The following is a 71,816-nucleotide window of genomic DNA, read 5'->3' as shown; positions in this document are numbered from 1 at the left end:
TAAGTGTTCTGAGAGAGTCCAGGACCATGGATGTGAAGGGGGCCTGGAGTCACATAATCAGTGGTGTAGTGGAGGGTATACACAGGTATACGGGGTATACCCACTTCTTTTTCTGGTGGTTTACAGTATACCCACCTATCAGCCAGAAAGCCATTGGAATATATGGGAGAGTATACCCACTTCCTCCTCTGTAACCTACCCATCTACCTAGCAGTACACCCACCTCATCAACTACCACTACACCACTGCACATAATGATGAATGCACAATGTACATTTACGTTGTGTTTGTGCAGGTCCATCCCTTTCGGAGATGGCAATGAAAGTGGGAATGAATGTATCTCCGGGTAGCTCTGGACTGCCGATCTGCTCTGAACTGGCTTGGCTCAATGAAACTTTACAAACAGACTATACCAAGGTGGAGCAGACATGCACAGGTATGTTTTTAATGTGTGAATGAAACCCCAATACTAGTTTTGTATGTGTAGATCTGTGGCAGGTGGACATGTATCTTAGCATCACCTGGCTGCATATCATTGATTACTTTTGTTTGTCTGCATGAATATGCAGGCACAGCCTTTTGCCAGCTGATGGTCAGGTTGTTTCCTGATTCCCTGGACCTCTCCAGCGTCCAGTCCCATAGCAACAACATGGGGGCGGCTCTCCACAACTACAGGTTACTTCAAGCTGCGTTCAAAAAAGTTGGAGTGGTACAGGTGAGTGGTGAACTAATGACCAGTAAATTTGAAAACATTAAGAAATGGGCTCAGGATAGTTAAGAACATGGCTAACAAATCAGCCAAATATTTGCTCATAACAATTATATTGGTATCAGTGTTTATGTGGACCAGTAAGTAAAAATAACTGTAGAATTGCCAAAGCTATTTTTGAGGTAGTTTAGCTGACTACTCCCTTTCCAAAACTGAGGTAATGAGACCTGCCGATTGCAAACTATGGTAACGCCGTTCACCCTGCTCACATGTCATCCATAGCACAGTGACACTCCTTTACTGAAATGCTACAAATTGTACTTTTAAACATGACCATCTTTTCTTGAGTAATTGATATGAACAGTTATCAGACTTAAACCATCCTCTGTCCTCTCTCTAGTACATTCCCACTGAAGCGCTCATGAAGAAGAGCTCTACAGTGATTCTGACTTTCCTGCAGTGGTTTAAGATGTTCTTTGACAAGAACAACAACCAGGACAGGCAGTACCATGCCCTGGAGGCCAGAGGTGGACAAAGTATGGTTCCTGTTGACGCAGGTGGGTGCACTGTGTCAGTGGATAAACAGTTGATCCCCAAATATCCAAGCAAAGCTGTGGTTGATTGAGATATATATCGGTGGTCTATTTGTACCACTCTCATAGCACTAGCACGCACATAGAGTGAGGTGCAGTCTGTGAGCTTCAGGGTAAATCCATCCAAATTAAAACACCTAAATCTAATTTCCCATAGTTTACACAAAAACAATGAATAATATATATTACTATAAAGTTAGTAGAACATTACAATCAACTTTTCACTTTATTACCAACGCCATGTTAACCATGTTTCATGTTAACCCATCAATGTGTAAAAAGTTTGAATATTCACTATAATCTGGCAAATAAAACATATAAAATATGGAACATTGTCTTCACATGGTAGCAATTGCATGAGTTACCTAGGTTATTAGGGCAAAGTATGTTTTTTACATACAATGAAAGTCCGTATTTGACTATTTAAAGTCTCCATCAGACATTCAACGGCAACCTAAATGTGATGTCAGTTTTCCATGTTGGACTTGAATAAACACCTTTTACGTAGAAGTTACGATGACAGTCTTACTAGGTCAGACTAAACAATATTTGAGGTTAGGATCGAGCGTCCTCCACAAACCAATAGCAATGACTAAATCCACTTCTTATATACAATCTATGGTAATATCTGATCTTTACTTTAACAGGGATATGTTGCGTGTCTCATGGCTGGAAAGTACTAATAGTGTCTTTTTACTCCCGTTATAGATTATAATTCCTCCCAGATCACTCCTCAGAAACCGGAGATTACTGTTAGGAAGGAGGGCAACCCAGCAGGAGACCAAGGAAAAGAAAAACCCACTCCCCCAGATGTGATAGTTGTGATATCTTCTTCTGATGATGATGTCATGGATGTTACGGTGGAACAGAAAATAGAGAAGACGGAGACGAGAGGGAAAGAAAAGTCTCAGGAGATACAGGCGGAACAAGCAGCAGTGGACAAAGGAAATGAAGGTAGCAGTGATACTTTGTCACACTTCATCAGGAGACACTGTGGTGACAACATGGACACAAACTCAAAATCAAGGAAAGACACTCAGGTTCCCGGCCCTTCAGTTTCTGCGACCCACCCTACAGACATCATTAATGCCTGCTCACGCTCGCCGTTCTGCCTCTACCTGTATGTGGGTGTGGAGCTGGTTGGTGGGCAGAACACCAGCGTTGTCCTGATTGGCTATTTTGACCAGAGCTCAGGGGTCCACGTGGTGAGGCCGCTGCTCACACTTGAGATGAGTGTTGATGCTGTTGATCCACGAACTTCAGCCGACACACACTCCATCACAGACACACACACTGCAGATACCGATGCACGCCTTCTCATTGAGACGCTGAAGAGATGTGGCCTTGTTCTGTTAAATGTAGTTGCGTTTTACTGTAACGCTCCGTACCCAGGAGTGAGCCAGGCGTTTGTGTCCAAGCTCCGGGTTTTTAACCCGAAGTTAGTATCACTCTGCGGCCTCCCCGGCATTGCAGCAAGAGCCTGCCAAGCCGGACTCTTGGCTTCCTTTAGCTGCGTGGTGGACCTGGTTAAAGACATCCACTGTCACTGCTGCAGCTGCCCCTCCGTCAGTGACGGTGTGAAAGGGCTGTTTGCTGAGCCTTATAACCCATCCCATCCTATCGCTGCACAGTGTTTGTTTATCATCCACACAGTGCAGAAGATGGTCAGCAGCTGGAGGGATTTAGTGGACTATTTTAAGCCACTGAGTCAAGCAGAGGATGCTGCCCAGATCCGAACCCGACTGATGGATCATAAAGTTAAACTGCGGTTTATTTTCCTCGCCCAGATGTTGGAGCCCGTCCGAGATATCCAAGAATTTCAGCAGGGCGGCACTGCAGCCTTGGCTATGGAGCTCCAGCTGACCGCCGTGCTCGTTATGTCCTACGCAGGCAATGTTCTCCGGCCCTCCGTCGCCGAGCGCTTTCTCAGGAAGCGAGACCAAGGGCACCTCCACAGTTTGACAGAGCAACTCCCCATATCAGAGGTCCGCGTAGGTTCTCGTGCCACAGAATTCCTGTGGGCCACCGCTGTTGTGGATCTGGGGGAAAAGGAGAGGGCGAACTTCATGAACGATGCCGTGAAATTCTATAAAGCGGCACTCAAGAGTTTAGTGGAGAGTCTTCCTGAGCATCTTGGAGACCTGGCACTGAGGAATATCAACACAGTGCTGAAGCATTCTGATGATAAAAGTGTAAGAAGATTAATTTATGTTAAACTTAATCAGCCTGAATGTACATAAACATCTAGTCAAAGATGTAAACATCTGCAAATGCTTGACTTAATCTTATCACAAAAGTGTGTGTGTGTGTGTGTGTGTGTGTGTGTGTGTGTGTGTGTGTGTGTGTGTGTGTGTGTGTGTGTGTGTGTGTGTGTGTGTGTGTGTGTGTGTGTGTGTGTGTGTGTGTGTGTGTGTGTGTGTGTGTTACATAATATATGTAATTTTGTGATATCTGTGTTTTCCCTTCAGGCTTATAAATTGTCCAAGAACATGCTGTCAGAGATGGGGGTTCAGCTGTGTAATTTTAACTCTGGGTTTCCAGACAGACAGCAACTGGCAAACGACTACTCAAATTTTGTGAAGACAGTAAAGGAGGAACATTGCTGGGGGAAGGTAAACCGACAACACAATGGATCGAGTTTGCCCAATGGTTATTGCTTTAAGTTTATTGCAGTAATCAACACCTGTGTGATTTGAACCGATGTTGTAGCTCATGAAAGTTAAAGAATCTCTGTGTGACTGTAACACAACGAACACATTTCATCATTTGTCTTAATATATCTGTAAAGTGTGAGTTGCTTGTGTTGTCGTGACAGATGTTGGGTGCCACCAGAGAGTACTCTGCTCTGCGTAGACTCCTTCTCACCATCCTGGCCCTGCCGAGCACGCTTTGCAGGACACAGTTGTTTGCTCAGGTGAGTGTTAAAAGCTAACCTGTTCAGGATTAGGGCTGGGTTCAAATAATCGATCTTAATTTGAATGTTCTGATGTCGATTAACAATAGTGTAATTAACGGCACACCACTTCATCCAGCGTCTACTCTCTCTCTCGGTTTCACCGAGGGGCGGGGCTGTGCCACGCACACACAGATCGATTGTCATGTCAAAGACTTTTATTCTATTCTTTTCGATTCTACAAGAATGACTCGACCCGCGATAATCCGTAAACAGAATCTCACATCAGAAACCTTCAGAAATGAACTGATTCACAACTGAAATATAGCGGTGAGTGGTTCGATAGATACGCTGGGGGGCCATATTAATGCACATGTGAATGGTCTCTGAATGACAAGGTATTAGAATTAGCACTACTACAATGTTTCTTAAGTAAATCTCTTAATTTTGATTAATCAACCACATGACGACACAATTTGATAGGAAAAATGCTATAAAATTGTAAAACACAGTATTAAAAAAAATTAAAATGGAAAACAGGGAATTTTGGAAAAAATAAATCAGAATTCATAGGGCCCTAACTACTACTAGAAGTGAACCAATACATGTATGATTTGTTAACCTATTGAAGGTTGTTGTCTCTCTATCCCAGGGTGCTGCTCAATCTGTGGCATGTCCTTTCACTACATTCCCTGTTACAGTTACAGAACTCACTAAACTTCCGTCCAGATACAAATAAGATAGAATGTAAGCCTGACAGGCTGTTTGTCATGTTAAATAAAAAGGACATTCATGGGACTGCTTCGGGGTCAGGTTTTTCATAGTGCACCAGGTTAGAGGCTCGTACAATTTACAGCATTTGTTTTATGAGAATCTATTTCATATCCAAGCAAAATTGGTGTTTATCTGAAATATCCCTAAATGAATCGATATCGAATCGAATCAGAGATGAAATCAAATCCGGACCTTGTGAATCAGAATCAAATCAATTCGGGAAATCAGTGGCGATACCCAGCCCTATTCAGGATACTGACTGGGTGGTAACCTACAAAATAATTAGGAAATAATCATATCAGAAGATCGGTGGTTCGATTCCTGGCTCCTCCAGTCATTCCTCATTTGTTTCTTGTTCTAATTGTAGTTTCAGATATTTTAATTGTTGTTTAAAATAGAAAGTGACATCTCTAGTATCTATACGTCCTGAGGATTTTGCCTCTAAACAGCTTCTGTGTCAGTATCTGTATACATTTCTATTTATTAAATGATATTAAAGAGATTTCTGTGTGTATTTGCTCCTGTCTCAAGGTGTTCAACAAAGCTCTTCCTCCCAGCAAGGAAGTCCCAAAAGCCTCATCTCAACCACGCATCAGGAAACTAAGGAAATCTGTCATGGCAGGCTCGAGTGACAAGAAGAAAGGAGAGAGCTCGTCAGACGATGGTGACGGTGTTCAGGCCAAACCCAGGCTACGTCTTCCTCCCAAAGGCAGCAACGGTTTGGAGGACTCGGACCGTACAGACAATTCCTCTGGTAAGACTGTCAGCAAGGTGTGCTCTGTGAGAGAATAACGCACTGTGTTGATAGTTTATCTTTCTTCACCACCTTCATCACTGTAAACTTTTTACTCATGAAAATCGAACAACAACATAATAATCACTAATGCCACTGTGTTTTCTGTTGTTATCAGATGTGGTTGATGTCACAGATGACTCCAAATTAAGTCGGACCTGCAGACTAATAAGAATGGAAAGTAAGAAATGGGGAATATTGTTTATAAAAGAAATGAGAATGAGAATCGGGCTGTTTTTTAATTTAATTTAACTTAATTAATTTTAAACTTTACACCTATTATAGGATCACAATATGCTTTTCTAGACCAATCAGTTCAAGACCTTCAATGGCTTTTTTGGCTTGTGTTCACAACGATGGTTAGAGATGCTGAAGTGACATAAAATCATCAAACAATAAGTTCTTATGCCTGCGTGTCGGCTGTGACCGGGGCATTATGTTTCCGGGTTGTTTGTCCTTGCAGTCCATTCTCTTTAATGTTATAATTCAGAATTTCTTCAAATTTCGAAATTTCACACCAAACACGCCTCAGATCAGTTGTGTGTATCAGGTTGGCCCGGCCTGGATGTGCCGGAGAAGAGGGGGCTTACCTCCGTCTAGACATGGCTGTTTCTCATTAGCTCGTGTGTTTGGCCAATCCCCGTTATAGAGTTGCTTCATGATGAACAGAAGCACAGCCCCCATTTTATTCAAAATCTTTCTTTATATCTGTGTATGAAGACATGTTCAGTAGGTCATTGTCACTGTTTTGCAGGTGGAAGAACTCCAGAGGCAGAGCCAGCATCTGTGGAGATCTGTTATGATGATGATGATGATCACTGTGTGATTTCAACAAGTACACCACCCAAGTCGGCAGAATTGCGGGTAAAATCAGATTATTCAGTTTGCATACTTATTAGTAGTATTGCATAGTACAAATGGCTATATAGTATATGTGTTATATTTTAAATCAGTTTACACATGTTTTTCCAGCAAACACATGTTCACATATGCTAATAATGTTTAAAAATGCGTGCAGGAAAAAATGCGATGAATTAGTTTTTTCTCCTTTTTTAAAAAAAAGTAATATTTATTAATTTTGGTCATTATGTTGTCATCGCAATTGTTTGGTGGCATTTAAGGGAGCTTTGGCTCTGGTATATTTGCCCGTTTGGTTTAGTTAGTGTTGGCTGGTCTGAAATCAGTAGTTTTGTTGTTTGTAATAAGTGTGGAGGTCATCTATGATCGTAATCACATGCGTATTAGTAAGTAAAAATTCCACTGCAAATTACCTGCATATTGACATTTCTGTGAATTGGGGTCATTATGTATTTTTTGCAAGTTTATTTGTTTTTGTTTTCAAGAGGTGTTCAGTGGGTATTATCTAAACAGGCAATTGCACAATATTTATGATTCAGCAGTAGCTCACGACAGGCTGTGATATGTTGTGATTCAGCTACAGGATGTTGTTCAGCCTGACGCGAAGTAGTGCAACCTTTTAATAAAACTGTCAAAAATGGTAATATGAGAGTAGACGCATGACAATGGTTTATTATAGAAATGATTAATAGAGTATAAATAATAATACACTTTAATTTTAATTATAATAAAATAGGCCCTTCTGGGCTGGCCGCCTGCACATACTGAGACTATGGAATGTACACAATACATTTAATTTCCATTTAATATGAGGAACTGTCAGTATTTCTGCTCTAATGTCTTGTGTGTTGTACAGGATGGGATGGGGGAGCTGGTCTGGGGTCATGTGGAGGGCTTCTCTCCCTGGCCAGCCATCATCATACCCTGCAGGGAAGGGAATCAACTTCCAGACAGGAGGATGCTGGAGTGGTACGGACAGAACATGTCCTCTCAAGTGAGTCAGATGTGGAGTTTACAAATGCTTCATATTCATTGTGACGGTCCAACACGGGATCTCTGTGTTTCGTACCAGATGAGTTACAATTACAACATTGACTGTGTTAATATGGAGGAATATTATATAATAACATGATCAGAATGTGTCTTTCCCTTGACAGCTTTCTTAAACAGCTGTCTGATCACATTTGTCATTATATTGTTGTCAAATATCTTGACTCTGATTTCTTTCTGATTCAAGGTCAGTTTACAGGATCTGAAACCTTTCGCTGACTTCACCCAGCACTTTTGCTCCAACTCCTTCGCCATCCTCGTCACTTACCGAGAAGCCGTCTTCTTGTCCCTGCAGGTCTGAGAGTCTCTCTGTGTATTTCCTGACAAACAGAAACAGGACTTAATAGAAAAGTGGTGCTGTGTTAACTGCCCAGACAACATACACTGACTCAAATGGTGATGCATATGTGAACACCTGTTTAAACGTCAGTTAGAGCTGAAGAAGCCTCGTGGATGAGAGTCCAGTTGCCTACGACAAAGCTTGCAAGGATCACCGTGACCTGAATGACCGAGAACCTGTTTTATATCCGTGTCTTATCAGGAGGCAGCTCTGCGTTGCGAGAAGCAGTTTTCTGCATGCGTTCAGGCACAAGATGAGCTGCTCAAACAGATGTTGGATTGGGCCTTTGGAGGTTTTCAACCTATGGGACCAGGTGGACTCAAACCAACGGCTGCCACAAATGGTAAGAACATCTGATTAATGAAGAGTTTGAATTACTTACAGACTGGAACAAGGACCAAGCCGATGCCAGTTTTAATTACCAAGCTCTGTCATTGTGTATCACGGCATCTCAGGATATGATTTCATCCTGGTATGATTCCATTGTAAGATGAGAAATTCTCATATTGAATTTTTATCCAGCCCTATTTGTTAAACAAAATGTAACAAATGAATGAATAGATGTAAATGTACTGAATTGTTATTTATTAAAATAACGTACCAGATAGGCCTATTATGACCAATACCAGATCCAGCTATTTGAGTCACTATCGGACCGATATCCCATATCGGTATCAGAGCATCTCTGATTGAAGCATTCACATGTATCCGTCTGAACATCAGCTAAAGTCAAGCTTCTGCCCCACTTCTGTTATTAAATGGAACTAGTGCAGTGAAACGGGCTGATTGCTGTTGGCTCTTGATATTGCTGCCTCTGGCATTCTCAAAAAACTCTCATCCCGGCAGCTTCACACTCAACATTACACTCCCATGGGTACTTAGCAGTACACCTGCCAAGTGTGAAGTCAATGGGCTCAACGGTGCTTGAGATATGCAAAGGACACACACAGACAGAGACAGGCTGCGGTTGAATACTCTATTTTGCTGAGGAAGGTTCCTAACTGAAGAAGTGACCCGGAAGTAAACAAGTGGCCGCCATGATAAGAGCCGAATTCTCTAAATGCAAAGGAAAGGAGCTCCAGTGCTTCCTTTCAGATCTCCTTTAGTTAAATAATTACTTTCATGCAGACGTATACAGTAGTAAGTGGAATTGTGTTGATAAATGCATGTGGGCAGTGATAATAATTGAATGGTATTTTTATTTTATTTCAATCATGGGAAGAAGGAGACGCTTTTTGTAGTCCATTATTGTAGTTTCTCCAGGCAGACCCACGCTATCTCCGGTGTGGATCATCAGCTGTCAATCATCAGCTGGTGGATTATAATTATGTAGTTTAGTGAAAGGTCGTCTTTTCCTAAATCCTTTTGAGTTCTCCTTCCAGCTTTCCTAAACCCCTGTGTTGTTTTTTGAAAAAGGCGTTAGGACCTTATTGTTTGACTATTCGACCGCAGCCTCAGTCTTTCCAACCATCCAACCATTACCGTCTCTGGCAGGTTGACACAGTAGCGATAAAACAAAGATAGAATGATGACAATTAAGTATGTCAAGTATCTGATGGTCACATGTATGATTGTCTTCTGGCCAGGTATTTCTAAAACAAACGCCAGACCAAAGGTGAAGAAGAAACTCTTCCTGACGCCCGGCTCCTCTCATCCGTCCTTCAGCACCTCCAGCAAATTGAGCAGCAGCCACGACACCACTAGCCTCGTAATGAAGGAAGTGTCGGTCTCCCTTAAAAAACTGTCATGCAGCTCCATTGAGAAGTCATCCCATAGTGGTGGAGGTGGAAAGAATGCATGGGAAGCAGGATTTGAAAAAGGCACTAAAGGAGTCATGAAGGAGAAGGGATCCAGAGGATGGGCAGCAGAGATGGGGAAACAAGAGAAGGGAGGATGGGAGGGAGAGAGAGATGACTGGGGAGGACAATGGGAAAAGGCGAGAGGCAGGGGTAAGAGAGGGTGGAAAGGAGGGAAGGCTCCCAATAAGAAAAGCAGCCTGTTTGATGGATTTGATGACGACATGTCACCAGACTTTGTACCACAGAAGAAGAGGACCTACACCAAATCTTACAATAAGGTCAACGAGGTCGCCAAGGCTTACACCCAGCCGGACCAAAAACTGAGAGGTACCAAACACAAGTATATTATTATACAATTGCCATCAAACATGTTCTAATGACTGAAAAACAAATCAAATCACAGAATTGTGCACAAGATGTGCAAATATACAAATTCTGTAATAATTAAGAATTATGGTCGAGTGCTCTCGTGGTTAGCACTGTGGCCTCACAGCAAGAGGGTCTGAGTCCGGGTCCCTTCTGTGTGGATTTGCATGTGAGCGTGGGTATCCGGCTTCTCCACAGTCCAAAAACATGCAGGAAGGGGATTAGAGGTTAATTGGTGAATCCAAATTGCCCATAGTGCAGGGCTTGAAGACCTCCGGCACGGTGCCGGAAATCCGGTGTAGCAATATTTTGGTGAAGTGTTTTTTTTTTTTTTTTAACTGTAACCAGTCGTTTAAAGTGATAGTTCCAACTACCAATGGTACTCGGGGTAACCAAGGAGTTATAGCCAATCAGAGCAGAGTAGGGCGGGCCTTAAGTTTCCAGGCACCTCGGACCGGGACAACGTAGCCAGAGCGATTGATAACATAAGCCCAAAGGCAGCCCTGCACACTTTTCATTCAGACAAACTAATGCGACTGCCACAATTGTTAGATTTCATCAATGAGACCAACATTAATCTAATAAAAAGAATTTAACCAGCCAGCGGCAAACCTCTAAAAGCGTGCGGATAAGTTACTTGGCTCGTTTTTCTCCCCCGGGATGACGACAGAGGTTGGCCCTGGGCGATCAGATCAGTAGACCGGCGCTGCCGCCGCTGTGACAGCCGTTGCAGTAAAAAATAGTGACGTTTGTCTGTGCCCCCTCCCGCTCTGAGATTTGGTTTCGCCCACCTTGCCGGACCTGCGCTTCTCTACTGTCTCTCCCGGTCTCTCCCCGCATCAGCGGTGGTATGAAGAAAGCACGCGAAAAAAAGCAAAAGAATAAAAGTATCTTCCCAACAGGAGGTAGCTACTGCTAGGGCTCCAGTGCCACCACTCACGGTTGCCCCCCCCCCCCCCCCCAGCCGGCGAGTTCGACAGTGCGTGCGCGTATAGCCCCGTTCACATACGTCGCTACTCGCCCGTCACTCGCTTTCTCGCTGAATTCTACTCGCTGGCAAAAAAAACTCACTGCCGCCGGCGACTTCAAGCGACAACTCTCTGTGGAACTCTCTGTTGACGGCAACTGTCAATCATCTCTATTCTACATTGTGATTGGTACTCGCTTCACTCGCATCGCAGAAAGTTAAAATTATTTTATCTCCGATCGACCACATCGCATCGCCTGTCCTGGTCCACATTCCGCTAGAACACATTCACATTCATTGACAGTTGTCTCTCAGAGATGGGCGAGTGACGACGTATGTGAACGAGGCTTCAGTCAAAACCAAAACACCAAGGAAGGCTGAGGAATAGTCACCCACTTTTATTATTATTATTATTATTATTATTATTATTATTATCATTATTATTATTAATAATAATAATAATAATAATAATAATAATAATAATAAACGAATTGTGTTTTAGTCATTTTTGTTCTCAACTTTTCTTGAATGCTTAAACTCCTCAACCCCATTTAGTATGTCAACATTTGTATCAGTACCAGCAGTTTGTAAGAAATTGGTCAGTAATTGATATGTCATATTTTGTTTCTCAGAATTCACCAAATTGATGCATTAAAATGAAATTATTCAAAATTTTCTCCCGGGGGGGCATGCCCCCGGACCCCCCTAGAGGATCGCAATCCCCCCACCATAGTCTCCAAAGATCCTGTGGGAAACACTACAAACCCATTTGTAATCGGGACAAAATACTTAAAGTTAGAGACAATTAAGGACCATGAGTCCTAACAAGAACACTTGCACACACTTTAATGTGTATTTTGTACAAGTTCAAGACCCATTTTTATGCATTTTCTGAGTCGGTCAACTTTATTTTAGGCACAAACTATATATCTGGGCTGGTAAACCCAAACCTGCCGCAGTGGCTGGTGGCCAAAGAATATGTATATATATATATATATATATATATACACACACCTGCTTCACAGGTGGAAATCTCAACCACCCCAATGTTCAACTCAAAGTTACGCCCTTGGTGATGCTAATTTCTGAGGTATTATACGTTAGCATTAAGCTAGCGGACTTTATGCTTAGTGATACTGGCTGTGTGTGTTTTGAATGTTGTTTCAAAACTATAATGTGGGTTTACTCTCAAAGTGCACCAGATTAATTCATTTAGATTGCAAATGTTCAGAATTTTCTTCTCCCCAATGCATAAAAAAATTTCAGGCACAGGATTTTTTCCTGCTTCAAGCCCTGCCATAGTGTGAGCGGTTGTGTGTCAGCCCTGTGATAGTCTGGCCTGTCGACGGTGAGAAAGCTTAGAATTTGTGCAAAGTAAAAATGCAAAGTTAGAAAACCATCATTCATCATTTCTAACTGCTTATCCATATACCTCAGCTGACATTGTGCAGAGGCAGGGTCTGACACATGGACACATAGACCCTGAATGTCTTTGGACTGTAGGAGGATGGAAGCTAGAAAACCCAGGGAGAAAACCCCAGTGGCACAAGGAGAACACGGTTTGAACCCGGGTCCATTTTGCTGTGAGGCGACAGTGCAGATCACTAAACCACTGTACCCCCCCAGTTAAAAACAAATGATGTAAATGATTAATGCGACAGAACTTTGCCTGTATTAAAATGAGCTTCGTATATGCCAAGAAAGCCAGAGAGTTTGAGTTAATCATGTGTTCAGTCATCCTGAGTTACTAATTGTTTTCTTTCCTTGCAGCGGAGACCATCCGTAGGATCATGGACATGAAGCTGGACATCGAAGGTGTTAAGGCATTTTCTATTTAATTTGACTTATGCATGAATATTTGATTTTCTTTGGTGTTGAAACGATGAGTCCTTTTATTAATGGCTGTGTTTACATGTGCACAGTGTTATAAGAATGCCCAATCATCCAGGGATTCACTTAAGCTTTCAAGTATTCTATAAGTTTGAATACTTTTTATGGTAAAACAAAATAAGCCTGTTGTTTTATGTAATTATACTGCAATGCAATCAGTATGGTTAATTTATTTGCTTTGTATTTTGTCTGCAGGATTCTGTTTGTGTTGTGGAACAGAAGACGTTAAGATATTCCACCCTCTGTTTAAAGGCAGCCTCTGCACGGAGTGTAAAGTAAGGAATCATCAACTTCTCCTAATCTGACGTGACCCCGACAAGGGGTCCTCACTGTGAATGTGTGTTACTCATCACAGTAGGGCTGGGGTGATTCGTCAACAGCGTTGATTACAAAACGTGCGCTGCCATCCCTGGGGAACAAGCTGCAGCTAAAATAAACTCACCCACGACCTAAAGCGTGGAACTATTTTAGACAGAGACTGCACAATGTGGTGCACGGCAGTACAGCGTGCACAATAACTTCTGAAGGCGGAGGCATCGGAGCACCTTTTTAGGCCTCTCAAAGCAGGATATATAGAATCATTGTGAGGTGCAGCCCTACAACACTGTATTTCCTTTTTGCTATAACTCTGTTGACCTTTCCGTAACCCCTGGCCTTGATGCTGTCTGTGTCCCTGTAGGATAACTTAACAGAAACTCTGTATCGTTATGATGAAGACGGATATCAGTCCTACTGCACCATCTGCTGCTATGGACTGGAGGTCATACTGTGTGGCAAAGACAGCTGCTGCAGGTTGTTCATCTCTTCATACACGTTTCAATCTAGCCTTAGAGACCAGTTTCTACTCTTGTCTAATTGTTTATCAACCTCCACCCTCTTCCCTACTTCTATATTTGCAGATCTTATTGTGCAGACTGTCTGAACATCCTCGTCAGTCCGGGGAGCTTTGAGTCACTGAAGCTGCTGGACCCGTGGATCTGCTACTTGTGTCAGCCTCATCAGCCGCACGGGGCTCTGGTTCCCAGAGAGAACTGGAGCATTCGTGTTCAAGAGTTATTCGCCAACAATAGCGCCATGGAGTTTGTGAGTGATCAACATCTTGGAAATGGATATATTTAAGATGAACTTTTCTATTAGCCAAACAGGAAGTAGAACAACGGATGGATAGCACAGATAAATAACTTTAAATCATTACTATCCTATATGTCTAACACCAATTGAAGCACAGATTGTATTATACAAAAAATGAGGATGTTGCAATAAATAATTTAAGTCATATGGAATTTCCTTCCCTTCTAAAAGGTTTTCATGAATGAAGAATCACACTGATCCCTTACTTACCACATTGTTGTTGTTGTTTACTTTGTAGGAGCCTCACCGTGTTTACCCATCCATCCCAGCAAACCTGCGCAGACCTGTTAGAGTTCTCTCACTGTTCGATGGCATAGCAACAGGTGAGTACTAGATGACGTAACGCTGGCTTTCAGGACATGGTGTCACCCTCTGTGTCTGAGTTTGTGTGTCATGACAGCTGCTGAATTATGCCTCAATCAGCTTGGACTAATATTACATGGAATTTTCAACTCCTGAAATCAGCATGCGAGCATTCAGTGACTAGTAATACAACAGCTATGGATGTGCTGCTGCTGCATGTGTCTGTATTTACTGTAATGTTTTGTTCAGGCTACCTGGTGCTGAAGGATCTCGGCTTCAAAGTAGAGACGTATGTTGCTTCAGAGATTTGTGAAGATTCGCTTGCCGTGGCGGCCGTCAACCACGATGGGAAGATCATCCACGTTGGTGATGCCCGGTGCATCACACAAGAACAAGTATGTTCTTTTTTCAGATATTCACTTCCTTACATGCAGTTGATAGTGTTAATATTCATCCTCCTTCTTACCATATATCTGTGTTTGAAATGTGTGTTTGGCTAATAATATTATCTGATGTATTTGAATCTTTGTTTGGAAGTGACATTTGTTGTTCAGTGTTAGACTAAACCGGCTCCTTGTTCCTCTTTGACGATCCAGATCGAGCAGTGGGGGCCGTTTGATTTGCTGATCGGTGGAAGCCCCTGTAATGACCTCTCCATTGTCAACCCATTGAGAAAAGGTCTCTATGGTGCGTCACTGTTTTGGCTTTAAGTACATTGATTTCAACAATTAAGAAATGACAAGCTGTCAGTGCTACTTCCACATATTTTGTTCAGATTAAGTGAGCAGTTTGGCCTTTTGGGCTTCGTTGGATTGCGTTATTGTTGGACTGTTTGCAGACATAAGAATGACTTGAGTTGCTAACAAATATAAGAACCAAATAAATAAACAAGAGAAAAGAATCCATCACGATTAAGAATATGTCTGTCCAATGCTCTGATCATATCCAATTTAAATCTAACTCAATGCCTTACTTTAACAGACCTGCCTCGACACTATCCTGGGTGTTCATTATATCACACGTATTCCTACTGTCAACTGAATTTTGCTCTTTTCATTTTAAAACAGATTTTGCACCTTTTTTTTATTGTATGTTTGATCTGATGTTCATGATTCTTGACTTTAGCTACACATTCATCCTTTATTTACATTTGAGAGATCATTGAGTGGCAACCCTCATTTACAAAGGCATTAATTTAATTACAAAATTAAAGAAAAGGAAAAACAAAACAAAGAGATACCAACAGAAAAGAGGCAATATCATTGTAAAATAATAATTCTGGGAAATCAAATGATTACAAGCAAAGGGTTGGTAGGGTTAAGATGAAATGTCTAAAGGTCCAAAAGATATTTATATATACATTTTAGGTTTTTAAAAACATTTTTAAGTAATCACTTTGAAGTAAATAATAATTATTATGCAATTGCTATGAGCTAGTGTTTGATATTTTCATCTTTGTTGTCATTACCTCCTCTCTCCAACAGAGGGCACTGGCAGGCTGTTCTTTGATTACTACCGCATCCTTCAGCTGCTGAAGCCCAAAGAGGAAGACCCCAGACCGTTCTTCTGGCTGTTTGAGAACGTTGTCTTCATGAACAGACATGACAAAGTCAACATCTGTCGCTTCCTCGAGGTTTGCCCTTTTCCATTTTAATCTTGTACTACTACTGCTTCTTCTTCTTCTTTTTCGTCTTTGTCTTCTTATTCTTCGTCTTCTTCTTTTTCTTTTACATCATCTTCTTCCTACTTCTTTTTCTCCTGCTCCTCGCCCTGTACTGCTGTTTTCCTCTATCTAACATGTTGTACGCTGGGAGGGAATGACTGTTGCTGCTATTGGATTCCTCGACAGTGTAACGCGGTGCTGCTGGACGCAGTCAAAGTCAGCCCTGCCCACAGAGCGCGCTGCTTCTGGGGAAACATCCCAGGGATGAGCAGGTGAGATTTCCAATTCAATAACAGAAATTATAAGGGTTATAGTTCTCAAGACAAATGGTATCAGACTATGTTTTTGACTGAAGTAGTAAGATTATTATTGTTAAGTATTGTATATTCTATTTTTGCCTCTAATCTGCCTGCTGTAACTCTAGCAGTAGTACAGTCTTCTTGCTTTCATATAATTTTTTTCTTTTTTTCTTTCCATCTGTGTTGTTCCTTCATCTTGTAAAGCATTTGTAGCTTATTTTTCTTTATAAATAACTGTAGAAAATAAAGTAATCTTCCTTGTTTGCTGCTTACCTCCCATCAGGCCCATTGCAGCTTCCCAGAAGGACAAGCTGGTCCTCCAGGACTGTTTAGAGATCGGTAGACAAGCCAGGGTCAGTGACTGAACCTGCACATTAAATTTTATTCAATTATCTACAGGCCCTCTATTTTATATCATTCATTTGTCTCACAGGCAATCACTCACTTTTTGTTGTTATTGTGCCAGGTCACTAAGGTGAGGACCATCACCACCAATCCAAACTCTCTGAAGCAGGGCAAAGGTGACTCTTCTCTGCTGCCTGTCCTCCAGAACGGCAAAGAGGACATCCTCTGGATCACTGAACTAGAAAAGTAGGCATTATAAAAGTGATTACCTTCTTGTAGCAGCTCACAACTTGCTGCACTGGAACGAGCCAACAATAGATGGATTCCCAGTATGGAAGAGCAGCAGGATAGCGACCCAACAAAACAACACAAAATAACACTTAGAAAAAATACACATGTACTTAATAGGTGTGGCATCAAAACAGCAAACTCCATGAGGGCAGTTCAACAGGAGAAATACAAATTTACTTTTTTCAAACACAGCATCCCACTGATGCACGTAGACACCGTATTTCTTCAATTTAACTAGGGCAACTAATGCTGATTTTCATTAACAATTAATCCAGTAATTACATTCTTGATTAATTGATGGCTAGCTGTTGTCTATAAAACCTCAAAAAACTGCAAGATCTTCTTTTACAAAGTCTTAGAAACTAAAGTGACTTCTTTAAACGGCGTCTGGAAAATAAATGCCGAAGATATTCTCTTTACTGTCATAAAAGACTAAGAAAACCAGCAACTATTTGATAAGCTATAACCAGTGAGTATTTGGCATGTTTGCTTGCTTAATGATTAGTTAATTATCAAAGATTAAATCTCTTCTTAATACTCACTTTTATCTCATGGCTTTTCCTAAGTGACGGCATTTAGTTATTATTTTACCTTGTTTTATTATTTGATCTGTTTTATTATAAGTTTTGGGTCTTATTGTATTGCATCTTGTAATATCTTGCATTGCATTGTTCTTATTGTCTTGGATTATCTGTCCTCATTGTTAAGCACTTTGTAAATCACTACAGCCACAAAATGATCCATGTTGTTTATAGCTGGACGTTTAATGGTCTTCACTTTGCCTGTAGGCTGCAGCACAACACAGTAGGACCAAATTACAGTATACACAATTAAAACAGACACGAAATAAACCACTTTACTTCATAGCTTACTGGTGGAAGCACAGATATCCAAGAAAAATGACTAAATCAATCCAATCTGCAGGCGAAACACTGCTTCTGAAACGCTGTGTGGAGGATGGAAAGCGGCTGCTAACACCCTGAGACCGCTAACACATATTTACCTCCTCTGTTTTTCCCAGAATCTTTGGGTTCCCCAAACATTATACCGACGTGAGGAACATGAACCGGCAGCAGAGGCAGAAGGTCCTGGGCAAGGCGTGGAGTGTGCCGGTCATCCGTCACCTCTTTGCTCCCCTGAAGGACTATTTTGCCTGTGAGGAGCTGCCTCCTTTGACCACGTCTGCCACCTCCAACTCCTCACCCTGCCCATCCTCCCCAGAACTGCACCAGCTGAGATAGGGAAGAGGCTGGTAATATTCTGTGTAGTATATTGTATAGAATTCACTGTGGCATAAATGAACTATGCAGTTGTGTACTAATTTCAGACCACTGCTACAGGACAAGCATGCAGCCGACTGTTACAGAAACCACAGAAAATGGTAGATCATGCTCCCTCCAGTTCTTGGCTTATCTCTGTTATTTTACTCCTGAATCTCTCCACCTACTGGAGCTTAAAGACGCTGGCAATCCTTCCCTATTTCCAAGGGTAAAATAGTCCAGTTGTATAGTAGAGGCAGAGTCCTGTATTTTAATATATTATAACCCTTTTTTAACACTTGCTCTGGTTAATTCTATGCATGACCTGGTGCATCTATCACTGTCAATAATGGTGCTGTATGTTCATGATCAAATGGTATCACATTCAGCTGATACCCTTCAGGACTCTGTAATCAATAATCATTGAAACCATGTTTGTTCCATCAGTCTTCAACATGAATTTGATAATAAGATAATACCATAAAAAATAATGTTCACATGCTGGATGTTAAAGAAAGGAGATTAATATTGTTATTATTTTTAAAAGTGTGAATCATGTTTAACTGTGAACCTTGCAGTTGTGCTGTGATATGTGAATAATGTTTGATGTTTCCAGTAAAAAAAAAATCCAGAATTTATATTTTTTCATTAGATCAAAGGGACAGATTAGATTACTTTGAGTGTGTTTGTAGTATGTTCTTCGTAGTCAGTAGGCATCTTATCTATGCCCTCTTCAAAGCCACCAGACTGAGTGTTGCACAAAGAAGGCAAAGACTTTTGATTGTATTGATTGATTTTATTGTCACCGAAGCAGTTTTGCATTCGGTCTTCTCATGCAGCCTCCAAGGATGCGGCCGCTGCATTGGGACAGCGCTACTGTCACAATCTTTTTTATCAGTGTTTAACTTTTTTCATCATTTTCATTTTTGTTGTTGTTGTTTTTTACTCAGGGAAGTAGTAGTAAGTAATTGATTATAATAACCTTGTATTATGTGTATTTAGGAGGACGCATTATTGAATTGTATTGATTGTTATGGCAACATTGGTGCTACATGTGTGTAACATGTCTGTCTATGCGTGCACTGCCACTTTTACACCAACAAACAGTGATGGACACAAGAGCCTTCATGCTGCTGCGGTACAGTGATGAGTACAGCTTGCTGCTGCTGAACAATTTAGAGAAACTGTGAATGTTGTGGCATAAATACAGACCTAAATCCTCATTTATTTTACCAGTTGAGAGTTGATCATTGATGAATTTCACGCTACGGAAGATCCATTCAACGTATTCTTTTTTTTTTACACCATGTTTTTGTTGTTCAAAGGTAGTGTGAACAAGTTTCTTTTGTCTTTCTCTTGGGAACTGAAGTTAAAAAATTCTATGTCAGGTGACTGTACATTTTTATTATCATTGTTTTAATATCCTGCCATTTTTAACTTAAGCTGTAACTGTTTAATACTTACAGAATACTGAATGAATACCAATTGTTTATTTTATACTTTTTTTCTGATCAAGTGTTTGTGATGCTGCTCTACCACAGAAGCATAATTGACACTGTATTGAATTTGAACATACTATAATACTGCACTGACTGATGATTGTATCATGAACTTTTTGGGTGAAGCGCTGTGCGTGGGTTGAACAGTATTTGTGCACGAGCAGGGGGGATTCAGAGGTTTAAAGGTGTGAATGTTCAATCTGTAAGAGTCCTTCTAACCGTCTCTGCATTGTTCCAGATGCTGTTTTTATTGATATTTTTTAACGAGGGGTTTCCTGTAGATTTGTGGGGATTTTACTCTGGACTGTGGACAAGACCAATAAAAAGAAGAAATCTCACAAAGACCACTTGTGGGGCACGTTTGTTATTTGTTATTGAAGTTTTAAACTTGGCTGTAGTGCTGAAAAAATAGTAGTTTTTACAAGATAAGATAAGATGGTCCTTTATTACTCCCACAGTGGGGACATTTACAGGGTTACAGCAGCAAAGAGGATAGCTGCTCTTTCCTTCTCTGATGTTCCTCCTCAGCTCCTCTGTCTCCCGACTCAAAGCCCTCTTCTCCTTCAGGAGGACCTTTATGTCGGGAGAAATCCACGGCTTGTTGTTGTACAGTTCTGTTTTTTATTATTTATATTTATTCATTGTCTAGAATAGATTGATTAATTTCTTTTCATTTTCAAGGGATAGCTTTGAAAAAAGGGACATGATATAACATAACTAAATCCAGAGAGAGGTAAAGGGGAATAATTACATTAAAATGCTTGCAGCAGTTAGGTTTCTCTGTCTGTATCCTTATCTGATCTTAATTTATTTTGTTGAGTAAACTTTTAGATTGTGGAGACTTAAAACAAATGGGATGATGCATTTATGAAATATTGCTCTCTTTTTTATAATAAGTTCTCTATTCATCTCTACTATTGGTTTCCCTGCTGGGGGTCAATAAAGGTTTATCTTATAGGCGATGAATGAAAGGGTTCCACTTTTCTCCATAGCAGTATTTTATTCTTGGCAGTGTAAAGAAGACTTTGAAACTGCATTTAGACGTTCATGTGTAAAAGTGATGTTTGCATTGTAAATGGTTAGCTGAATAAATAAACACTTAATTCACAAGATTTATTTTTTAAATGTATTTATTATTATTTATTTATTTAAGTCTTTGTAAAATTGAGCCTAGGGCCATGTTAACCCTAAAATCAAACAAAACCCTAATCACACTGTAAGTCTCCATGATTGCTACAAAGACAGAGGGATGATTTATTAAAAGTAAATAACAATAGCCATTATAGTTCCCAAGTGAAACGTGCTATAATCAATCAATAAAATATCATATACATATTTTTAAACACTGGAATAATTGATATTCAATTAAATCCTTCCACAACATACTTTACAGGATCTTGGAAACGGTTTGGCAAAATGTTTTTAAAGTTTTAAATGAAATCTCTAATTACAAATACAATATTTTACATTCTACATGCTTTTTCCAATTCAAGTCACTTAAATAACCAGGAAACTCACATTGGGGATTGTTGTTTCCTTCAATAATACTAACTTGCTTATCGCTACATTCAGTGGCTGAATGCACCTAAATACATTTACTCAAGTACTGTACTTTTGTACAATTTGAGGTACTTGAACTCTGTGGGTTTTTAAATATTTTTTATTTATTTAATTGAACTCAATGCAGTTATTTTTATTTGTTATTAATTTGCTCATTATTTTCATTCATACAATGATTTTCTTGGGAGAAATTAACAACAACAAAAACACACTACCATATTTAAAATCTTTAGTTTATGACCTATTCTGTGGGTTGTGCAGTATGCATATTTTTATTTTATTTTTCCATGCATATATCTGTCATGAAACTAAATATCGATATGTTTTCCTTTCGATAATCACTCTTTGTATATGTTGCACTGCAGTGCCTGAAGACGTATTAATTTAATAACTATTTTAAATAAAATGTACGTCTACGGAACTCCGCGTCACGCCGTTTTTACGTTTAGGCGTTACCCGTTCCGTCCTGACGTCAACAAATCGGTTCTTCCGCTGCCGGCAGAGTGAACGTGAGCTGCCAAGAAGAGAAGAAAAAGCAGAAGTAGCTTTAACGTCGAGACGATTACAGTTAGAAATCTTTATGACACAGAGTTACAGCTGAGAAAAACAATCAGATCACCGTGTCCAAGAACTGCTAAAGCCACTCCAGGTAGGTGTAACCGATGAAACACGGTGTCATTTAGCGTTATTAGCCGGCATGTGAAGCGGCGGCCGGCGAAGCAGGCAGCTAAGTTCTGTTACCTAAGATGCTAGCTTGTGACTAGCATGAACCTAACTGTTTAATACGCGAATAAGGGCGATGCTTCCAATGAACGCCGTCCGTATCTATAACGGTTAGACGAAGAGAGGACAAAACCTGCGCCTTTGAGCTACGATACTGCAGATTTACCGTATTAACAGTGACATGCTAATTCAAGCTAGTGGGGTGCGTAGTGAGTTCAGGGCGGGGAAACGTCTCAATGTCCGGGTCACAGTAGCCTGTGGTCGAGTTTAGCCGGTGACAGAGACATTGCTAAATTATTGCCACCGTTTTACATTGGTTGCGAATGAAAGCAAATTAAAAAGCAATTTAGTCTATTTTCAGGTGATGGCTTATTGGTTAACTGCCCATACAGTCTGGTGTGTAGCCTCACAGCTAAGCTAGCTATCTAGGGAGCTTATTTAGCTGGTCAATAGGCAAACTGCCGCTACCGTTAGCTTACAAGTTTCTAACCGGGGCCCTGTTGCGTTCTACGTTTAGCTAACGGTTACTTGCTATCATCCGTAATGTCATTTCGTTGCAGATCCACTACTTTACGTTTCTATTATTCTTTCATTCATGACAAACATAATGAACATAACAAACATAATAACGAATTGGCCAATTATTTTATCGATTGATCTTTAAGCCAATCCAAAATCTAAGTTTAGTGTTTGAATTATTCAGATCTATCTATCTATCTATCTATCTATCTATCTATCTATCTATCTATCTATCTATCTATCTATCTATCAATCAAACACTGTCAAATGGGTAACATTCAACAGTTTTATTTAGTGTGAGTCGACCACATAGCGTACATTGTGTATCGCGTGACTTGATATTCATGTTTGAGCATTTTCCCTAACGCATGATAGAGTGCTTGCTTGTGTTATTTTTCATTTACATGTGAAATGATGTCAGGCATGTGATAGACTAGCGATCTGTCTAGGGTGTACCCTGCCTTCGCCCAATGTCTGCTGGGACAGGCTCCAGACCCCCTGTGACCCGGATAAGCGGTTAAAGATAATTGATGGATGTGAAATGATGTACATGATCAGATTTTTCAGCTGTTGAGGAAATAACTGATCTAGCTGGGCAACCAGCCAAAACAGGCACTGTGAATGAGGGTTTCTGATACAAATTAAGACCTTTTTTGGAGATGTTTGTAATGCTTGTAGTACATACATGGTGACTCAATACCTCAGTTACTTTTTTGTAGTTTTGTTGTGTAACCTACAGCTGAAATGATGAGTTGATTAACCGATGAGTCCATTGAAAGAATAGTAATCTGCAACTATTTTCATATAAATTGCTCCAGTGCCAGTAAATCACCGGTTCCAGCTTTTCAAATGTAAAATTGCTGCTTTTCATTATCTTGTATGATACTGATGACAAATATTATTAAAAGGGGAATGTGAAGATGGGTTTTGAGAAATTGTGATGGTAATTTTTTGTCCTAATATTCTCAAAATTCTGATGTAATCATTCATTGCAGCCCCAGTTTTGCCACAAAATAATGGGTAAATGATTCATTATTTTAAGGTAATTTATTGTGAGTTGATGTATTGTTTCTCTGCACAAATAATTCCATAACAACTGAAGTTGGTTTGTTTGTGTCTATGTATTTACCATTACCAGTCACCCTATTTACATACCGGTTTAAAGTGAAACGTTCCTTATAACGATGACTTGGCACCGAGGATGCGTTTTAAGTCTGAGCCACCAGCTGTGTGCTGGTACATTTTGATGTGACTGGTTGGTTTGCCTGCTCTACCAGCCACTCTGACAGATAAACATGTAAATTGTCATCATGTAAATTCTTCTCACAGTTGTTCTCTATCCTGTGTCAGCAGGTGACCGACAATGGCTGTGAACGTTTACTCGACCTCAGTGACCAGTGACAACTTAAGTCGTCATGACATGTTGGTGTGGATCAATGATTCTCTACAGATAAACCTCACCAAGATAGAAATGTTGTGTTCAGGTAAAACATATTTTTCTGATCATGGGAGGACCATATATTTTTCATTAATGAGGAGTTGTCAGACGTCTTGCAACATTTCTGTGAAGACCGTCGGCAAGAGTGTCAGCATGCATAATATTTTGCATGACCATGTTACACTGGTGTTGTGGAATAGTAGGTCAGTGGCTGCTAATGCTGAATATATTAACATTGTGAGAGGAAAAACACTGAAGCTTCTTTTTTCATCACATGAGCCGATAAAACATGTTCATGTAGGTTGAGGCTTTCACCAAAGACTAGAAACTAGGCAAATGAAATATGTGTCAGAACTTTAACTGAAATTAGTCATAGTAATCTGCACACAGTGTGCTTATGTTAACTGTCTCAGAAAGTCTAATTTATATGCCATAATACCTTATTTAAAAAAAATGTATTTGTACGTTTTCTCCCGAGTACAAAGGAAAATGTGTTTATAAAGCGCTAAAGGAATGTTTTATGCCATCAATGTGTTAAATACAGAAATGTCTATTGGTGACCATTTTTCTCCTTTTCTCCTAGTCTCTTACTCTACATGTTGTTCTTGTTTTTAGGTATCCTCTGATTTTGAACATACAGCCCACACTTAGTCCATGTTATGTTTTTACTATATTTGACATTAAGAGGATTTCTAATTTTCATCCAGGTGCTGCCTATTGCCAGTTCATGGACATGCTGTTTCCCAACTCTGTGCCTCTGAAGAAAGTTAAATTTGGTGCCAAGCTGGAGCATGAATACATCCATAACTTCAAGCTTCTGCAGGTTTCCTTCAAAAAGATGGGAGTCGACAAAGTAAGTAACAACAACACGCACATTAACATGTCCGTTTCAAATCGCATGATGTATCCTACATAGGAGCGGCAGGTCTGAAATTACATGAAGACATTTCTGGTATTAGAGGGCAATCTGTTGGTTCACTTTTGAGTGCTTTGGGGGCAAAATGTTTAAAATTCATGATATACTTTTTTCTGTTTGTTGCAATTAAATCATAGCAACAATGTTTATTTTGAGTTCACACAGCTGTTGTAAACCAACCAGTGAAAATGTGCTTTGCGTTTGGTGTGAACCCAACACAAGGCTGCATCGTCTGGTGCTGTTTCACAATAAAATTCTTCCACTGTTGGTTTTTAAAAAGCTTGTAATGTGGAGCAGCTGCAGGAAGTGTTTAGATCACATGAATAGTATGTTAATAGCAGTAAACTTATTTATAGCCATCATCGGTAGTCTTGAAAATGAGTGAACATGAATCATGTTGTCTGACTATCAAGGATTATATCCCACTGGTCTAGATTATTGGCACGGTACAATTATACTCACTGTTGCTAGAGATGCACCGATCAATCGGCTGATAATTGCCCTATCGGTTTTGATCAGAGTTCTCAAAATAGATCAAAGCAGGCCGATCCGATAACGTTTTAATATAGACAGTGCATTGACTGCATGCAGGTTCACACCGGCCGCGGAGCAGAGCCCGCTTCCTTTCGGTGCGCTTGTTAAGCGATTGCAAAATGGCATGAATATAAAAACATAATTCAAAGCGGCATGAAGTTTCCTTCTCATACTTTTTTATAATTACCTGCAGTATAAATAAAATTACCGGTAAGTAAGGCAGGGTATTGCATGCAGTGTGCAGGACTGTATGGCACTGCAGATGCACTGCAACCTACGGCTGAAGAAGCTGATGCTCAAATATGAATATGTAATATGAATATATTATGAGGGAATACTTTTTTACATCGCTGTGGCAGAAAGAATATTGTCAAACATGCAATAAGAATACATATATGTGACTCATAAATATAATGCAAACATGCTTTAGATGAGGCAGTGAAATAAGTATTAATTTTCACATTCATACAGTCAGACCCGAAGTGAACCACAAATCCTAATTCACAGACTCTGGTCATGAGTTACTTTGCACTCTACCGTTTCATCAGTCATAGGTAGAACTACAAATTACAGCCCCGTTTTGTGCACTGGAATAAAATAGGCATTGTTTATTTTGACCTGATATGAGCATATGTTTGCAGCTGCTGCCTTGTGTAATGTGGTAAGTATGTTTCCTCTTTATGCAGAGGAACTTCATTGTCACAATACACTATCTGTTTCAGTTTTATCCTTCACTATCAATATATGAAATTAAATGTATTTGCAATTGTTTTGGGAACTTCCTGGACGCTTCATAATGACTAAGATAAATAAAGAATAGGGCAGGGCAGATCCAGCTTAGTCATCATTTGTTTTCAGACTGAACATGCAGCAGCTCTCAGTACTATTGACAAAGCTGCCATAATTATTTCATGTTTCAACTTTCTTTCTACCATCCATTTTCTTTTAACGTTATTTGAGATCTGTGCTCTTTTTGAAATGCCTGGATGGTGTTTAGTCACAGATTATAACACAAGCTTGAACATGTTGAGTACATCAGTCTATTCATAGCTGTTCAGGGTTATAATCTCCAGCATTGTGCCTGCATTGTGCACTTTACTCTCCTGCATGAATTCTAATGTCCGTTTCCCCCGTTGCAGAGTAACTGGGTGTAGTGCTGACATCTTTTGTTTTCGTTTTTTGCTGCTGCTGCTGCTGTCTTTTCCTCACTGTGGCTTCCATCCATTGGCATTTTTCTTGGCCCAGTGTCCTGCAAAGTCCATACATTGTTAGTTAGTTTATTGTTTTTTTCCCCTCGATCCTCACTTGAACTGGAAGTCATTCTGGTCTGTCATCTTGAAGGCCTTCTCAAAGCTTTTATTTTTGCTCTGAGCAGCCATGACCGAGGATGCATGAGCGCAGCCTTCACGGCTAATGATAGCTTGTTTGCGCCGCTCATGTCTCGCGTTTACGATTGCCTGTTAATATTACTTTTAAAAAGAGAAAAAAATCAGCAGCAGACCAGGCCAGCGGGGAAACATAAAATACTTTTGCTCTGTGTGGGGATGTTGCATACCAAATAGAACTTCCTGTAACAAACATTTCAATACAAATACAGGCATTGTTACAACCCTACCAGGTATCTAATAAAAGGTACGATTTTGGTATCGGTACCAGAATACATGAACAGTGATGGTGAACATAACAAGTGGCACACAGACTGACAGTGAAGTGAAAGCTTTTGAACACCATGAAATACACCTTTTTACATATAATGCAACGTAACATTACATTAAAAAGTATTTGGAAGAGAAATACAAATTCTATTACCTCAGAAATGACATTTTAAACTTTTTATCTGTTAAATCCCAGAAATGAAAGTTAATTGACCTGACAGACACCCGTCCAAAAATCATGGTCCGGATTTTCTCTCTCTTTTTGCTTCAAGATCATTGCGGTAGACAGACTGGTGAAGGGGAAGTTCCAGGACAACTTTGAGTTTGTCCAGTGGTTTAAGAAGTTCTTTGATGCCAACTACGATGGAAAGGAGTATGACCCAGTGGAGGCAAGGCAGGGCCAGGATGCCATGCCCATACCCAACACTGCCATGTCGGCTCTCACCAAAACCCCAAAAAAGGCCCTCAGTCAAGGTCAGAGCTCTGGTCTAGTAGGTCACACAGTTTGAAATTAAATGGAAATGAAATGCTGGAAAGTTTGTGTTTTCCCCCTTTCTTTTTAAATATCCTTCTTTTTCTTGCTTATTTAGCTCCTCAGAGGCCACCTGTTGCCAAGGTAGCGCCCAAGTTGTCTCATGTAAGTGCAAGGAAGCCCGGGATGGGAGGAAGTGATGAGGAGAGGGCAGAACTCATGAATGAGGTAAGCACACCACCATGTAAAAAAAACAAGCAAATTAATTAAAATGAGCTTTACCGTCAGTCACCTGTAAAGGTAGAAACAAAACAAAAAACATTTTTGGCCCTTCTTTTTCCACAGGTGGAGGTCCTGAAATCTACCATTCAGGACATGGAGAAGGAGAGAGACTTTTATTTTGGTAAGCTGCGGAACATTGAGCTAATTTGCCAGGAGAAGGAAGGAGAGGGCGACCCCACGCTGCAGAGGATCATCGACATCCTCTACGCCACAGACGTGAGTCCATCTGTTTTTATGTGAAGTTGGTGGATGTTGTAATTCATTTAAGGCCAAGGAATCAATGGATATACAAATGTAATTTTGTCAGACTAAAAATGACATTATTTTGCAGAATTAAAAAAAATAATGAATACAGTCATTAATAATTCCTTAAAATAGACATTTTAAAGATATGTCTTCATTTCAAAATGTAGATTTGTTGCTGAAAGTAGTCCCCAACAAATGTTCTGTTTCCTCCTGTTTGTTTGATAAATAGTATAAATAGTAAGTTCATTCTGATTTGTGATTTTTAGACATAACAAAAATGTAAAACACTGCCATCCTTATTCTTCCATCTGCTATCTAAAATATACCCATATGTATGATAAATATGCTCCGGGTTCAACACTAGATTTATGCCCATTTGCTCTGCCGTTAACAACTGCTGATGCCATTGTAAATTCCTGCAGTGGAATGGCATGCAGCTCGCTCCCTAAGGCTCAAAGTGGTCAGTGGTACTTGGCTGACTTGCTGCTATTTACCACACCATTATGCCACTTTAGCACTGCACTATTGGTTTGGCAGTTTGGGTTTTGTGTAGTTTCTATTTCTATTCTAATTTTATTTATTTATTTTGTGTTTCTTATTTGCTTTAACCGGCTCATCATTACGTCTCTGTGTTTGTGCTGCTGCAAAGCCCGATTTTGTAGTAGACACTTGAAATGTTGAATTAGAAGCTTGTTTATTGCAAGATAGGTTTATAACTTTAAAAAGATATCACTTGTAGGATGAAAAGAGCCGTGCAGTGTTTAAAACAAAGAAGGTGGGATGTACAAAGTGTTGACTGAATCTGTAATGTTTCACACTATGTAGAATATGGGAAAAATGATAAACCCAGATTTGTTAAAAGTCCATTAAAGGGCAAATTGATCATCTTTTATGTGGATGTCCAGTTAGTGTTGATGGCTATTGAAGCAATAAATTCCTCAGTGAGGCTATATTGTCCAAGAAAGCTGAACTCTCCTGCTCATGAAGCCATTCTGGCGGTGGCTATATGTACTAGGATGCATTGCATATGAGCTTCTGATGTCCGAGGGCTCTCCACTGGCCATATGCAGTGCGCAGCTGAACTTTCGTCACACAGTTTATTTTTATTCCTGTCACTTGCAATGAATGAGGCACGGCTGAATGGTTAAGGTGAAAGGCAGCCTTATGTATACGATACCTCCTCATTTCACGACACAAACCTTAGGAAGGTGGCAGCTGGCTGGATCGCCAGGGAACTGAAAGTTTCGTACTTGCTGTTGGCCATATCGTATGTCACTTCCAGTAAATCTCACAATATACAACATGTTTTATATTGTGATACTTAACCCCACCCCGACCCCCACCCCTCTTTCTCTCTCTCTCTCTAGGAGGGTTTTGTGATACCAGATGCTGAGGAGCAGGAGGAGTTTTAATATTCAAGACTGCAAGCAACTTTTCACTTTGATGCTCTGGTCTACAAACCCACCTCGAGATCCTTCCTCAAGCCAAGACAGCTAGTTCGGTTTCATATCCAAGACCAAACCTGATCTCGACTTGTGCCCCTCCCCATCCCGAATACCTAACATCTCGTGTACCCAAATCCCGATCTGCCGGACTTCTTCTTCTAGCCTTCAGCCGCTGTACAGCTCACCTCCTTCTTCACGGAAACATCTTTTAACAATAGTCAACAAAGCCTTGGTCACTGCCTCTACTTCCTCCACACTGTCAGCCTGCGAGAGTCCCAGCCCCTCCTCCCTCCCCTGTAATCCCATCCTTCCCAAAACCAGATCATGCAGTACATATCTGGTTTTTGTAATGGACTTGAGTGTGAAAAACACGGTGATGTTCTCTGCGTGTGTGTGTGTGTGTGTGAGCGTGTGTGTTGTGAGTGTGTGTGAGTGTATGTGTGGTTGTATGTATCTAAAAATCAATTTGAAACAAATCAAACATGAAGAACCTCCTCTGAAGAGCCTGACCATCAGAGCCCTTTGTCCCAAACTAGCCCTGATTGTTTTGATGGCACTGCAGCCATTTTGTGCCTCAATTGAATTTTATTCATTTGGAGCAAGGCGCATGCACAGACGTGAGGCAAGTGTAAAAAAATGAAATAAAATGCAAACACATTCCCAACTACAACACTTAGTTTTGCATCATTTTTAACCAAATCTGAGGTGTATTTTGCTTGCTGGTCCCAATTTTAGTCATGCCAACTATGCGTTGAAGTAGCTGATATGTTCCTAAGCTAAACTAAAATGAGGAAACTGTAACTTGTGGGCTGCACACATTGACACTGAAGGGCTCAGGGTTTAGTCTGGGACAAGGCAACCGTTGGGTCTTCTCTTGGCCTTTTTTTCCACCAAGGTCAAAATCCTGATTTTGTCCCAGTCAGTTTTTGAAAATGTATGCTACTGTCTTATCATATTTCTCACTCCATTTTCTTTCTTTTTGGTTGGTCTCGTTTCCCCTCTTGTATGTTTTGAAATGATTTTTGGACACCTGCCAGAAATGCTCTCGACTTTATCCATTTGTTTTTTTCTTCTTCTCACAATCCCTAAACAATCACGCTGGAAAGTGGAAACTTGATTTTTGGATGTTTCTCGTAGCAGATCAGTCCTTTTTTTTTTGCTTTCACCACCCACATGCTCCCACTCGACCTCGGTGTTCACATTAAAGGCTTTTTAAATGTGCAATACTTAACTCGGGGAAAGTGGCTTTCTCTTCGACTGCATGTGAGATGGCAGCCTTTTGATCAACATGCCAGTGTTTAGCAAAGTGCAACAACAACAAAAGGAAATGCTGATTGTTTTGTATGTCATTTTGAGTCTGTTTCACACCAGTGGCCCTTATTCAGACCACAACCAATAAGAAGAATTCCTGGAGCAGAGCAGCCACATTACAAACACTGTTAGCTCTGAATGTAGCTGATCAGTGTGCGTGTTCACTACCTGTAGCAGACCACAGTCGACTCGTTTGGCCCAGCTGAGCTGTGAAATCGCCTCATGTGCTTCTTCCAGGCTTCGTCCAGTGCATCAGTGAATCCTCTGCTCTGGGTTCTAATGTTAGATTTTTGTTTTTTTCCCAGAGCTGATAAAGAAAATGTGGGATCAATGAGTTGCCTCGATGCATATTCCTCGCTGATAATGCAAGACAGTGGTCTTTTCCTCTTTTTGCCCTATTTTCACTCCCTGATAGACCAATTTTAATACTAATATTGTATATCGTGGATCTGAATTTTTTTCCACTGTCTGTAAAAAAAACAAAAACAAAAAAAAACAAAACATTTTTTGGCATATTTGTACTTAATTTGAAACCACCCATCAATGTTGATTCCACTGTTGACAAACTGTTAATAGTAACATGTTATTTGAATACATAACATTATCAATGGCCTTATTCATAGCCTTTTTCTTTGATAAGAAAACATTTTTCATATTTTTTTTTATTACTTTGATGTAAGTGTGCTGTTTTGGGCAAATGTTTGTACTGTTAGTCATATTTTACTGTGTTTGAAAAAATAAACATCATTGGAGGTATTTTGGACAAAAGCTCAGATGTGTCAGGGTGCAGCAGATCGCAGCAGATTGTTTGTCTTCCATCTAAAGCTCCTAAAGCAAACCAAAAAGTAGCTGAATTTAATTCAAGGATGTCTGGTGAATTAATTGTATTTCTTGACACTAATAGAGGTATAAAAAATGCATAATTGTCTCCACGGTGATGTAAGTGTATCACAGCTGGATACTATTCTGCAGAATGATGCTAAAGATCAGAGTATTTTCCTCTTTGGGCAAACATATCAGCTGGTAGAGCTGCTCTCCATCAGTGACTCAGACATATTTAGTATGTAAGTGTTTCAGCTACATGAGGGTTGAATGTTGCACACAATCAAAGTGTGCCTCCTATTAAGTATTTTGTTTTCGGGTAGTTGCCTTTAGTAAGACCACATAAAAAACATCTACTACTTTAACTTTTAGAAATGATTTCTAAATCCTACTTTTTTTCCAGAATGTATGCTTATTTGACACTCCAAAGAGAAAAACAGTCAACAAATTTCAAATCCAACAATGAAAGGTGAAAGTTCTGACGTTTAGCTTTAATTTCAGAGGGTTAGTAGTCTGTGTTTTCACACCAGTTTAAATTCCAGAAGGAAAATGATTATAAAGACACATTTCTGGAGACAAAAAACCCTCAAAATAAGATGGAAGTTTTTCTCTAATTTAAATCCTATATCTGTGAAGAATATTTGTCTGAATGCTGAAATGGAGTGCTTTCAAGCAGTAGGGTAACCTGTACCTAAAGAACATTATCATTCATCTGATTTTTTTTCTCTATGAATGCAATTGTTACATGTTTTCAAGTGTCAAAAAATGGTGAAAGAAATTGCTCAAATTCAGATTTAAGCACTAAGAAACTCCATATCACCATTTTTTTTAAAGGATGTCTCTGTAGTGACTTTTTTGTTGCTGGGGAAATCCATTCATGTTTGTTAGATGGGTTTATGCCAAGACAAATCGTAGCACACTGAGGATAAACACACAGCGGGATGTAAACAGGTATACTGTGAGCCTTGTGGCTTTCTGGCATTATGAGCAGTTTTGACAAGTGTGTGTTGTCAAGCCTTAGTGAAGAAGTGCTTTTGGTTATGCAATGTTAGAGGAGCAGATGTTCCCTTGACAAAGTGGCCTCTGTGCTGAACCCAGAGCCAATGTAACCTCCTCCCTCCGCTAACCCCCCTAACTGTCTGTGTTTAATGAGTCATAGTACAAGTGCATCGCTTCAGTCGCCTGTCAGGTGTGACTTGTAACATGATGAGATATTTCAGTCATGTCGGGAGAGGTTTTTGATAACTGTCTGGTTTTCTTGACGAGTTACTGAGAGTACTTGTGTCTTGACTCCTGTCTGGTTTAATGATGGTAGTAGTAAAATGTATTCTTGTAAGTGTTACTGTGGAGGACTGTGTCTGGTGCATGATATCAAAATGGTACAAAGAGTTTCCTTGGGAGTCTCACACACACACACACACACACACACACATACACAAACATACACACACATACATACACACACACACACACACACACACACATACATACACACACATACATACATACACACACACACACACACTCACACACACTCTGGGGATCCATAGCTTTTATCTGCTTATTAATCATGACTGGTTTAATGAACATGATTCTGTTGCTGATTCCCAGTTTGGCTGAAGTGCTGCAGCATCATGCCGGTGTGTGTTTGTTTGCTAAAAATTGTCTGAGCAAAGTGAAATGATGGCTTCGAAGGTAATGGTGGTGCTTGTGCGACCGCTGACCTTTTTCCCTCTCAACAATCAGTGCCGAGAAGCGTGCTCACTGTCTCTCCTCCCTGTCTCCTGTTTCTGCTGGACTTTGATGTGTTTGTTATACTCCGGAAAACTCAAATTTTCTTCAATCAAGTTGGTTACAGACAATAAAAACAGCGTTTCCACGTCAACACTGGATGTTTGTTTGTCCTAATTAAATCTCCAAGTTTCTGTTCATTTTATTGTCCAGTTCCTTGATTTATATTACTGCAGAATTAATGTATAGGTTGCATTTGACAGCTGTAGATATTTTTATTTTCCTTGATATACTGTTGAGTATTCTTGTCAGAACCACTTATCTCTGAAAAAGTCAACTTTTCATGAATCCTGGGCTTCATGACAAACGTCCATAATCTCAAAATCTGGAGATACATGGTTTTCACAGGACAGGAAAACTTACTTGAAAAGAAACTAAAGCTGTCAGACAACTGTAATGGAGTACAAAAAGTCAAGTAAAATAGCAGTAGCTTGAATTTGTACATAACTCAACCTGAATGCAAAGTGTCGTCATTCAACGAATACACGAACACGTCATGTTAGACGTTCGTTAACCGTCTTAGTGGAGTTTGTTTGAACATGTTTTCCTTATTTTGGGTCATAAACTAATAAAAAGGTTGATCTGATGATGTTAAACGGTGAAATGTCAGAGATTCACCAAAGTTATTATCTTGAGAGGAACGTGAACATTTTTACCAAATCTCATAGCAGTCCATCCAAGAGTTCACCTAAAAAGTGTTTCCCTCTTTCAATACAGACGGATAAAAGTGCAAAGTCAAAATATTTCTATAAAGTGACAGTATTTCAAATGTGTACTTGATTGTTATATTTCGGTGATACCCACTTAAGTTCTGAAAAATGTTCCTACTGGATATTTGTTCACAGTACAGGAGTTTTTCTCATTCTACACATGAAGGGAACAACAGAGAGAACAAAGCAGTCTTTGTGAGTCACACATGATCCTTCAGTCCAAGCCTGAGGTTGACCTTTGACCCTCAGTGCTCCAGAGCTGTGACATCAGAAGGGGCCGGAGGGGTTCCAGAGTGTTACTTAGTTCTCTTTGTCTTGGAAGAAGTCCTCGGATCATTTAATGAAGTAAAAACACCGATACCACAATGTATTGACCGTCTTTTATAAGTAAATATCTGTATTTGCAATTCTTCTTATGTAAAAGTATAGATGTATTAAAAATACTCATTTGCATTACAACAAACATCATTGATAATGATGCATCAGTGTTCTGATATATATTAGAGGTGCAACGGTTGCATTTTGAGTCACAGATTGGATCAGCATTTAAAAATCAAGGGATCAAATATATATTTTAGAGATGCCCTGTTCGCTTTTTTTTTTGCTGCCAATCCAATAACTGATCAGCGATGACTCTGATCTGCCAATACAGATCGTTTCTGTTTTGTTATAGCAGCTGGTACACAAGGCTCAGGAAATGTTTTTCACTACAGTTCCGAAAAATAATTTCAGCCGTGCCTAAGTCAGTGTTAACCATGAAAACAAAATCTAAGTGTTATTCATTTACATTGTTATAATATTTATATTTATATATATTTATATAATATAGATATTTGCATTAAAACACACCATGTGAAATATCAGGAAATAAAGGATTGTACTTTTGTTGAAAAATTATTGGCATTAGAAGTTTGGATTATGTATCATAAGCTATTTACGGTTAATATTCAGAAGTTCAAAAGGCAATAAGTCCCTAGTTTATATAGCTGTATTGTAACTATATTAATTCAAGTTTCTCACAAAAAGTTCTGAGCTGCACGGTGGAGTAGTGGGTCACACTGTTGGCACACAGTGGGAGGGTCAGGGGTTCGATTCCTGGTGCTGGTTTGGCTTCCTTCTGTGTGGAGTTTGCATGTTGTGGGTTCTCCGGCTTCCTGGGGGATAGGTTAAGTGATGTCTCTAAATGTCCTGTAGGTGTGAATGTGAGTGTGAATTGTTGATTTCTCTATGGATGCACGTTAACAGTTATAATTTGCCGTGAAACATTTTTACTGAATAGTTTGGTAAGTTTAATTTTATCTTTGGCAAGATTGTATTACGTGTGGAACACTTCGAGCTGGTTGCCTGCATACATCGCTTGTTTTTCAGTTTGAATGAAGTGTCGAGACAAGGGTTAGTCTATTGTAGGTTGCATTGAATCAATCATTGAAGAGTGCACCTTTCTAGTTCTGAGTTTAAAATAATGTAAAGACAGGTCTTAAGCTTGGCCTGCAGGTTGTTCAATCAACAGCACCACAAGTAAAACAATATAAGTGTAATGCACAATATTGTCCATAGAGGGCGGTGTTTCATAAGATACAAGTACAACGAAATACTGTTGGAGCAAGCCTGTAGATGCCTAACATCAGCAGGAAAAAGTGTACAGATACAAGTACTAAACCCAAAACATAAATATATAACCCAAATATACAAAATATACATACTATATATATATATATATATATATATATATATATATATATATATATATATATATGCTATATATATGACAGGTGCTGAATAAATACAGTGGAATATTGCACTCAGTTATGGGTTTTTGAGAGTGAGTGTGGGGGGGTTGTCACTTGTGCTCGATCAAAAGTGAGACAGCTCTGTGGTAGAAGCTGCTTCGGAGTCTGGTTGTGTGTGCATACAGCACCCTGTAGCGTTTGCCAGATGGCAGGGAGTGTTCACCCCCCCCCCCCCCCCCCCCCCCCGTGACCGAGACTGTCACAAAAAACATCATCAAATTTAATTTCCGTTTCTATTTTTTTAACTGGACGAAAAGCAACATAGATGATTAGGTCTTGTGCTCTTCAAAAAATAAATAACAACAATATACAATATAACATAACTGTATCCTATCCATGAAACACTCACAATCATTTTTTGGGAGATTTTGTTTGTGTCTTATTTTATTTTTTCTTCATAAAATAGATTTCACATAACATGTAATCATCCTACTAATACACACAGATAGCCTACTAATTAAAACGTATTAAAAAGCAAAACTAGATAGGAAGTCTGTATATTTATAATAATTATTATTTTAATACAATACAGTTTTGAGTTTGTTTCTGACTGAATTGTTATTAAAATCGAAAATTCGAAAAAAACTACCACCATAAGAAAATCTCACTTATTTATTTATTTGTGTATTTATTATATGTATGTATTTATTTATTTATGGCTTCAACCGTTTACGATAACCGTAATCACTTGAACGTAACGGTAGCGTTAGTAGTAGGAGTTAGTTAGTTCTGTGAATTCGGAGCATTCGAGGGGAACCTGAAGGCGTCGTTATCTGTGATTGGCTGGTGGGCGGCCGGGCCAAACAAGTTCAACGCTCTCCTTGTCAAAAGAAGAAGAAGATCCAACTGAAAGTCACCGCAGGGACAAAAACAATTCACACCCAGCCTCTCGGGAAGCATCAAACACACTTTGCTGACTGAAAGCAAGGTTTTAATTTGATGACTAAAAACAAATTAACTCTCTCCACCTAAAACAGAAGGGCCTCGTCTCAGCTCGTTTTCCTCTTCGACTGGAGTGATCTAGCTTAGCCTGTTAGCTTAGCACTTAGCAGTACACCCACTCACCCGTGGCTGTGTGTGCAGGACTTCATACGGCCAGCAGCAGACCAGTCCACCGGAGCTGCACCGGAACTGACCCGGGTTTTTACAAGGACTTTACAACTGCATCTGCACGTGCTGGGTCCAAACGCGGCGTTTGCACTTGCAATTTGAAGAAAACGGCAACATCAAATAGCCTGCAAAACAAGGAAGTCTTAATGAACTTTGCTGCTAGCTAGCACCCAGCTAGCCCTGCAGCTGCATCGCTTCATTGTGCAGCTTGCTTCTGCAGGTGACAGTCGGATCCTTTCAGCCTCTTCTCCCGTCCAGTCGTGCTGATATTGATTATCTGTGACAGCGAGTCAATACATCGATCGCTATCTAACGAAGCTGGGCTGTTAGCTCTGCCACAACGTGTTTTGTCTGACGTTGATAACTTGGAAGAGAGTGAAACAAACGTTTGAGAGATGATTCCTGATAAAGCACCAAAGGAAGACGTCTTCCACGGCTCCGAGGACATGAAGATAGACGCTCACATCCCCAGCTTTGACAAATATAAAGAGCTCTACCTGAAATCCATAGAGAATCCCGATGGTAAGCTCACTTATAGTGTTTAAGTGTGGTGGAAAGTACATTTACTCAACTCGAGCACAATGTTGAGATACTTGTAGTTTACTTTACATGAGAATTTCATTCTGCTTCTTTATACTATTACACAGTAAGTAAGTAAGTAATTACGGTTCCCAGCTGCAACATTAATATTTAATAATATAATGTACTGTATTTTATTCTGAGATGGACAATTCTGCATATTGAGTACTACTTTCTTTTGCGTCTTAAGTATATTTTGATGCTGAATAAACACAGGGCAGAGTACTACATTGTGGTATTGCTACATTTCATAGATATACAGTCATAGATACTTTTACAAACGATTCCTTAAACGTTAGTATATAAAATGTGTAACAATAAACTGTTAATAGTTAACGAATGGAATAAGAATGTAATTGCTACCATCTCTTATAAGCTGTGATTTTATATAAAGTACTCACTTTATAGTACACAAGCTAGTGATAAAAACAAAATACCCAATTTATATCATGAACTCATAGGTAAATATGAACACGTTTCTTCTTTTTTCCAGCATTTTTTCACTTACGTCTTGACTTAAGACAAAATATAGATTTACTTTTTAGAGCTGCAAAAATGAGTCGGCAATGGGAAACTATTTTTATAATAACTTAATCTGTTTAAATAACTTTTGAAGCAGAAATGCTAAAGATTGATTCATTGTCTGGTAGACAGTCAATTATGATAAGTAATAAAATTGATCACCTTTTTTCACTTTGTTCTGGTGATTTTTGTTATATTATTTGTTTTACTTTTTAAAGGTTAAATTCATTGTTGATTATGACCCAAAAGTTTAATCTTTTAATACAGATTATTATTGTTAGTTGTTGAATGTCTCGCTGTGACTGCGTGGTAACTTCATGGGGCCCGTTTGATCAAATACATCCGGCACTGTGATTTACAACATAATTTCCACTCCTGTTAAATCAACAAACACAGATAGATGAGCCTCTTCCAAGTGTGATTTATGAACATATTCATAACTTATTGTCTGACTCTTTAATCCTTTTGTGTGTGTGTGTCCTGCAGAGTTCTGGGGTGATATTGCTAAAGATTTCTTCTGGAAGACTAAACACACGGGTCAGTTCCTCGACTACAACTTTGATGTGACCAAAGGAGAAATATTCATCAAGTGCATGGAAGGAGCTTCCACCAACATCTGCTACAACCTCCTCGATCGCAACGTTCACGAGAGGAAGCTCGGCGATAAAGTGGCCTTCTACTGGTTAGTGTGTGTGTGTGTGTGTGTGTGTGTGTGTGTGTGTGTGTGTGTGTGTGTGTGTGTGTGTGTGTGTGTGTGTGTGTGTGTGTGTGTGTGTGTGTGTGTGTGTGTGTGTGTGTGTGTGTGTGTGTGTGTGTGTGTGTGTGTGTGTGTGATGAAGGCAGTATACAATACACTACTGATGATAAACGAGCCTTCAAAGCTCTGGACAAAAAAACAAACTCATATCAATATTGCAATATTATCTAAAAATATAAATGATTGAGCTCTGAATTTAAAAAAAAGTCTAATTTATGTGTATGTTTGTTGTCTTTATAAAATGCAACATGGTTTAGCTCCTACAGCTGATAAACAATTTAGTCTTAAAGCTCAAGGTGAAATAAGACATCAACGAAGGGAGACCGTTAATATGAATATGAAACATTGCTCAGTAAAATGTACTCAAACTGCTTTTTCAGTTAAAGCAACAAAACGGAGGAATACTATCCCTACGCATATTACAGAGTGTGTTTTCATTGTAGTTTTAGTCAGTTTAAAACTAATGTTAAAAAGTGCCTCAACAAGTGGAATTGGCTGGCTGTAGGGATGGGCGATATGGACTAAAAAATGTATCACGATAATTTCTGGCATTTATCCCGGTAACGATAAAAGTGACGATAAAAAAGTGAAGTTGACGCTGTCGCTTTTGCTGCATCTGTGCGCATTTTCTGGCTCTCGTCATATTCTGGTTTGTGCTGGTGTTTGAGGTGGTGGAACAAATTGGTGGTGTTACTACCCTTTGCAATCACCGTTTTTTTACCAACTCTGCATATAACAGTGTTTTGCTCCATGTCAGACTTATAATAACCAAACCAGTTCCAGATAATCGAGCTGGAGTCTCGTTTAGCAACGAGCACCTCGCTCTCAGCTCCGCCTTCCGCCATGTTTGTTATTGTTCTTCACGTGAGCCGAGAGATCAGGTCTACAGGCAGGAGGCAGGTGCCTGTCACGTGAGTTGTGCTGCGAGTGCGTGGTCGCATACAACGTCATCAAACGAGAGTAAATCTGAATACAATAAATTTGGGGGGGAAAAGTCATCAACCGGAATTTATCGTTATTACCGCGAGATGACAAATTCTTACCGTGTGGACATTTTTTGACGGTATATCGAAAACGGTAAAATATCGCCCGTTCCTAGCTGGCTGGCTATCTAGCAGCCCAGCAGGCGCTGACTTACTGTCGCACCAGTTGTGGAGCTTCTTAACTTCTTAAATCACCAGCATTTTTCGTAAAAAGACTGACTAATTACAGTGAGACCAGCTCTGACCAGGGCTAAAGATGAGGATCATCTGAAACGATAGCACGAATGAATGTTCACTCGTGCAATCGTTTCAGATGATCCTCATCTTTTGAACGGTTTTGTTCATTTCCAGCTAGTCCTGGTTAAACGATTCTTGATAGCATTTTCCGGTTGGAAGGATGTACTCGTTTCTAAAACGTTACGTTGTGCATAAAAACCGGTGGAGCTTACATAAGCAGAGTATGTTAGTACATCATTAACTAGGGTTGGCACGTCTAAGCTACGCCAGCCACTCAAGGTACACTGAGTGTATATGCTTGTTTTTATAGCAACAGGGCTGTAGTAATTTAATTGTCTTCGGTCTCGAGTTTACTCTGTTATCTCTGCTTTAGTTTCCATCTGAATCTTTTTACCCAGTTTTGCTGCTGAACCAGTGTGACTGATATTGGTTATAAAAGTAGTGAGTAATTGATACATTAACTAATCATGCAGCTCTAATCTTAAAATAGCGTGTGAATGAGTGTGCTGTTTGTGCCTGCACAAGAGATAATGTGTGTAAAGGGCATAGCTGTTGTATTTAAAGTCTCTCGTGTGTGTGTGTGTGTGTGTGTGTGTGTGTGTGTGTGTGTGTGTGTGTGTGTGTGTGTGTGTGTGTGTGTGTGTGTGTGTGTGTGTGTGTGTGTGTGTGTGTGTGTGTGTGTGTGTGTGTGTGTGTGTGTGTGTGTGTGTGTGTGTGTGTGTGTGTGTGTGTGTGTGTGTGTGTGTGTGTGTGTGTGTGTGTGTGTGTGCGTGCGTGCGTGCGTGCGTGTTCTTTGTGAGGGGGTCGCCCCAGATCGAATGAATGGAGCTGCAGTCAACCTCCCTCCTTTGTCTTTTTCCACATACTTCCCCTCATTATTCCCTCTTTGCTTTCCTCCAGCTCTCTCTCCTCCATCTCAGCTCATCAAGACATTCCACCCTAATATTAATGTACATAGTGAGTAAAACCGTATTTGTACCACACAACAAAACCTGTCTTAGAATATGACAAAAAAATTAGTGTATTTAAAAAAAAGTCTCAGAGCAGTTGTGAAAAACTATGATGGGAATGAAAACAGTCAATAAGAACAAGATGAATAACCTGTTGTGGTTTCCATAACTTAAGAGCACAAGCTCAGTCACCACCCTCATCTATGTACCTCCTACCCTTTTAACAAAGGCCATCAAGTGTTCACAATGCAACAAGGAAATGGTATGTAGTGTTATTTTTGGAGGAGGAAGGAATAATAGAAAATGAATGGTGTATGTCTGAAATGAGAGTAATCCTATAAAAGACTGCAAACAACTCTCCTGTTTGTCCTGAAAGGCTCTTCTCTGTCTTCAGCATCACCTATTTTCTCATTTCTCTCAAGCCCTTTCTGCTTTTTTTTTTTTTGCTCTCCTCTCTCTTTGTGTCACTTGCCTCGGGCCTCTGATGTGTCCTGATGTGAATGGTTTCGCCACAGAGAGGAATTCAGTTGGACCACACAGGACTTTTTAAAGCAGGGTTGCCAAAGCAGAAGATGGGGAAAGTGTGATTTAATGTAGCTGCAATACCAGAAAGTGTGTCCCTTTTGGTGACAAAATAAGCAGAGAAATCTCTGAAAGTAGATAATACGGCTGCAACTAAAGATCTTTGTCATTATTGTTGGATCATATTCTCTATGAAATATCAGATAGGAATGTGTAATGTCCACCACAATTTCCCTGACCCCAAGGTGATCAACTGATTCAAACTTTTTAGTTTTTTGTTGATCGATTAATCAACTAAATGTTTCAACTCTAGTCCAAAGTAAGGCTGCAACAACATTTTCATTTAGATTAATCTGCAGATTATTTTCTTTATGAATCAATTCATTTTTAGCCTCAGAGCCCACATAGATGTCTTTTTTTAGGCATAAATCTGGAGCAGATCAGGCCCTTCGGTTCCATCTGCATTGGTGTTGGTAGTAATATTAACAGTAGTGGTCCACAGCCACGTTTAGTTGGTTCTATCACCAACATGTCGCCGTAGACCAGAAAGCAGTGAATTATGAGCAGCATCACAGCGGGCGGGTGGAGCCACAACGGAGCACTTCCATCATCAGGCCAGTTAGTAGTCGGCGTCGGTCAGGACCTCAGCGGACAAGAAAGCACAGCCAGAGTCCCGGTAATAAACCGAGTTGAGTTGGTAACCGTAGAGAGTCACGGTGTCTGTGGAGTCAGGATCAGCTTCTACCATGATCCAGGGAAACCTGCTAGACAAGAAACAGCAACATATAATAATTGCAACTGTGGGATGCCAGGATAGTTCAGATCGAGTCCGACCGGTGGGGCCTTTCTGCGATGTCATCCCCATCTAACATTAGCTCGCTAGCAGCTTCAGCCAGTCATCCGTCATGCTGGAATCAAACTAGTTGTTGTCACCAGCTACAGGCATTTCACCTGCATTTCAGGCCTTGGTTGGATGTTGTTTTCAGAGTATGACACGCTGTTTGCTTGTTTATTCATATTGATTGGGTTGCATGTCCAAATTGCAGTGACTTTGACACCTTCTTGGGACGCCATCAGTACACCTAGCAAGTGTGAAGTAGATCGGGTGGACACACAGGCAGACAGACAGATTCCTTATAGTAAGGTGATCAACAGAGCCGCTTTGACTACAAGACAGTGGTGATACTGTTTTGACTTTGGCCTCTAGGATGTTCAACAGAAACTGAAACCCTCCAAGTGACAGGATACCATCAACCGTATCAGTATTCATTTTCTTGCACTAAAACTCTCCTCTTTAGCTCGGGGCTAAACTAGTGGCTACTCATATATTTCTTACATTCATTTCATATTTATAATTTTAGTGATGCTCTCCTACTAAAAGTGTGTTAGGCCTCATTGCTTCCAAGACCCACTGTGTTGGAAATGGGTTTTACTGTTGTGTATTTATAGGCCTGTGTACTCTGTATGTGCTATTATCACACTTAACATTTCCATTTCCAGATAGGAAAGCTGGGCAAAGAAACATGATGACCTTCATTGCAGTGTTTGTTCCCAGCATGCAAATCATGTTACACCAGCATGTGTGGTAGTCAGTGATGGAATAATAATGATCCCTTAACGCTGTTTTTAAACCCAAATATATTCAGTTTACTGTCAAAAGCAGCAGAACTGAAACTGTAAACGGATAATTGGCTTGAAAACGTGTAAAACAAATACTAGAGTCAATCAAAATACTCACAAATTAATTTTCTCTTCTGCTTATTGATTAATAGACTAATGATCGCAGCACTGAGCGGACCATGAGACTATAACTATTCCTTACAGATGATTGATGAATACAGGCTGATGTCATAAGTGCATTATGTCTTAAAATATCATACATTATAGTTATAAACCTCTCTAAGGTTAAAAAACCTGCAACCTTTAGAAACTGGATGAGATCCACTGTGATATCATATATGCTTTACTGCAAGAATCTCACCGTTCAGACTTGCCAGTTTTATAACCTTTTAATTTTGGAAATGGAAATCCACTGTTATGGTCACACATGAACACAGCACGCAGTGACATGTAACCCATCCTAGTATTAGGAGCAGTGGGCAGCTCCTATACAGCGCAGGGGAGCTGTTTTGGGGTCCAGTGCCTTGCTCATGGGAACCTCAGCGGTGCCCAGGAGGCGACCTGGCTCTTGAGCTACCAGTCCACGCTGCGTCCTTGGTTAAAAAATGACCTCGTTTGTTCTTATCAGAGCTGATAAAATGCCAGACAAAGTGTGAGACTTGGTGTGCGGGTCGTCTGGGTTGATAGCAGTACAGTAGGTCACATTTATTTATATATATATATATATATATATATATATATATAAATATAAACAGAGCTTTATAATAGTGATAGTTATTCTGTGAAGCAACTCCCATCAGCTGTCGGTGCCAAATGGGTCACAGAGGCCTTTCAGCTATGCAAGCTCTCCTCCCACCAATATCTCTCTCTCTCTCTCTCTCTCTCTCTCACTCTCTCACTCTCTCACTCTCTCACTCACTCACTCACTCACTCACTCACTCACTCACTCACTCACTCACTCACTCACTCACTCACTATACTGGAAAACATAAATGTGCAGAGAAACACTGGGCAGCAGTCTGCTGTGTTGAGCTCCAGCTCAAACTGTTCACTCGAAACACTCAAAAAACATATTTTGCAATCTGTATTTTGGGTGACGTGATTTGTGCTGGAAACCAGAGTTAGGGCGAGGCTAGTGTGTACATGTGTGGCTTGTTCCTTTAATGAGCCACAACTGGTTAGGCAATAATGGAGAGAGAAAAAGTGGAAAAAACGCACATATTGGACTAAATGCAACACATTTGACAATGTTTTACGGCTCAATAAAAGACAAAAGTTATGTGACTCTTATTTCAAACAAGTCACACAAAAATCTTTTTTGGGACCGCTTTGCTGTAATCTGTACACCTTTTTTAACTAGTGTCCTACATCTCTCTGTATATTATCGTCAAATACTTTGTGTGGAAACGTGCCTTTTAGTTTCAAAAGAGAACATGCGACACAATCAGACTCTGTAAATAAATATATCAGATACTTTCCAGGAAGTGTTTAATCTCATAAATGTCATCTCATATGTCATAAATGTTCCTCTCTGGTTTTGCAGGTGACATACCAACATCTAGTGTTGCTACAACTTAATTTCCCCTCCGTCGACTTATTGCTCACTAATACTTCCCCCTCCAAGCACTCTTTCTTAATGCACTCTTTCACTCTCTCTCTTTCTTGTCTCTAACTTATTGTTGGCCTTTCCCTCAGGTGCACTTTCACTTTGAGTCATTTCTGAGTTCCACAGTAAAAGGAAATGTGGCTAAAAGTGGGGGGAAAGGATGCGCCTGGAAGAGATTTGAAGAAAAACTAAAAACATTTGTGACGTTTCAGTTTGATTCACGACCATCGGTGCATGTATTGCATCATTTCTTGTACAAAATGGTAAAGTTAATAATTTCTTGTATTTAACAGCAAATGTAGTATACAATGAAACAAATACATAATGTATATGAGGACGGAAATGATTGATTAGTCAGTTCAGATCAGAAAGTTATAATTTTGATTGTTGATTATTAATTTAAGTGATTTAGTGATGATAACTACAAAACATTTCCTGTGTCCTGCTTTTCACTGTTATACTGTATATCAGTGTAGATTTAGATGATAGATTCATTATTTCAGCTCTACTTGTCTAATCCAGTTACAGTGGAAATGATGCAAGTCCACCCGAAACCATGTTGTTATGACTTTAAACCCTTTAAAGAAAAAGTACTGTATAGGAATGAGACGTTGTAGGATTTTATTGCAGATTAATTTATGATTTATTTCCTCATTAAGGTTGTTAATTTATTGTTCACAACAAAAGATGTCCACTAAAAAAAGATATGTGATGCAATGGAACTAAAATATTTGTTTCTTAACGAACTACATGGTTAGTTGATTCTCATAGGTTTTTGTGCCATTTTTATGCATATTTCAATGTTTTTATTTTGACCAGCAAGTATGACATTTAATGTTCATCTCCTCCCATCACTAATACTGTATTACTTCAGTTCCATTTGTCCATTCATTATGTGTAACCACTTATCCTATTCAGGGTTTCTATTTGTCTTTTTAAGGTGTAAACCATGTGAATACAACTGACAAGTAGAGGATAATATACTTATGATATCATTGAATTATACAGTTACATCATTGTAGGTATTTAATAGGAGTACATAATTGGAGCCCAGCTCTCCTCGCATCACTAACTCATGGCCATGTTTTCACTTTGTGTTTCTGTGATGAATGCTGAGAGCTGAGCTTCACCAACACGGCTGTGATTTAATAATCTGGAGAGGCAGAGCTGTCACAGCTCATTCAGCTCTCTGTCTGTTCCCGAGACAATGCTATTCATCTAACAGTCCCACTCCTACAAACGGTGTGTGTGTTGGTGTGTGTGAGGTGCTACGTGACCTTGAATGATGCCGTTTCGAACACGCAGTCTCTTCAACCCCCAGGATGATACTCTGTTGTGAAAGTAGGGGTTAGTTGAGATGTTTCACAACTGGGCTGAAGTTCTTCAAAAATGGACGTGCTTACACAAGCAGCGGGATCAACCTACTTTGCAATTTTGGACCGATACAGTTTTTCTATGTATGTATTAGGGTCGGACAATTTATCGATATTACATCGATGTTGTGATATGAGACTAGATATCGCCTTAAATTTGGGATATGGTTATAATATATCGTATTGTATAATTGCATTAGGTTCTGCACTACAATGAAGTGATGTGATGTTCTGAACTGTTCTAGTATTGTTTGCCACTTAGTCATTATATCCACATTCCTGATTATCATCCTGTAATCCAAAACCTTATTGTGTAAATCTTTTGTGAAAGCACCAGTGGCCTACCTTAAAATACTGTCATTAAGGTATTTAGTGATATTTTCTCCATATTGTCCAGCCCTAGTCAGGATAGTAGTAATATCATTATTGACACATTAAAATGTATGACTATGTATCAACAGAACTAAAAAAAAGGATTCCTCAGATGTCGATTTCAACACATGGAGCTGAAACAATCGGTCGATAAATGGATGAATTGTTGTTAGTTTTTTGTTAAAATATGTTGTTTGTTGATCCATTTTCTGTTCATGATTGTGTCAGGGAAGGCAACGAGCCCGGTGATGAGCTGACGGTGACCTACAGAGAGCTGCTGCAGAGGGTCTGTCAGTTTGCCAACGTCCTGAAGTCTCAGGGTACGTCAACGCTACCTATTAAAATGACCTGATCGATAATGAACCAGTGATGATTCATCCAATCGGAGGTCTCCTTTTATTCCCCTGCTTTATTGTGACTTGTTCATATTTGTGTGTTTTTTTGTCCTTGTGTCTGCAGGAGTGAAGAAGGGCGACCGGGTGTCTATCTACATGCCCATGGTGGTGGAGCTGGTGGTGGCCATGTTGGCCTGCGTCCGCATCGGAGCTGTTCACTCCATAGTGGTGAGTTGGTTGGGAAGACGGGGCTCAATCATGTCAACATTGTAAATTGTGAGTAGTCTGAGATGAAATATGGACGTTGGTGCTGCTGTTTCCAGTTTGCAGGTTTCTCAGCTGAGTCCTTGTGTGAGAGGATCCTGGACTCGCAGTGTTCGCTGCTCATCACAGCAGGTGCTTATTTCTTATATTTCTATAGCAGCTCCAGATCTGCTGCTCTGTGTCTGACCTCTAACTTTTGGTATTCTAGGCAGATATTAAAGGTCTGAGGTGTTAGAGGAAACTATACCTGCATGGCTCAGTGGCCAGGTGTGTGCAAACAGGAAGTGAAACATATTTTCACCTCGCATTATGCAGCCAATGCATATATACTCTATATCTGGAAATACTAGTCTACCTATGAAATCTACTTCATTAAACGGGTTACTCATAGTTGATTAAACACTTGGATGGGGGCGAGTTGAAATACATAAAATACAGACATGAAAACTTTTTTTTTTTTTTCAAATGCTTTTTAGATCAACACCATCTGCTTTTCCCCCGGGTTTAAACAAAAACAATTTGAAACGTCACTCAGCCGTTAAGTCAGTGAAGTAGGCTCACAGTAAGCTTATCAGTAAGGTTATGAACAATGTGAATGATAGCACTAGCAGCGTCAGCAGTTGAACTCTGAAAGGAACTGGAATGGTTCAGTTTGAGTGTCTTGCTCAAAGACACTTCCTCTGCTTGGTTGAAACGAGTGACGAAAGGCGCTATTGGCTGAGACGAGGTGCTGAGTTGTGACCAGTGATCAAAGTCTTATTAGCTGGATTAGAGTCCTGGGATATAAACCAGTTAATGTGCTGAGTTTATGGCCTGTGGTTAATAGACGTCCTGTAAGCGGATCATGTAGTCTTTCATTCTGACCGGCAGTGTAGTCATTGAGATTTATTACCTTGTAAAGAAAGTAATGAGGGCATGAATGAGGAAACAGGGCTCATTTCTCCACTGGGTGTTGTTGAGTTTTACTACCGTAGTTGATAAAGCTTTGTAAACTAGCTCAACTACCAATGCAACTACAGGGGTGAGGCCCTGCTGGGAAACCGTGGAGCATCACACCCACATAGTTATGTTAGCAATGATTAATAGACATTTCACTGACAATCTTAAAGTAGTTCAAGCTGGTTTCTGTACTACATGAACAATTTCAAATATGGTATTCTGCCTTCATCATGAGCCCTATTCCAGGGATATTACTTTCTTAAAGATCCCCTCTTTAGAACAACTTGTGTCTGATGTGATTTTCCACAAAAAAGTTCAAATAACTTGTTAAAAAAAACCCCATCTATTCTTCTCCCTCATTGAAAGATCTAGAATACAAGTCAGTACAGAGATCTTTGACTTCAGTAGTAAGTAGTACTAATGTTAGCCTCCTAGCCTTATTACCTCCAGCAGCTTATATTAATAACCCTGTCTACATTCCTGGTGCAAACAAGTACGTTGTTTCCATGCTGAAACTGGACGGACTGCAGAATGAATCTTTTTTTCCCTCTCTGTGTCTCTCTTCATCATCCATCTCTTTGTTCATCTCATTTGCTCAGATGGTTTCTATCGAGGAGATAAGCTGATCAACCTGAAGCTCTTAGCTGATGAAGCACTGCAGAAATGCAGAGACAAGTAAGCTGTCAGCGTGCACACACACACACACACACACACACACACACACACACACACACACACACACACACACACACACACACACACACACACACACACACACACACAGCTCTTACTGCCCTCATGTTGAAGTAATTGAAGCCTAAGCAACTACTCATTTTCCAGGCTCTATATTAAAACATACATATAAACCAGAATCTAAAGATGCTACCACTTATTATACATGAATACTAAAGTTACACTCAAGAATATGTGATAAATAAAATGTTATTATATATTTATAATACTTAATACAGTCATTCTTAACTCAGTGAACCAGAAACACTCCACATCTGGCATCAACAGTTAGTTTCCCTCTTGCAGAACCAAACAGGGTAATGATTTACAATAAGGAGCAAAACCATGTGACCTGTATAAATGATCTTTCAGACCTGCCAACACTCTTGTGCATCACCACAATTACTCCATGAAACCATGAGCATCCAAAGTTGATATGATGTCCTTAGAGGACAAAACATCTGCCTCAGAAAACTGCCATAAAATGATATATTAATATGATTTGACTTTCACGAAGTTAACTTTTTTTTTAACTTTAACTTCAATTACTTTCATCGTCAGCGGCAGAAATAAACCATTGCTGCTTCCCAAATTAACGACAGATTGATAGCTTGATGAAAGAGAATGAATGAAAGAGAATTTTATGCTGCAATGGATTGGATCAAAAATGTTCGTTTTAATGGGTTGCAATGGGGAATCTGCAATTTGGCTACACAGTTTATTATAGACTCACTATAGGAGCTGAATTTGAAGTTCAAAATAATAAAAATAAACGTTTTAGGATAATGAAAAGGCCCAAAAATGTCCCTAGTGAGGAGTGCCATAAAGCACACTGGCCATTGAGAGAAACATGGTGGTTGTATGCTCACTGGGGAAGAGATGTGATGACTAGCATGCCTGTCTCTCTGTGCAGAGGCGTCTCTATACAGAGGTGTATAATGCTGAAGCACCTGTCGAAAGAAGCAGAAGAGACTCCTCTGGGCTCTCAGTCCCCTCCCGCCAAACGGTCCTGCCCTGATCTGCAGGTAAACGCTTCACTAAAACCCCTAAACGGGCTGTTCCACACAAAGCCAAAGAGTCACTGAAACATTAGATTCATCTTCTGTTGTTATACGGTATCAGTATATCATGCAGTCCTTTGTGTGTGTAATTTAAGTTCACATTCTCCCCAAACAAACTTGTTTTGCTTTGCTTCTCCCATGTGTGTCAGATAAATTGCAGGGGGCAGTTTGACTAACATGTAAATAATACTCTTTTCACACTCTTTTGCTTCATGGATACTTAAAAGGAAAGGGGCTGGTGATATTCAGTACTTTTCTTTCTCTCAATAAACTCCATGAAAAGAGCAAAAGTCAAAAACCAATGTATCTGAACTAAAGCTGCAAATAACACGGGTACACGTTTACAGGGATAAGCACATGTTGTGTACCAGTGTTGTAACACCCTGAGATGATAAAGATGACCCACCCAGCCTTTTCTAAATCCTAAAATGAGTTTAAGATATTGTTGTGAGTTTTCTTGCAAGAAAGAAATGTGTGTGTCTCTGCGGTTATTTAACTGCTAAAATAGACTAAGCCGTCCAATATGGAACATGACACAAAGTAAACTAAACACTGTTTAAATTCTGCATCGTTAATCAAAAAGAGGGACAGTTACTTATCCAAGCCAGATAAGCTTTTTGCACTTTGGCTCTAATCTTCATGATACAGTATGTGTCAATGCTATAGAACTGCTGCAAAAGCTGCTCTAATGTGGCCGCAAATTACCAGGAGAATAAGGAAACCTGTGGATTCCTAGGCTGTCCCATTAGAAAAGTCACTGTTGGGAAAAAATAAGTGTGAGATTTTTTTGAATTTTTCTTTTCTTGAAATATAACTTTATTCTCATAAAACATGTTATGTGTGTTCATTAAAGTTTTGAAGATGAGCAGAAATCACACAGACACATTGAGCTATTAGTCCAGGTGTAGGAATAAAATAAAATGAATTAATGCCACTGATGTGAATAGGTGCCACATGCACATTTAAAGCGGTACTTCTCCTAACAAAGGACAGAAAAGAAGAGGGAAGAGGGCTGTTCTGATGTTTCGTCAACAGGAATGGTTACGGACTTTCTCAACTTGGTGGTGGCGTTGTGGTCCCTGTTTTTCTTTTAGTTTTGTGTCGTTAAAGTAACCACTCTCCCTCATTAACTTCTCCTTCCTCCTCCTCTTCCTCCTTTCCTCCCCCTTCCGTCCAGCAGGAGAAACAGACAGGGAGAGTAAAGAAAACACATCCTGTACCACAGGTATTTTCATTCCCTCCTCCCTCCTCTTAACCCTCATAACACCGTTTTGTTTTTCATTTTCAAAAGGATATTTCACCCACAAGTAGAACGTTCATGTCACTGCTGCAGGTAAAAACAATAACAAAGCAATAAGAAAAATTCTTACTCAAATTAATTTTAGGGGCATTTATTGTTTATTGTTTTGTGGCATATTGATCCTTTTAAATTCTCTATATTTGATCTGATATAACATGAGAAATATTATTGTTTTTACCCAGCAACAGCAGCTCGTTGGCCTGTAATTTCTGATGATTCAGATTATATTTCTGAACATGAAAAAAAAATATATATATATTTTGTGATACACATTATTTCTGCTTAAACTATACAATTATGTGTAACTGACATTATTAGTTACATTAATATGTAAATCCTGATTTTTGTCTTACCTTAGCTTTAGAAATTACATTTCTGATGACTGATTTGTAAAATCGTACGATACAATCTGCAGCAGAATCTAAATTGAGACAAAAATGGATATTAATAAATATTGCACCATGAAATATAGGAAAGTGTTCTCAGGTTTTTTGGACCTTCTAAACTCATTTGAATAAATATGTAAATTCTCTGTCAGTGTGGGATGCATATTAACAATGTTTTAATCTCTATCTGTTCTGAACTTGCCCCAGTTGTACACAAAGTGACCTGCTGACTCTGAAGGGTGTTTTTTTCTTACTAATGTAACTTCTATGAGATGTTCCTCCTTCACTAACACGTCTGGTAGAATCAGGGCTCGGTGTTTGCTGCTCATTACTTTTAACAAATATAATATGGTGTTAAGCCTTTTCTGGAGGCCGCATTTTCAATTTTCACTGTCGGGTGATGATATCCCCAATTCCGTTTCTTTGCGATGATACCATTCTCTCTTTTACTTCATATATTTAAAGGTTTGAGATCAGGGGAAAGCCCTTGCAAAAGCATGTAAGAGGTCTTTCAATCGTGATTTGAATTGGGTCCATGTCCAACATAAATGTGAGTTATATCACGACACAAGAGAGGGGCTACTTGTTCTTGTTGGAGTTGTAAAGTGTTACACAATAATTACAATGTTGACAAAGATGGCAACAACATGAAGTTAACATTTCAACCCAGTAACTGTAATAATATAATTCTACCCAACGTGAACGCAGCAGAAGGGAACATTGACCCGTCATCACCGTTTACGTTGCTAATCTAGCAGCTACAGAGCAAGATGATGATGTGTGTCAGGTTGCAGAATGTAAGTGTAGTATTCCATACTGAAGGTAATATCTCTCCATGCTCCGCTATGTTCACCAGCTAGTCTCTAGCGGTGTCTATCTGCTGTTTGCTGCTGAGCAGGTCGTGGCTTTTTCCAGCGTTTTCTCTGAGAACGACCGTATGAGAGTGAACCAGAGCAGTAACCGACAATGAGCTGAAACTCTCTATAAAGCTCCGTTAAGTCAAGGGGAGCTAATCTCGATCATGTATTTCCCTTAATTGAATGAACAGCCTGTGATATCGATATAAAATGTGTTCAAGAATTTTATTTTAAGTCTTATTTTGATGCAAAGGACCGCCAGTTATCAGAAATGTAGCACAACGTGAAAGTGAAACCAGCATAACCAATTTAATTTTGGTTAAAACGTTTGCACATTGCTTTGACTTGATGTGATGTGATATTATTATAAAATATGGACTATGCTCACTCCATGTCATGCTTTATTTTGCCATAACTGCCCAGCTTATATTTTGTGCATCACACATCATTTAATCCACTATTTCCCACTTTTATAGAATGTGATTTTATGTCTAAATATTCAACACACTTTGTTTGTGATGCAGATACAAACAGAGCCCTGATTCTTTCTCAGCCACGTAGTTCTATAAATACGTAACACCTGTCTAAGTGGTAGAGTCCTGTGTTTTCTCTTATCACAATCTGTACTTTTCATGGTTCCCTTCTTTATCTCCTTGTGCACGTACGGTTCAGCTCATAAAGATTTAAAGATAAGATCGGAACTTATCGATTTTCTTTGGTTTCTGCACAATTCAAATACTTGTTTAGAAAATGTGAACATGAAGAGGAAACATGTTGGGTGTAATTGAAAACACAAGGCCCTGCCAACTTGATATGATCTCTGTGATATGATATGTTGGCTCTGTATGAATTCCTCTCCAGCAAAGGAAATGTGATCTGTGATATGTGAGATGTATTTCTGTGTGAGTGATCTGGATATCAGATTTGGGTCCATTCACTGCTTGAAAGGAAGTCACATGATCGTTTTTGGCACATGAAGGCAAATTAGTTTGATCCAAAACACTAAGTATTTTATGATGAGGATCTTTTTTGTTCATCTTATCTTTCCACACCTTGGTCACTCTTGTATCTCTCTGTTGGTCTAAATATGTCCGTGCTTCCATGTCTAACCAAAATAAAATGTTCCCCATTATTGTTTAACCTGTACACACATCTTAATATGTTTTTGTTTTCTCTTAGTCTTAGTTTATGTAATGATGGTAAGTGACGCAGCTCTGACTGACACACAGGGAACATGCATGTTTGTAACATTTCTAACAACGGTTTGTTGCTTTATTCACTGTAAGTTGGATCGACAGCTTTCAAGTGTTGCACTCTTCTAACTAGTCGGTCAAACTAACTTTCTTTCACTTTGGTGTTTTAGATTGTAGAGACAGTGGTTGTTTTGATAGTGACTGAAAGATGCAGATTTTCTTTGATAACTTGTATTCATTAGTCCTCTCTGTTTATGTCTGTGCATGTTTGTGTGCACGTGTGTCTCTTTTGTGTGTGTGTGTGTGTGTTTGCGTGTTTGATACCAGGTCCCGTGGAACCCCGAGGTGGACTTGTGTTGGCACACTCTCGTCCATGGAGCTTCAGACGAGTGTGAACCGGAGTGGTGCGATTCTGAAGACCCTCTCTTCATCCTCTACACTAGTGGCTCAACTGGTAAACCAAAGGTAGATTACAAACCCGGGCCGGGTGAACATTTCCAAACCGGTTGGATATTAAGCCAAAGACCGGAGCAGTATACCAAAATTAACCACTACATGTTGCACTTTAATTTTCCACTGTGACACCGTCTGTGCAGGTTGGCCAGACACACACACACACACACACACACACACTGATGTTCTGGTAACTAGGGTCATAAGGGGTCATAATAACGGCAGGTAATGATTGTCATGAGTACAGAAATGTACGTTTGGAACACCGCAAGTATCTTTACCTCGAACTACAAAGTTAGAAAACGTATTTGACTTGAAAATGGTCTTTGTCCAGTGCCACTTCAAATCACAAATGTTGTCATCATCTTTCTTCCATCTTTACCCATGTTCCCGTCGTCTGTAGGGAGTTCTCCACACAGTCAGCGGCTACATGCTCTACACCGCCACCACCTTCAAAATAGTGTTTGACCACCAGCCCGATGACGTGTACTGGTGCACGGCAGACATCGGTTGGATCACCGGACACTCCTACATCACCTACGGCCCGCTGGCTAACGGGGCCACCAGCGTCCTGGTGAGTGCTGAGGGATGCTGGGATTCCTCAACTTCCTGTTTTCACAACCTTCAGCCAACTTGGCTGACGATCGCTCTATTGTGACTGCCGACAGGTGGTGTCTGATTTTGTCTACAGCTAAAGAAAGCTGACCAGATGAAGAATTTAAACACATCTATCCTATCATTTATATTTATAGCATTATTTATAGGACATGTTAGAGCATAATAAGCTGGAAAACACCAGTTCAGTTATTTATATCAAAACCATAAAGCCTTGGTTGCACAATTTTTAGGTTGAGTGAGTTGGCGAGGTGATCCCAAGTTAAGAAAAAGATGTTTTACGTGACAGAAATGGCGGGAGTATCTATATAAAAGTCATACATTTAAGTTGGCAATAAAAAAACCTTTTAACTTTTAAAAAATAATTGTTTTGAGCCGCTTTCACAAAGACAACCAGATCACTTTTCTTGTCTGCCACTAAAGTACTATGGATGAGTTTGTATTTGGGAAAATGGGTCAAAATTCAGTGTGGGAAAAAAAAATCAAAACAATACAACAATTCAGATAAAATAGCACAAAAAATGAAGTTATGTAGTATTTATAATATTTATTTTGTGAAAAGTTCAGGGTCATCTCAGAGCAGAGAACACTGATTTATTGACTGTCAGCTGACAGAAAATTCATTGGAAGCAATTTTGATAATAGTTCAAGCTTTTGTAATGTCATTAAAATTATAAACCTGCTCTGATTTTTAGCTTCAGGCTGCATATTTGCTGCATTTTATGGTTTTATACAATTTGTAAATTGAATATATTTAATTTTTGGAGCGTTCCTTGAATGTAGACGTCACCAGCCTCAGATTGGATTAATATATTAGAATTATTATTCTGTCTAAAAAGGATATTTTAAATGACATCCAGTTCCAATACTGAGTCATGGATATGATGTCAAAGTCTTTATCTGACCGTCTCTGTTGATTTAGTTTGTTTTACTTCATGTACTGTGTGTCTTTCAGTTTGAGGGCCTCCCTACTTACCCAGATGTCAGCCGTATGTGGGAGATTGTGGACAAATATCATGTTAGCAAGTTCTACACAGCCCCCACCGCCATCAGACTACTGATGAAGTACGGCAGAGAGCCGGTGCAGAAGTGAGTCACGACCAGACCATCGCCATCACAGACCATCACAGACCATCACAGGCTGACTTCCAGTGATGCCAGCCATCACTGGTGGCTTGCTGGCACGTTAAGGTTTAATCACTTTGTCTCTGCAGGTATAAGCGAGAGTCTCTGAAGATTTTGGGGACGGTGGGAGAGCCCATCAATCCTGAGGCCTGGCACTGGTACTACTCTGTGGTGGGAGAGAAAAGATGTCCTATTGTCGACACCTTCTGGCAGACAGAAACTGTAAGTTATTAATTAGAATACAGAATTAGTTTCTATATGTAGGACAAAGATGACTTTTAATTAAGACAAACCTTTTGGGTTTTGCATTCAACATCCACAAAATCTAAAAAAGAATCCTTCTCAATCAGCACACAAGTGTGTAGCTGTGTGTATCTGCAGAGACCCTGCCGTCTGCCTGTATTTTCTTCTTATTTTGATATGTTTGGGAATCTTTTGGGCATCAACAAAGAGCATTTGGACCCCAGGTTGGGATGTGACCTGCAACCAATAAGCAGGATGTGCAGCCCTTTCTCATTCCCAGCTCAAACGGCGCCACTGTATCTCACTCCCCAGTATACCGAGCCTCTCAGACCTCACAGGACAGCAGACATGCTACGGCAGGATGAAGCTCGCCTTGGGCTGCAGTAATTCAGTGTTGGGGCCAATTTTGAATTCTGCGTTAACAAACTACAAATGTGACTGTATATGTTATACATTATATATTTTCTATCTATAGAAGACTGTTATGGTTATGGTATAATTTATAAAATCTTCACAATGGAAAGAATCACCTTCTCCATGAAGCTTCAGGGAAATAGATTTAAAGGATATTTTGGAGACATGGAATTCCCCAAAATGCCCTTCCTTCACTTTTTTATCCTCAAATGAAAAACATCTAGCGTTCTATTTTTGTGTTCAATAATTATATTGTAAAAAACTGAATTGACATTATTGTGTAAAATCTTTGAACTAAAGCAGAAGAAGTGCTACTGTAACGTGATCCCAAATCAAGGATAAGACATCTAGCTCCCAGTAGTCTTAACATTAAAAATAGTGATGATTTATTTTTATTAATGTCCTTGAACTGTGTTCCCTACAATCTAAAAGAAATCACTTCACCTCCATTTTGAACTACCTCACCTCGAAGCAGTAATTGCAGACGGTGCTGCCCCCTGCTGGAAACTCACTTTATTCACACCATGTGGGATGAAAAACTACAATTCTAACTGGATGTTTTCTGGCCTTTCAGGGTGGACATGTGTTGACTCCTCTACCTGCAGCCACACCCATGAAACCTGGATCTGCTGTGAGTGAATGATGTACAAATAAAACACACGCAAGACAAATGTATTTATACAGCACAGGCCATACATGAGGCGGTTTGGTTTGGGTGAACACATTGCACTCTGTGGTGTGAGACAGATGTGACTGGTGAGGTCAAGAAGTCAAAGGTGTGTTCATGGACACAGATATTTGTTTGGGTTCTATGTGTTATTTAAAAAAGTTAGTTATTGCTTTGGAAATGTTAGGAAGTTGCACATAAACCAACGCTGCAGTCTGGCATCCACAAGCTAGGGGGTGCTGCAGTCACACCTAGATTACTGTAGAACTCATTTTGCTCAAACCTCCATTGAGAATCTTATGCTAACATAACAAGGAATCCAGTGAAGAAGTTGAACATGTGTTTTTTTTTTTCCTGTCCTCCAGACGTTCCCATTCTTTGGAGTGGTGCCGGCCATCTTGAATGAGTCAGGAGAGGAGCTGGAGGGACCAAGTGATGGATACTTGGTTAGGATCATTATCACCACTTCTTGAAATGATCCGAACAGTTAATTCCATGTTTCACTCATCGTGTGTGTTGATCATGTTTTGCCTCATCTGCCTTCAAACAGGTGTTTAAACAGCCATGGCCCGGAGTGATGAGGACGGTGTACGGAAACCACCAGAGATTTGAAACCGTCTACTTCAAGAAGTTCCCTGGATACTACGTCACCGGAGACGGTGAGGGACCGGACGCCTCATGTTCAGACCGCTTGTCCCATCTTAAGTTTCAAAGATAGGATTATCTTCCTAATACAGAATCAGTTCGTACATTTATGGCTGCATCCGATCCTATCTTACTCTAATTTGAAAGATTGACGCGTCTGTGCCATCCTCGTTTTTTAACACAACTTGTGTGTACTACTGTGTCCTTTAAAGGTCACAACAGCTGTTTAAACTGGACTCTTTTTAATGTACAGGTTGCCGTAGAGACAAGGATGGCTACTACTGGATAACAGGGAGGATAGACGACATGCTGAATGTGTCTGGTAAGACCGGTCGATGAGCTTATCTGATTTAATTGACCTGAATGAGGTGTTTGTGTCTCTGGTGTTTGTTTGTTAGCAACAAAATGATTACAAACATAGTCATTGTTTTTCCAATAAAGCCTGACTTCATTTGGTTTTGTTCCAAATTATTTCATTTTACGATATGTTTTATTTTTCCTCAAGCAGGATTTCTTAAAATTGTTGCAGAACTTTTCAGGCACTGTCCTTTTGAACTTAACTGAATAATTAGAAGCTTTATTCACAATATTGACATTCAAATTCTAACACAGCACAGCTTTTCCCCCCCCCATGTATTTTCATTGTGAATTCTGTCCGTGATAAACTGGGAATGTTGACATTCTGAGATCCGTTGACAGAGCTCCCTTTGTCCCTCTCTGTTCCCTCCAGGTCACTTATTGAGTACAGCAGAGGTGGAGTCTGCTCTGGTGGGGCATGAAGCTGTTGCAGAGGCTGCTGTGGTGGGCCGACCTCATCCAGTCAAAGGAGAAAGCCTCTACTGCTTCGTTACTCTCACCGATGGAGTGACGTACAGCCGCACACTCGAGGCAGAGCTCAAGCGACAAGGTTGGTAAACACGGCTTTTTGGGCAAGTGTGCATTAATATATAATAAAGTTTTGTAGGGCTGTCTTAAGATAAGTTTCTTTTCAGACCATTTCAATCTGGCATTACATCCATAGTGAAACCTGCTTTTCAGTACTTCATGGAGGTCCATCCTGATGTGATTTCATTTTTTATCTTTGGTGTTGCAGTGCGGGAGAAGATTGGTGCCATCGCTACGCCCGACTTCATCCAGAATGCTCCAAGTCTTCCCAAGACCAGATCTGGTAACGTTACTCAAGCTACAGAAAATGGAAATGATTGTAAAGTAGGTTTTTATTTGAGCTGTAGTCGTGGAGGAGAATTAGACGCCTTTCAAGAGAGCCAAACCATTCTGATGTACGGAACAAATATATTTTGAGCATTTGCATTCATGTTCGAAGGATCAGTTTATCTAAATTATATTTAAAAAAAACAACCTCTTCTTTCACTTTGACTTGTGGTATTACATACTACAAACATAATGATGTGATGTAATGGTGAAATGTCAGCATGTCTATATGTGTATTTGGTATGCAGGTAATTGATTTGGTATTCAGGTAATCACTATGGAAAGTAAGGCAGTTATGTTACTTTAATGAGTTTGTGATACTTGGATGAGGTTACTAACTACATCAGGTAATTGCACTTGAATACGGTATTAAAGTAACACTCCTAACAGGACTTTATTTTTGTAAAATAATTGCTCACCATCCTCACTGCTGTCCCTCGCTATCTGCAGGTAAGATCATGCGACGGGTGCTCCGCAAAATTGCCTGTGACGAGCGAGACCTCGGCGACATCTCCACACTGGCCGACGACTCGGTGGTGGAGCAGCTCTTCCAAAACCGATGCTGCACCGGCGTGTGACGTCCTCGCAGGGAGGCTCCAACTGCAGCCCCACGCCCAACGGTCCCAAACCAAACAATATGGGAAGAAGAGGAGGAGGAGACATCCCATGAACTTGGTCTTGTTCGACAAACGACCTTTAGCTCCTGATGAGTGTGAGCGGTGTGCAGAAGAGCCTGTATTTAAAATGTACCCCACTGTCCTTTAATATCAGAAAACTCAGCAGCCGGGAGAGCTACACCATCTGTCTGGTTACTGGTGGATGATTCCTACTTCTGTAGAAGAAGGAATCATTTCATGCAGCGAACAAAGTGTATTAATAAGTACAGTCTGTTTTCCTGACGACGATATTAGTGTGTATGAGAGCGAGAAGCCAGAGGTTGTCCTGCAGTCCAACTCGTTTGAAGAGGTAGAACAGGTTAACGCTTCCTTTCGGTGTTATCCTAGTGTCTTCACCAGTAACACACAGCCATAGCTGCACAGCTGCTTAACTGTTGAGTAAAAGTTTATATGCAGAATTTGTACAAAAAGGTTGTACACAGTTAGTCCTGTGTCAGAACATTAGTATTCCAGTTTCCACACTGTAACTGTAGTTAATAATACCATGCGTTGGCTCCTCCCCTTGCTCGCTGCCATGATGTACACTGATGATTATGCTCAATATTTCTACTAGTTTTAATCGTTATTTTCTAAAAATACATGTAGATTTGGGTCGCTTTTTTTTTATTGCGCATTTTTTGACATGAGATTTCTTGGGTCTGCCTGCTTGTGTGTTCGTTGTCGTCTTTGCGTTCAGATACGTTGCAGAGCTTCTCTCAGTCTGGTGGAAACTGGGATCGTGGGTTCGGCGGCACATAGCTCAGGTCACACAGTCGACTCTTCTCACAGAGTTTCCCAATAACTCCTATACTAAACTCTTTCTAATCAAGTCTTCTCACGTTTAAACGGTAAGTTCACCCTAAAATTAAAAATACATATTTTCCGTCCTACCTAAAGGTATATATTTAAATTTTGGGGTGAATGTCCCTTTAAAGGCTTAGTTAAGAATACGTCTTCATTCACAGCTTTGTTTCTTTTACCTGTTTTCTAGAGAACACCAGAGTATTTAAGCTCCTCTGTGTTGAAGGAAAGTTCATCTATTCTATTTTCTTTTATTAATTGTCAATATATTCCTTGAAAAGACAAAAACAACACATTTGTCAGTGTCTGAACACTAACCTAAATTGTTGGTTTGTTGGTTTTATGGGATTAATTGACTATTGACTAATTGAAAACTATAGAATGTCGGCTTTAAAAGTCTCTTCTCTCGTTTCCGACAGCTGTGATTTAATTTAAGCACCATTTGAAGCAGGATCTCATACAGATGTCATCAGCTTTTCTTTATCTGTTTGTGTCCGAATGTGCCAACATAAGTGGAGCCGGGGTGTATAAAGCTAATAATTGTATCTAATGTCCAAGAAAAACGTGCAGCTCCTTATTTGATTTAGAAGGTTTGTATTATTGTTTGTATAATAACTGGTTAAAGAGAACTTTGCTGTTTGTATTTCTTTTTCTCTCTCATTGTCAGTTTTGTGTTGTTGTCATTTCTCTGTATCAAAGTGTACGCAGTGACAGTAAATGGACATGACTACTGTGTCTCCGCCGCTGGCTGGTCCTTTTTAATTATATTCAATGCGTTATTGCCAAAATGTTGTTCATCGTTGAAGGTTCATGAGGATCCAAATGACTCGGAACCTCATGTTGGTCGACAACAGGTGTGTCGGTGCAAATATGTTGTTTCTGCTGGTGTTATTGCTAGATGCTTGTGCTCGTTGGTCTTTTAGTTGGAGGGGCGTAATAGGAAACCTGCATGGAACAAAACAGGGCAAGTGTGAATGTTTGTTTGGACTTTGTAGTCCATCTTCGGCAGCAGACCCACGTAAAGAGCATCCATTCTTTTCGATTTTGACCGCTGCCCGACTTCAGGGCCAATGGACCATCCTGAACCGTTGACTGGATCGAGTAAACATTTTGTTATGATTGCACCCTCTGTGTTGGGAGTGAGTCGCTGGCCTAAGTCAGGGAGTATCAATAAATAAGGATAAATGAAGTGACACTCACAATTTTAACTAAATGATGCTATCTTTCAACCAGCTACACTGACCGCTCAATTCAATTTACCTCAAAATACTGTGTGTGCGTGCGTGTGTGCGTGCGTGTGTGTGCGTGCGTGCGTGTGTGTGTGTGTGTGGAATAGTGGTACTCAGGGTCGGCCTAAGCCTTAAAGGGGCCCTGAGCAGGATTTAATTTGGGGCCCTGAGCAGGATTTAATTTGGGGCCCTTCTCGTCGCCGATAATACCAAAAAGAAAACCTTAACGAGGTGTTGTCACGCGTTGTGATATATTAATTACAAAAATAAATGCGTACATTCATGGGAAGTAAGTAAGCGTAAATGCCGGTTCTTAGCATTGTAAATATGACGTTATAAACTCGTTAATTTGTAGTCGGTGTGTTTTTGTACACGTACTCGTCTGTAGTGTGAGCAAGCGGGGCAACGTGTCAGACTGAAGGACAAAATAGCAAAGGTGTTATTATATCATTACAGCAAAATATAATAGCCACAACACTGGGAAGGAGTTTTAGGATTTTACTTTCAGTGTCTCCGACGCTGTCGGAGCCAGAACAAGAAGCAGTAAATGTGTCTAGACAATAATGCTGAGGCTTTGCTGTACAAAGCCGTCATGATGGTTGTTGTTCCCCAGTTTAGCCAGAGGTGGGCAGTGAAAGATAATTCTTGCAGCTGCAGCCGGTCCATCAGCTGCTGCGACAACCGCCTTCAACAGGTGAGCATGACGGGAGGAAAGAGAGAAGATTTCCATCACCTGCCTGGCAATGGTGAAGATATTAGATTGAGCTGTTTGTTGGTCCAGATGTCTGTCATGTTAGGAGGGAAGTCCAACCATCGTTAGAACCTAAACCTGCTTGTTTTTGTCTTTGTCCCGCCATGCTGACAAGTGAGGTGAAGCCACGATAACTTTAGCTAATAACATCTCCACTACAGCAGGTCTTTATGAAAAAAGGTGCTTTGGGTCTGCACGGTGGTGTAGTGGGTAGCACTGTCGCCTCACAGCGAGGGGGTCCTGGGTTCAATTCCCGGGTCGGGTTGGGATTCCTTCCTCCTGTGTGGAGTTTGCATGTTCTCCCCGTGTAAGCGTGGGTTCGCCGGGTGCTCCCACAGTCCAAAGACATGCAGGATGGACCTGTCTGTCTCTACATGTCGGCCCTGTGATAGACTGGTTACCTGTCTGTCTCTACATGTCGGCCCTGTGATAGACTGGTTACCTGTCTGTCTCTACATGTCGGCCCTGTGATAGACTGGTAACCTGTCTGTCTCTACATGTCAGCCCTGTGATAGACTGGTTACCTGTCTGTCTCTACATGTCAGCCCTGTGATAGACTTGTTACCTGTCTGTCTCTACATGTCTCCCTGTGATAGACTGGTTACCTGTCTGTCTCTACATGTCAGTCCCGTGATAGACTGGTTACCTGTCTGTCTCTACATGTCAGCCCTGTGATAGACTGGTTACCTGTCTGTCTCTACATGTCAGCCCTGTGATAGACTGGTTACCTGTCTGTCTCTACATGTCTCCCTGTGATAGACTGGTTACCTGTCTGTCTCTACATGTCAGTCCCGTGATAGACTGGTTACCTGTCTGTCTCTACATGTCAGCCCTGTGATAGACTGGTTACCTGTCTGTCTCTACATGTCAGCCCTGTGATAGACTGGTTACCTGTCTGTCTCTACATGTCTCCCTGTGATAGACTGGTTACCTGTCTGTCTCTACATGTCAGCCCTGTGATAGACTGGTTACCTGTCTGTCTCTACATGTCAGCCCTGTGATAGACATGGATGGATGAAAAAAGTTGTCAAATGACAGCAGTGTCGAGATATATTTGTGGCTCAATAAGATCTGAGAATACCGTCTCCACACCATTTTGTTTGCAAATGTGCAAAGCTTTTTTAATCATTTAGATAACAATAATCTTCACTATCTGTATTTTAACTCAACAAACTAGCGTTTCCACTATTTCACCGTTCTCTTCCAGCAACACATTCCCTCATGATATTTCACAACAAGACTTTTCCTTGAGCGAGAAACTTTCAATAATTTTATCAGACGCTTTAATAAAAATCATGGAATATAAGTGGCATAGCAAAGTGTTTTTTGTGGATGTAAATTGACGTGCCAGGTCAAATAGGATTACTTACGTTCCAGCACTCGAAACTGGACAAATTTCAAAAGGCGTTGTCCCTGTTAGTCAGTTAGACACAAACATGGGAAAATAGGTTGCAGATTGAAGAAGTTACCCTATAATGTTTATAATATTTTAGTTGCAAATCCGGGGTCCAGTCCCAACAAAAGTACACATGCAGACATGGGTGCTATTTTGTCCATTTAAACCAGAAATTCATGTAATGGTGTTACGTACAACTCTGCTGCCGGCCAATTGACTCAGTGGATCATCTCCAAGTTGTCGGTCAAAAACCTTTCAATTAAACAATATCATCTTAATCAAACACATGAAGTTTGATCAAGAGAGGCGTCTGCCAGGTCGCTTTTTATGAGCTGTATCTGTATGATTAATTCTGGGTCCGTTTCTCATGGTTTTTTACGAGCTGTATCCGTATGATTATTAATTCTAGGTCCGTTTCTCATGGTTTTTCAGTACTGAACATTTACCTGCGGCAGTAGAGGCTGATCTGTAACTGTGTGTGAAATCAATTATTCATTAAAATAATTAAATGATAACTAAACAGTAAAGTCACAGTCTTAATAACGGTGTCATTGAGTTTCTTTTTTGGACAACTTTATAATTATCTCTCTACATTTTTAAACGAATATCTGTACTTTCTACTCCTTACATTTTTAAAACAGGCGCGTTCCTTTCGTTTTAATGCATTTGAGAGGAATTATCGTTTTCTTTCCTTATTGATATGACAGAAGGTTCAGTTAGCCTTGCTTTTGACACCTCTGTATTTACCCTTCCATCTCAGTGTAGGAAACAGGAGTCTTGTTCTATTTGATTGTGTTGTATATTTGCAGGGCCTGTTGACGCTCCCCACAGATGCTGAAACGTAACCATGTATTCTTGTTTCCACCAGAGAGAGGGTTCACATTCTGGTTTTTCAAATCTGTCCCTTTCAATATCTTTTCATTGCCTGCTTCCTCAGGTTTTTGGTTCCCTGTCTGTTTCCAATCAGCTTCGTCATTAAAGCCTTTTGTTCTATTTCACCTCGCTGCCTGCTGTTTGCATTCCTTACCTGTGATATCTGATCATTTGAGCTTTTACATTCTGATTTGAGAGAATATGAAATCCAAACGTTTGAAGAATAATTAATAAACCATGAAATGATGTGACTCAAACATGATGTTGTCTTATACTGAGCACGCCTGACTTTTTCAAAGGACACCACAGTCTACTCAACTTAAAGCTGTAGTCTACGATTTTTCACTTGAGCCAAACGTTAGCCAATAGTAGCCATCCGGTCCGCATGGCTACTATTGACTAAATGTTCCGATCCAATCCTCGCTCACTCTCCTGCTCACATCTCGTCCCGACTCACTACGAGCGGACAAGACGCTTGTTGCCCTGAGTAGCAGTCCAGGTATGGAGGGATCGTGAACGTGGTGCAGTCTGAGTCTGACCTTCTGAGTTCATACCCGGAGGAAATGTTCCCATTCATTGTCTATGTAAGAAGCTGTGCAATGTGCAATGCTGTGAGTTTCGAGAGACGGCCCGCAAGCTCTCGAAAATCTTTCAAACTGAGCGTTGTCGATCTAAAATAAAGACAGATTCAGCAACTGCATAGCTTATTTCTCGCCTAAAATGTTTTCAGAAACACATTTTGGTGAACTATTTTCATAAAATAAGAGGAAAGTGGGAGGCTGTGAGGGGAGAATGATAGAGCTAGGAGGAGCACAGAGGGGAGGTGTGTGTGTGTGTGTGTGTGGGGGGGGGGGGGATGCTTTTTTCAAACCTTTCAAATTGTAGACTAGAGCTTTAAGCTTAAGTCATTTAGTTATTGTTATTGTCATGAAGAAGAGTGAGTATACAGTTAACGCATGCAGTGGCAGTTGGTAACCCTAATGTGTAGCTCTATATCTTTGTTTGAAGAGATTTCTGGTTTTCCTTCATTCATTCCAATTACAATAATCAAACAATATCCTGTGATCAGAGAAAGACACGTTGCAGGTATGTGACTGAAAACAAGGCGGGTTTATAAACTCTGGATTTCCCTTTAAAGACGCCTTGACAGCCGCTACTGCTGCTACAGTGACCTCAGCTGATCATCACAACAAGGTAAGGCGTTCAATCCTGCCTTTCAACATACGCTGTTATGATTCATAAACACAGAAAACAAGCTTTCATCCGTTCATTATTACATTAAGTGTTCACTCAGAGGGAAAATCCCATTTTTGCATGTAAAATCCTTCACAATGCCTCCTTTCTGTAGAACGTAGACCTGTTCTCTGTTCATGTTATTGTCCTGTATCACCACATTGCTGTATGAAGAACTTTTCAAATAGTCATTTAAATCTAGTAATTTATTTCACATTTAGAAAATGTATATGCTTTTTGTGCATTATTTCATCCATGTACTTTCCTTCACAGATGGCATCCAGTCTTCATTTCATCGTTGTCCTCTGTTTGACTGCTGGACTGTGGATCGACTCTAATGTAAGTGTTATGCATCCAACAACAGTCCTCTTCCAGGACAAACACCATCTTTCTAACATAACTGATATAATCAATACAATTTAAACCAATGTGATCAATCAAATGAATGTTTCATTTATATTCTTCAATAAAACCAAACTTTCACTCTTTCTTCATCTTTCCAGGCAGCAGGTGAGACCCAACCTGTCGGTACTTGTCAGAATAGTGGAAGTGAAATACTGTAACTGCTCTTCAGGTTATCCATAAGTCTACTATTTTATTATTCTTTTTTAAAGATTGCTCCTTACTCAACAGATTGTATTTTGCTGAGGGACAAAATTGTCAGATCTCCAATCTGCTTTGGATCATTTGACGCTTGTCCTTGGATTGCCCTTCTAATCAATACAACTGTGTTCTAGATGGTTCCTGCAGACCGTGCCCTCCTAGCTGGTTCCAGTTTGAGCAAAAGTGTTACTTGTTTGTCTACCAGGGAATGGACTGGGCTGATGCACAAGTACATTTTTAAACTATATCAGTTATAATCCACACGATGTATTCATGGCATGCAGTATACTTTAAACCAGCTGTTCTTAAAGAAACCCTCAGTGGTGACGTGAGACATCCAAACAGCCGTATAATAACATTTTTAACTGAATCTGAAAATGTATTGAGTTTAAATACAGAGGATTTCAATTTGGATGTTAGTTTTCAAAAAACTTCCCACTAAACTCATTAAACACAAAGTACATGGTTTGTGTAGTGATGTCCTCACTCTTTCTGCCTTGTTTTGTCTCCTTCATCAGCGTTACTGCACTACTTTAGGTGCAAACCTGGTTTCCCTCCACACTAAAGACCAGTTTCTGTTCCTCCATAACACGCTTGTTAAAATTACTGGCTCAAATATACGGACGTGGATTGGAGGCTACGACGCAACCAAGGTCAGTGTTTTAGCAACAAACAGTGTTTGTCCCCGTGTGTGTCTGATGTTGCATATATTCTGTGTGTAATTTGACGGTGGCATTAAGAGATATTAAACCCTCTTAAACAGTTGTGATACGGACACTTGATGGCATAAGCCCACCTGTTCTTTACCGTAGAAATGTAGTTTGATGAAAGGCACTACGGTTCAACATAACTGAAATGAAAACTTTGTCTTTCAGGAGGGTGTGTGGATGTGGAGTGATGGTTCCCATTTCGACTTCGACCTCTGGGGCAACGGGCAGCCTGACAACTACAACAAAGCTGAACATTGCTTGGAGATTATCTTAGGAGGTATAAATATAATTGTTCATAATTAATGACTTTAATTGTGTTTTGTTTCCATTTTCTTATGTCTTTGTTATTCCAAGAAAGTTTTGTTGACTTAATTGAGAAAAGCAAGTCAATGTGAAACCGTCACCCTCTAACATGCTATCATTGTTTCTATGTTTAAACAGCGACTACAAGAGACAATTTAGCCAACGATGCACCCTGTAATAAGAAGAACTCCTTTGTCTGTGTCAAGAACCAGTGAAGACCCTGTCATGTGCTGACACATGGTGATGTCACAACCCCGCTGATGATGTCACTTCTAGAAGAATGTCGAGCCTCGACGACATCGCTGCTGGAAGATCTATTTACTCTTCTGATTTGATTTCAGTTTAGTCAATAAACTAATAAACTCTACAATCTGCTTCACCTTTTCATTTACCATCTCATCCTCTGAAGCTCAATGTTTAAAAGAAAACACGTTTCACTCAATAAAACGTACATTGACTGTGGTGCACTGAAAATAAATAACACAAATACACACTGTACAGTGGGTCGCGGACCTTTGCCTGGGACATTTTTGGAAAAAGAATCCTGTGCTTTTATTTCGAAAGGGATTTTTTATGCAGCGGAGTGTCGTCTATTCACACTCCTTATCAGTAGGTGGCGATAATGCCCTGTAATGCTAATTGACACCCACCATTGAAGAAATGTTGTTATAACTCCAGACTTTGAGACTCTTGTCTCAAATATCCCGGCTTCTCACATTAATTCCTCCAAACTCAGGTCTATGATGTCAGTGTTACACCTCAGGTTGAAGGGAGTGCTGCTTAATTTTATTCAAAATGTTTTTTCAGTAAGGTAATCAGAAGAAAAGTGAATTTTGTATACTTGAATGTTTTTAAATTGAACGTTTTGTTTGTCTTTTTTTAAAAAAGACATCATTTTTCAGCAGTTGCACTTTTTTATTTCATGTATTTTGCATGTGTGGAAGGGAGGTTTGCACCTGTCAGGTGCTACACTTTTAACTGCATGTTACGCAAGTAAAACAAATTGAATCACGCACACACTGAGAGCCAAGTTTCACTGTAGTTTACTCCATGGTGTCTCCTTCATGAATGCACATTACAACCATGGCCTACTGACGTCATCGGTACACGACATCAGGCACTAGGGGTGCAGTCGAAAGGGGTGCAGTCGAATAGTCAAAAAATTAGGGGTGCAGTCGAATAGTCTTTTTTGCTTAGGAAGGTCCCTAACTGAAGAAGTGACCCGGAAGTAAACAAGTGGCCGCCATGATAAGAGCTGTTCGAATTCTCTAAATGCATAGGAAAGGAGCTCCAATGCTTCCTTTCAGAGCTCCTTTAGCATAGGATGCAACGGACCTTCCTATGCGATAGGAAAGGAGATCACGCCGACCCACAATTCTTTGCGAGAGCAACATTTAAAGTGCCGCACACCTTGGCCGTTAATGAAAACAAACGATATGTGTATTTACATATTTAACAATGACTTTCATGCAGACATGTAGTAATTGGAATAGTGATGATAAATGTGTGGACAGTGATAATAATTGAATGTTTTTTATTTATTTATTTCAATCATGTTACAAATGTTTGACAAAAACGAAACTAAAACCACAAATGAAAAGTAAATAAAACAACGGTCAAACAGGAAGGAGGAGCTGCTGGACCTGAAGCCGGTCAGTGAACCAGCTGTTTATAAAACCAACATGTGGAGAAGTGGACGATGCACTTTTTGTAGTCCATTATTGTAGTTTCTCCAGTGCAGACGCACGTCAATCGCCGGTGCCGATCATCAGCTGTCAATCATCAGCGGCCGCGTTATAATGACGTATCTTAGTGAAAGTCCGGTCGGATTCTCTGAGCACCGCGGTCGACTATTCCTAAGTCCTTTTGTGTTCTCCTATCGCCTTTCCTTAACCCCGTGACGTTTTCCCCAGAGGTCAAGGAATAGGAGATAGGAATAGGAGTTAGGACCTTATTTTTTGACTATTCGACTGCACTCTAGGACCCAGGCAGAGGGCCAGAGTCCATAAAAAGGGGTGGAAAGCTCAACTGGGCCTTTTAATTTTCACTGATTCACCTGAGAGTGAGAGCAGCTGAGAACACCCTTGTTTGCTTGATGTGGTGTTCCTTTTTAAACATGTCTAAAAGCATGATTTTAATAATTAGAATGTAAAGTTAAATAGTATTAAAATTAAGTATTAAAGGCATGTGTAGTTCTAGATGCTGCATGTTCGTGAGGGATTCTAATCGCTTGGAATGATTGCATTATAATATGCACATCAGCCTAGAAACCAGGTAGGCTGCATGCACAACGGTGTCTTTAAATAGGTTCTTTAGTCCTTTTATAAAATAATATTACTTTTCTATAGATTCCACCTGCAACAAGCCAGGCGTTTTAGAGGAGCCAACCACTGTTTTCCCACATTATTAGGTTTTAATGTACTTCTTAACTGTTTTATTTACTGGGCCATTTGTTATTTTCTTTGTGGGGTTTTCTGCCATGTCGAGGAGGGGGAAGTAAAATGGAGCAGCCATCTTGCATGTGTGTTTTTGTAGTGTGGTTTGAGTCCCATTAGCTTGCTGGGAATAGGTAGCCTACCTTTGAGCAGTGGCGCCGCCAGGATTCAATTTCAATGTACGCACAGAAACGGCAAATACAATACTTTTTTAAGACAAAATCTAATGTTTTCAGTATCAGTGAAATCAGTAGCGTATATCATGGTGATAGGCCCCGGTGTAAATATTTTTTTGTGCCCTCCATCCCCGCCCTAAACACAAGCGCACGCACACACACGCTTGGACACACACACGCACAGTACGGTATGATAACTCTCCCGGCCCGGGGAGAGAGACATGCATCGGCTCGGCGCACAGTGCTCAGCGGCAGAGAGGTGACGAGACTAGAGCCGAGCTGTATTGTGTAGTGGAGAGGGGCCAACACACGCTATGCGCAATTGCGCACACACGCGCGATCGTCCTCTCAAATGCGGCTGCGTCTCTCCAGGTCACTGTGTGAGAGAAAGAAAAGCTCTGACTTGCTTGGGCAGACGTTGTTTGGTGTCACCCGCTGATTTGCATAATTTAAATATCTAGCCCGCTGAAAAAAATAAATACAAATTGCTTCAATTTTTTTTTTCACCTTCAAAAAAAGTACGCACAGTGCGTACAGGATTCCGGCTGGTGGCGCCACTAACTTTGAGTGTTGTAGAACAAGTTTGATTTGGTTGGTGCGTAGTGGTAGGCTGGGTGAACCCTGCCTGAACTTCCGGGAAATTTGGATTTCGCTCGGCAGTTTAGGCTGCTGGACACCCTCAGGCTTACTTTCGCTGTTACATTGCCAGAATCTTTGGCTCCAATCAGAAACGGCCATTCTCTCCTGGCACGCTATTGGTCGGTGACGTGACGATGACGAAACATAAGCGACGCGAAGCAGCAGTTGTGTAAACACTCAACATGGCAGCCACCGAGGAGAAGCAAGCTATCGATGCCGCTGTCGCGTCTGTTTTGGATTATTTTAAAGGCAAGTTTTCTTTGAAAAAAGAGCAAAAACTTGCCCTGGAACAGTTCCTTCAGAAGAAGGACGTGTTTGCCATTTTACCTACCGGCTTTGGTAAAAGTTTAATTTACCAAATAGCCCCGCTCGTGGCAAAAGTAATGGGGCTCAGCGAAAAGCCCATAATAGCGGTCGTATCGCCATTGGTTGCCCTCATGGAGGACCAGGTCCAGGAGGCAACCAACCTCGGATTATCTGCGGCACAGCTGAGTTCGTGTGCAGGGGACTTGGTCAAAGGAGGCGAGTACCAGATTTTATTCGGCAGTCCGGAGTCCTGGCTAAGTAGAAGATGGCTCGACATGCTTGCCACTGAGGTGTACCGGACCAACCTACTTGGCATCGTGGTCGACGAGGTGCATCTCACCTATAGTGATAGAAAGTAAATTCGCTAAAATGTAGCCCTAATGATTCAATTGCAAAGGAGAGTAACATGTGATCTGGCGTCAGTTACGTGAGCACTAATGTCCCTGATTTTATAATAAAGTTGTGTTATGCTGCTGTGTAAAATTATATTGTGCTTCTATATTTCTCAACCAGGGGAAGGGCTGCAAAAGGACAGGCGGCATTCAGAGAGACCTTCTCCAGGCTGGGGGAACTCCGGTCTATCGTCAAACCAGGTAA

At 40.2% G+C, this 71,816-nt stretch overlaps 3 protein-coding genes across 6 annotated transcripts; all 3 read left to right on the top strand.

Moving 5' to 3' along the window:
- Nucleotides 1–21,864: 21,864 nt before the first annotated feature.
- On the top strand, nt 21,865–31,679 carry mapre1b (microtubule-associated protein, RP/EB family, member 1b). 2 transcript variants are annotated; one of them, XM_084014462.1, is made up of 7 exons: nt 21,865–22,031; nt 23,978–24,108; nt 24,770–24,915; nt 27,440–27,641; nt 27,758–27,867; nt 27,985–28,137; nt 29,535–31,679. In XM_084014462.1, the coding sequence occupies exons 2-7, from the start codon at nt 23,988–23,990 to the stop codon at nt 29,577–29,579; spliced, it is 777 nt and encodes a 258-aa protein (XP_083870588.1). In that variant the 5' UTR covers nt 21,865–22,031; nt 23,978–23,987; the 3' UTR covers nt 29,580–31,679. The 2 variants fall into 2 exon arrangements, with proteins under 2 accessions (XP_083870588.1, XP_083870589.1); XM_084014463.1 differs by having other exon boundaries at nt 21,871–22,031; nt 23,975–24,108.
- A 5,180-nt stretch (nt 31,680–36,859) lies between these two features.
- On the top strand, nt 36,860–61,300 carry acss2 (acyl-CoA synthetase short chain family member 2). 3 transcript variants are annotated; one of them, XM_084015237.1, is made up of 19 exons: nt 36,860–37,668; nt 38,734–38,929; nt 46,896–46,987; nt 47,127–47,230; nt 47,326–47,398; nt 48,805–48,880; nt 49,851–49,962; nt 51,179–51,223; nt 54,062–54,199; nt 54,591–54,761; nt 55,758–55,891; nt 56,017–56,149; nt 57,159–57,215; nt 57,617–57,697; nt 57,802–57,910; nt 58,150–58,218; nt 58,627–58,803; nt 58,990–59,064; nt 59,559–61,300. In XM_084015237.1, exons 1-19 carry the CDS (start codon nt 37,542–37,544, stop codon nt 59,684–59,686), a joined length of 2,097 nt encoding a protein of 698 aa, XP_083871363.1. In that variant the 5' UTR covers nt 36,860–37,541; the 3' UTR covers nt 59,687–61,300. The 3 variants fall into 3 exon arrangements, with proteins under 3 accessions (XP_083871363.1, XP_083871362.1, XP_083871364.1); XM_084015236.1 differs by having other exon boundaries at nt 51,176–51,223; XM_084015238.1 differs by lacking the exon at nt 51,179–51,223.
- Nucleotides 61,301–66,788: 5,488 nt separating this feature from the next.
- LOC311017288 (galactose-specific lectin nattectin-like) lies at nt 66,789–68,020 on the top strand. Its single transcript, XM_084015539.1, has 4 exons — nt 66,789–66,879; nt 67,169–67,303; nt 67,526–67,637; nt 67,802–68,020. Exons 1-4 carry the CDS (start codon nt 66,859–66,861, stop codon nt 67,876–67,878), a joined length of 345 nt encoding a protein of 114 aa, XP_083871665.1. The 5' UTR covers nt 66,789–66,858; the 3' UTR covers nt 67,879–68,020.
- The last annotated feature ends 3,796 nt before the right edge of the window (nt 68,021–71,816 follow it).

Source organism: Eutrigla gurnardus, assembly GCF_963514095.1.
Source record: "Eutrigla gurnardus genome assembly, chromosome: 8".
In the NCBI taxonomy this organism is placed as follows: Eukaryota; Metazoa; Chordata; class Actinopteri; order Perciformes; family Triglidae; genus Eutrigla; species Eutrigla gurnardus.
The sequence above is the reverse complement of the archived record's forward strand: the minus strand, read 5'-3'. Positions and strand labels throughout refer to the sequence as shown.

What these genes read in the sequence shown, in the direction of transcription:
- mapre1b (XM_084014462.1), top strand. Translation starts at nt 23,988, where the DNA reads ATGGCTGTGAACGTTTACTCGACCTCAGTGACCAGTGACAACTTAAGT. An exon ending in AAAAAAGGCCCTCAGTCAAG is followed by an intron (nt 27,642 to 27,757) that starts GTCAGAGCTCTG and finishes TTGCTTATTTAG; the next exon opens with CTCCTCAGAGGCCACCTGTT. An exon ending in ACATCCTCTACGCCACAGAC is followed by an intron (nt 28,138 to 29,534) that starts GTGAGTCCATCT and finishes CTCTCTCTCTAG; the next exon opens with GAGGGTTTTGTGATACCAGA.
- acss2 (XM_084015236.1), top strand. Translation starts at nt 37,542, where the DNA reads ATGATTCCTGATAAAGCACCAAAGGAAGACGTCTTCCACGGCTCCGAG. An exon ending in ATCCATAGAGAATCCCGATG is followed by an intron (nt 37,669 to 38,733) that starts GTAAGCTCACTT and finishes TGTGTCCTGCAG; the next exon opens with AGTTCTGGGGTGATATTGCT. An exon ending in ACGGGGCCACCAGCGTCCTG is followed by an intron (nt 54,762 to 55,757) that starts GTGAGTGCTGAG and finishes TGTGTCTTTCAG; the next exon opens with TTTGAGGGCCTCCCTACTTA.
- LOC311017288 (XM_084015539.1), top strand. Translation starts at nt 66,859, where the DNA reads ATGGACTGGGCTGATGCACAA. An exon ending in GAGGCTACGACGCAACCAAG is followed by an intron (nt 67,304 to 67,525) that starts GTCAGTGTTTTA and finishes TTTGTCTTTCAG; the next exon opens with GAGGGTGTGTGGATGTGGAG. An exon ending in CTTGGAGATTATCTTAGGAG is followed by an intron (nt 67,638 to 67,801) that starts GTATAAATATAA and finishes ATGTTTAAACAG; the next exon opens with CGACTACAAGAGACAATTTA.